Consider the following 72,089-nt stretch of genomic DNA (forward strand, 5'->3'; position numbering starts at 1 on the left):
TCCTAAAACTACTGTTCTCATTCCAACTCTGAAATGCTACTTCAATGGCTTTGTCCGAGTTGAGAGAGAGGCCCCTCCCAGTTGCTCTTTGACCCATCTTTAGTGGGCCATCACCAGGCTGGCTCCTAGCTTGCATTTTAACATGCTAAATTCACTGTCTGACACCCCAGAATTAGAATGTGGGTCCAGGAATTAGAGGGGGCATCTAGGCACCTCACAAACTTAAAACATTATGTATATCCTGGCCCCATCTCAGTTGAATATCAAACAAATGTACTAACATATTTGTTATAATATTGCAATATTTCATGCTCCCCACTCATCTGAGTATCAAGAAGCTCAATGACCTGTTCTACTGGCTTGAGTTTCATACAGCAGCTGTTAAACCAGAGTCTTCTCACTGTTGAGCAGAGTATCGGCATATTTCTGTAGTAAGGAGGTTATACTGGTTGACTTCGTGTTGTTTTAATGCTTTTTATTGGAATTGTTTTATTGTTAGTCTGATTTTATATTTGATGTACTCTGCCCTGAGATCACTTGTTTGACGAAGGGGGTGGTTAAATGTAAAATAAATAGACTCTCCCTGATAATTCTGCATATGTTCTATAGTTAAGACTGTTTTTATTTAAGCCAGTCACCCTAATTTTTCAGTTTATAGCTGTGTTATGCAGATGTTTCAGGCATGGGCCTTTTGTAGGTAGGGTCTGACTTAAGCCCTCCTGCAACCTATCTATGCTCTGTCAGGGGGTAATAATTGTGACCAAGAGGTTCCCCCCTCCCCACTTGGGCAAATAAGACCTATATAATCCATCTCCTTTTCCCCTGCCCCAATTTTCCACCTCTGCAACCCCCCCCCCCTTGACACCAAGCTTTGTGGAGGAAACAGACCTCAGAAAATAAACTCCTTCCCCTTTGATCTTTTAACGAGCCTGCGCGGTTTATAGTTCCGTGTGTATGACTTGACACCTTCCCACCTGTGAACCTGGAAACTGCTTCTTATCACAGGCACTTTGGATATTAGCAAGCTGGTGGGGAGGGCAATTCTGAGCCACGCTGGACTCCCTGTCTGCTGCATGCTCTCTCGGCATAGTGCAAACTCTCTCCTGGATCCTGGGAGGAGGAGGAGGAGAGGAAGAGATGATTGACGCCCCCTCTCCCAGCATGGGCCATTGGCCTATGCTCCCTGGAAAATTTACTTGGGACCCAGCTACATCACAAGAGAAGCACACAAACACATTCCATATATCTGTCTTTAAAAACAAGCAAGCAAAGGGCAGTGGGAAGGGACTCACATCAAGACAGTGGTGCTAAGATGGGTGTTAGTTGTCGCCCCCACTTGAAGGCACACACTCCTGTTTGTTCTGCATCCATTGCGCTCCCACCTGGGAAGAGGTGTACACACGACGCTAGTCACCAATCGATGTCTACCCTGTGACTCCTTATGAAATACCAAGTTTTCCACCCCGCCAAACCAACTTCAAATTGAGAAAAGCAATGACCGACCTAGTCGCGTTTTAAGCTGGTAACGTGTAATTGGAAACCGCCACCCTGCAGATGTTGCTGTTTGCTCCAGGAAGGAAGCTGTTAATATAAGGAGGGCCCTGCAGGATCAGGCCAGTGGCCCATCTCGTACAGCATCCTGTTCTCTCAGCAGCCAGCCACGTGCCCATGGGAAGCCTGCCAGCAGAATCTGCCCTCCTACGGTTTCCAGCAAGTGGTACCCAGAAGCATACTGCCTTCGATAGTGGAGGTAGAACATAGTATTCAGAGTTAGTAGCCATTGGTAGCCATGGGTGGATCTACACATGGGGGGGGGGGGAAACGCTATAAATAAGCCAGAAATTAAACTGTTGTAGCAACAACAAGAACAACAAAATGCTATGGAAAATCATGTAGAATATTTTTTTACACTCTCCAGCGCCCTCTGGTGTTGCATGTTTATAACGCATTCCAAACACTGTTTTTTGACTAATGTAGCTGAGTCCCATGTCCCATTTGTCTAATCCTCCTTGGTTGGTGGCCATCACTGACTCCCGTGGGAGCAAATTCTGTGCCGAGTGGAGAACTTTTATTTTGTCAGCAATCATTCATTCTGTTTATGATTATCAAGCTCCAAGTGTCATAATGTAACCAAAATGGTCATTCGTAACCAAAAGGCCGCAACCAACCAGCACAAGCTTGGGAACTCCTGAGGTTTGCAAAGCAAAAGAGGGGGGAGACATTTAGAGGGAGAAACGACAAGAGGAAGAAACCTCCCTAAACAGAAAGCTCAGTCGCCATGGACGTCTGACTGACTAATGCAGTTTTGGGAGAAGAGGGATAGGAAATAAGGGGTGTGAAGGGAATTAAGTGGCTGGAATCTGGAATAAGGAGCATTTCAGGCTGCAACAATTTATTGTAGGTCTTGCATATTAAATATAGCATGTGGGCCTTGGGCCTTAGACATACTCTCTGTCTGAAATAGAAACTGCTCTCCTCACTATCTCCATGATAGGAAAAGCTTCAGCTGATAGGGTTCTGCATGTAATAATGTAATAATAAAATAAGTATTTTTTTGCGGGTTCCACTAGTTCTAGAATAGCCTGGAGATGAGCCTGAATAGCCTGGAGGTGAGTTCTAGAATGGCCTGGAGATGAGGACTTGCAAAAACCTATGGATATACATTTAAATATACATTTAAGATGTCAAAACCCGTATCAGAACTCTGCCTACACGATAAACCACTTAATGAGCTTTCTATTCTAGGAAGTTTGGGGCAGAATGTTTTAAAAGGGTGGGGGGGGGGAAGAGAAGTTGGTTGGAAGTCACGTCAGAATTAAATTTAGAGCTGCAGTCCTTCTTCATAGCAAAGCCAATGTTTGAAAAGGGCTTAGCTAGCTTGTTGCAATGAAAAGGTTTGGGAAATTTTTATTTGTCCTCTGATGTGGGATGCACATCTGTGGTGCTGAGGGACTAGGAACAGGTGGAGCTGAGGAAGTTTCTCACCAGCGCAGTCCAGATTTCTTTTCTTTTGAGAGTATTCCCAGATCCTGGGAGTGGGGGTGGAGAGGGAGACCACAGCATCCCTTCCAAAACAGAAATTGCATTCCAATTAATTTTGATTCTATGAAACAAAAACAAAAAAGCCAAACAAATAGTTGACTTGTTTCTCTTCCTGCCCAAACTTGTGGCTCGGGGCCTCTTGCATCCCACTCCTACTCACATTTACTCTGAAGTAAATCCCACAGAATTCAATGGGTCTTCATTCCATGGAAGTACGCCTAGGAGTATACTAGCAGCACTTTCCTATGAGGTCCTACTATCTTGCATGCACTCCCCAATTAATAAACACCCATTGTTCACTCCCCATTCCCAGGGGGCTAAACTGATATGACTCCCTTCTGCCTTTCAAATACCTATTCTCAGGAATTTAAGCCACACACCTTTACCTCACTGGCTGTAATAGCAGCTGGGAGGAACTAGCTAGCTGTATAAATAAATAAATCACCTAATGAGGAGATTCAGCTCCATGAGCTACAAGGAGCCCCAACTGATTCCCCAATGGACAAAGTATCAAGGTGTGTTTGATTTGCTGAATTGCTAAACTGGCACCAGTGGGAACTCTTTTCCTAAGCCAAACCGCTTGGAAAAGGGGGATTTTCATTGAGATCAAGGCAGGTGAGGGGAGGTTTAAACTTCCCCTCACCGTGCATCGCAGCTCCAACAAAAACCAGCTCCCTCCTCCCCTTTGCTTGCAATGAAATAAAATTAAAATGTTGACATGATTGCAACTGACCCAATTAGCTTCACGTGTAGTTAGGCGCTCTGGCAGCTGTCAAACACACAGGGGCGGTGTCAGTTAAATAGGAAATCCTAATTGTAAATATTTCTCTAGTTTGGTTATAAAAAGCAATACAGTGGTACCTCGGGTTACATACGCTTCAGGTTACAGACTCCGCTAACCCAGAAATAGTGCTTCAGGTTAAGAACTTTGCTTCAGTATAAGAACAGAAATTGTGCTCTGGCGGCACGGCGGCAGCAGGAGGCCCCATTAGCTAAAGTGGTGCTTCAGGTTAAGAACAGTTTCAGGTTAAGAACGGACCACCGGAACGAATTAAGTACTTAACCTGAGGTACCACTGTACATAAGAAGGTGCATGCTCGCTTGGAGGTTGTGTGAAATGGAGCAGTTAACTCTCGGTGCAGCAAGCAATACATGAAGTGCGGCAACTGCTCTTATTTATATGGACAGCCTTTGGGTTTTCTGGGCTCAGCGGCTACAGCGCCATTTGTGGAAGCATGTTGGATTCTGCATCCCAGGTGGCTGCTTGCGTGGACCAAGAAAATGCTGGGATGTCCGATGCCGTCATGGGAGCTGCTTGTTCTGGGGGCTCCGTAATCGCCCGCCCTTATCTGCTGACTTCAATGAAGGCCGCAGACGGTTGTCACACATATTTCTCTGTGCTTGCCTCTGGCTGGGGCGAGAGGAGACGTAACTCGTTCTTGACATGAGGCGGCAGGCCCGCTCGGATTTGCATGTAGTAGAAGCAGGTGCAAGAGCTGGTGGAACAAACGGCATGTGTCACTGAGTTTTGTTTTCTCTCTCTTCTTTCCCTGGAGCAAAGTTGAGCAATTGGCAAAACCTGCGGAGATGCTCATAAAACACCTGCTATCTACTTCGTCCCAAGTCAGACTTGGTGTTTATTTACTACGCTGTTTACAGACTGAGATTTGGGCTGCAATCCTAGATGCACACCTACCAGGAATCAGGCTCCTTGAACTCTGATTTAGTTCTAGGTAACAGTGCTTAGGATCACACTTCTCCATATATCCTCCAATGTTTCGCAGAAGAGAAGGGTGCATTTGTAATAATAATAACAACAAGCCTGTTTTCTTATGAATGATTTTTGGCTCTCTCTCCTAACTCTTCCATTTCACATGCTAAAAACTCGGCTTGCTTGCTATACAGGGGTACCTTGGGTTAAGTACTTAATTCGTTCTGGAGGTCTGTTCTTAACCTGAAACTGTTCTTAACCTGAAGCACCACTTTAGCTAATGGGGCCTCCTGCTTCTGCCGTGCCACCAGAGCACGATTTCTGTTCTCATCCTGAAGCAAAGTTCTTAACCCGAGGTCATGTTTCTGGGTTAGTGGAGTCTGTAACCTGAAGCGTATGTAACCCGAGGTACCACTGTACTGATTTACTCTTCAACAGCCTGGCCCAGCCCATTTTGAAAACTCAAAATGACTTCAATGAAGGCCGCAGACGGTTGTCACACCGTCTTTGGTTCTTAAACCAAAGAACAATCTAAGAATTCTAACAGCAGCAGCAGCAGCACTTCAACAAAAGTTGTTGATGACACAGATGATTTAGGAAATACTTATTAAGATGTGTAAAAGCAGAATTGCAGAAGACAATCTAAGAATAGTCAAGTAAGCAGTTTAATGGTTTGACTGCAAGATCAGAAAGGAAGCACGTCTGTTTATAATAATTATAAAATCATTATACTTTATAATGATATTGGTTGGCTTTCCAGAGTGTGTTTTTCATGAGAAAATGCAAGGCAAAAGACTAAAACACAGACGTACAGCCTGATCTTATGTTTACCTGGAAGTAAATCCCACTGAGCGTAGTAAAAAGGGTTGCCAACTGATCAGGAGGAAAAATGGACCCATCTGGCTCCCATGCCTTTTATAGCTTCCCGATATGCTGAAATTGGTACATGAGCTTTTAAAGGCATGCCCAGAAAGGTTTGAAAAGCAGAGGTTGTCGTCCTAGGTATGTACAAAGATTGGAGCCTGACCTAAGAAGAAACTGCAGCACAGGAACACCAGGCGGACTCTCTACCTAGAATGGAAGTCAGTTATGCTCCTGCCTGAAAAAGGAGGTGGGAAATCTTCCTGGGGTGTGTCTCTGTGCCCCACAACCTGCTGCAAAGGAAAGCCTCAGCCTTGACCCAAAACCACTTAAGTGCAATTAAAGACAATGCTACTAAGCAACTTGCAGGTGCAATGCTTTTGACAGCTGCAGCCCAACCCACATAGCTTAAAAAAAACAAAAACCTGCTTAAAGCACACGACTGGCATGTTGCCTGCTGTAAAAAGAAAGTCACATTCTTGCTTTCGGTGTGGGCTGAGTGTAGCCTGCAGGCACCATCTTCACAATGCATTCTGGCTCCTTCTCATGCCCACCAGCAGCACAGCCTTTCACGACCGTGCCCCCAAGCTGCCAATTCCAGGCATTGTGCAGGCCTGGGCTTGAGTACAATTAAGTGTCATCTGCAACCCACTTCAGGGAAATATTTCGCTGTCTCCAGCAGGCAGGTGAGCATTCCAAGTATTCCTGCCTCTTCCTGGTTCCGCTGCTGTGCTTTTTCAGTTTGATAATGCTTTGCCAGATACAAGCAACAGTAACAGCCATGGCAATATGGTCTGTCATGGCTGTTTGTTCCTTGCATCTGGTAAAAGCTAGTGTAGAATAACTTTGGAATAGCCATCTATGACGCTACAATCTCTTTCTGTGTTAAAAAGCAACAGGATCAGGGATGCATTGGGATGACTGAAATTGGGATAGTGAAACACGGACTACAAGTCCCGTCATCCGTGATCTTTGGCTATATGCTGGCTGGGGATGGTGGGAATTTGTAGTCCACAATATCTGAAGGGCATCACCTGATTACTCCAGGTCTAACGCAAGATGTGAGCTGAGCCATTTTGGGGTCCAGATCCAAAATGGTTCAGGTGATACCTTGTATAAGACCCAGGGTACTTACCTCTGCTCTCATACCCCTGTCTGTCTGTTGCCTGGCTCAGGCAGAGGGTTGTATTCTAATTGCTCCAAACCAGCACACCGTACTTTTCCATGTATAAGACAAGTCCCCCCCCCCCTTTAAAATCATCTTAAAAATCCAGACTTGTCTCATACACGGGTGGTGCATTGTGGGGACATATGATTGGTTGCTGTCGTGTGCTGGAGATTGTCAACGGCTATTTGGCGTCTTATTGGTGGCTGCGGCCAGGGCTGCTGTTGATTTGCTGTTGCGGGCGGGCAGACACTATATGTATTTTGGGCAATCTCAACCCATTTTCTTAATTTGGAGTCCCCCCAAACAGGGGGCGTCTTATACACAGGGGCGTGTTATACATAATAAAATACAGTATTTGGGAGTTAGGATTGTACTTTTTTATTCTTCTCCTGCCATCTTAAGGGCCGCCTCTCCCTATATGAACCTACCTGGACCCTGAGATCATCATCTGAGGTCCTTCTTTGTGTGCCTCCTCCACAAGAGCTCCGGAGGGTGGCAACACGAGAACAGACCTTTTCTGTGGTGGCTCCCCATTTGTGAAATGCTCAGCTGAGGCCCTCATTATACACCTTCAGGTGGAAGCCTTTGGCTGATTGACATCCGATGTCCTTTTAACTGTGTTGTGGGAGGGTGGGATTATTGGTTTGTTGTTGTTCTTAGTTTTATTATGTATTTTGTGGTTTTTATATTGTACTTTTACGTTGTGAACCACCCTGAGATCTACGGATGAAAGGCAGTATACAAATTTAATAACTAATAATTATTATTAATAGTAACTTTTCACAAATGATTATTATTCCTCCATCTTTGCTGTCCATCCAGTGGGATGTTGTAGCCATATTGTAAGCTCCTCGGGGCGGGGACCTGTCCTCTTACAGTTTGCAAAACAACATGCATATTCATCATGATATACAGTCGTACCTTTGTTCGTGAAGGCCTTGCAAGTCTAACGTTTTAGGTCCCGTACGCTGCAAACCCGAAAGTGAGTGTTCCGGTTTGCTAACGCTCTTTGGAACCCGAACGTCCGACGGGGCTTCCGATTGGCTGCAGGAGCTTCCTGCAGCCAATCGGAAGCTGCGTCTTGGTTTCCAAATGTTTTGGAAGTCGAACAGAATCCGTTCCGGAGGTACCGCTGTATACACATGCACACACAGGGTAGAGAAGGAAGCTTTTGAGGAAGAGTTGAAGAATTTGAAGAAGAATTCTGTGAAATACAAGAGCTTGCTACCCAATGAACCTGATTTGTCCTCTAAAGGTTTATATCTGAGATCCCTTCTCTCTTAGGTTTGCAGTCAACTAAGTTTACTCAGAGTAATTAATGGACCAAAGTTAGCCACGGCCATTAATTTCAGTGGGTCTACTCTGATTAAAACCTAGGTGAATAGCACTCACGTTGGCTTCATCTGCCAACCTTCTGCATGCCAGACTGCTATTATAAGCATAGGACATGAGTGGGTAAGCTTTTAAAAAAATAATAATAATGCAACCCTATGTTGCAATCCAAAACCATCCTTTTGCCTCTGTGCCAGGGAAAGCTTCACCTGCTAAATTTCTTCAAGTAGAGTTTTAGAGGCACAGAAGTGGGGCTAATGAACAGTTGGAACCACTAACTCTTGCGTAAGTGCCCAGTGCACACAATCCGTCCTTCAGGTGGTCCTAAGTGAACACAGTGTCCCACCTTGCCATCAATTTGGCCGCTGAATAGAAGTTACAGAATCTCACCTTCTGACCTGGAGCTTGTGCACATTGGGAGCTCTGTTTGCGGCATCAATACCGTTCTGTAGGGCAACAGACGTCTTCTCTCTCCGCCGCTGAACACACCTTTTCATAGGCACTTGCAACGCTTGAGATTTTAAGAGCAAAATCCAAAGCGAATGGGAGAGAGGGGTTTTCCTCCCCCCTTTTCGCTTGCTTTTCAAAATAGCCTTGTGTTGCTTAGGAAACATCATTTCTATGCTGGGAAACGGGTGGCTCTGTCATGGAATAATTCCCATACTCCTGCAAGCATGATTCATTTGGATTAGTAACTGAGGAAAACATAGGAAGCTTGCCTGGTGGGAGTCAGACCACTGAGCTCTGCATTGTCTACAGGGGCTGGCAGTAGCTCTCTAGGGTGCGAGGCAGGGATATTTCCCAGTCCAACCTGGAAATACAAGAGATTCATCCTGGGGAGCTTTGATATGCAATGCGTGTCCATATCTCTGCACTATGGTCCTTCCCTGGCATTTCTGTCTCCTAGCATGTTCACAAGCTCCTTGGAGGACAGTAAAGTTGTTCACACACACACATACCAGTGCTCTAGTTATCTCCTGCTTGGACTACTGCAATGCACTCTACGTGGGGCTACCTTTGAAGGTGACCCGGAAACTGCAATTAATCCAGAATGCGGCAGCTAGACTGGTAACTGGGAGCGGCCGCCGAGACCATATAACACCGGTCTTGAAAGATCTACATTGGCTCCCAGTACATTTCCGAGCACAATTCAAAGTGTTGGTGCTGACCTTTAAAGCTCTAAATGGCCTCAGTCCTGTATACCTGAAGGAGCATCTCCACCCTCCAGCTCTGAGGGCCTTCTGGCGGATCCCTCATTGAGAGAAGTGAGGTTACAGGGAACCAGACGAGGGCCTTCTCGGTAGTGGCGCCCGCCCTGTGGAACGCCCTCCCATCAGATGTCAAGGAAATAAGCAGCTATCTTATTTTTAAAAGACATCTGAAGGCAGCCCTGTTTAGGGAAGTTTTTAATATTTAATGCTGTATTGTTTTTAACACTCTATTGGGAGCCGCCCAGAGTGGCTGGGGAAACTCAGCCAGATGGGCGGGGTATAAATAATTTATTATTATTATTATTATTATTATTATTATTATTATTATTATTATTATTATTATTATTATTTACAGGAGGCACTGACAGATTTGGAGATGCCTTTATCCCAGGCGAAAGTGTCCACACCTTGGCTAGACACCAGTTAAGAATGGCTTAAGGACTCCAATCTTTAATCTCCTTTAAAACACAATTCTTCCCACAAGAGAATTCCGGGCACTGTAGTTCACCCATCACAGAGTTAAAATTCCCAGCATCCCTTCACAAATTACAGCACCCAGAATCTTTTGAGAGGAAAGAAGGTGCTTTAAAGGTATAGTGCAGGGGTAGGCAACATAAGGCCCGGGGGCCAGATGCAGCCCAAACGCCTGCTCATCTGGCCCGCGGACATTCCCGGAATCAGCCTCTTTTTACATTAGTAGAATGTGTCCTTTTATTTAAAATGCCTCTCTGGGTTATTTGTGGGGCCTGCCTGGTGTTTTTACATGAGTAGAATGTGTGCTTTTATTTAATATGCATCTCTGGGTTATTTGTGGGGCATAGGAATTTGTTCATTTTTTATTTTATTTTTTGTTTTCAAAATATAGTCCAGCCTCCACATGGTCTGAGGGACAGTGGACCAGCCCACGGCTGAAAAAGGTTGCTCAACCCTGGTATAGTGTGTGTATATACAGGTGGTGAGGGTGATATCTGAATCTCTCAACCTTCACTTTTTGAAGGCAGCCATGAGGGGCTCCAAATTTTTATTGGAGCCGTGGCACTAAATAAATGCTTGTCTCTTCCCCACCCCATCTGTGCCGTTTTAGGGAACTAAATTTCACCTTTCCCAAAACTGCTATGAGGTCTCTAACAGAAGGAAGAAAATGCAGGCACAATACAGATAGACACTTTCAATTTCTGAGGGGCTCGTAGCAACTGGGGAACAATTTAGATCTAAAAAATGGAAGCGGGTAAAAAGGGTTACACATGCACCACACCCTCCCAGTACTACTACTATTCTGATAAAAAATTGCATTCCCAAATCCTGCTTTTAACTAAGAATGAAAATATTTGGAGATCTGACCATGGGTCTACCACTTCACAACTGTTTCAACTCTGAGTACAATCCTAATGCTATTGCTGATGGCAAAGTGTTCCTATTTGTATTTTTCCTGAAGTGTAGTTTTTTTAAAACTTGGTGAGCCAGTGTGGTGTAGTGGTTAGATCACTGGACTACAAACTGGGAGGTAAAGGTAAAGGGATCCCTGACCATTAGGTCCAGTCGTGGCCGACTCTGGGGTTGCGGCGCTCATCTCGCTTTACTGGCCGAGGGAGCCGGCGTACAGCTTCCGGGTCATGTGGCCAGCATGACTAAGCCGCTTCTGGTGAACCAGAGCAGCGCACAGAAGCGCCATTTACCTTCCCGCCGGAGCGGTACCTATTTATCTACTTGCACTTGGACGTGCTTTTGAACTGCTAGGTTGGCAGGAGCTGGGACCGAGCAACGGGAGCTCACCCTGTCGCGGGGATTCGAACCGCTGACCTTCTGATCGACAAGTCCTAGGCTCTGGTTTAACCCACAGCGCCACCCGTGTCCCTATACAAACTGGGAGACCAGGGTTTAAATCCCCACTCAGCCATGAAGCTTGCTTATTGACCTTGGGCCAGTCACAATGTCTCAGCCAAGCATACCTCACAGGATTGTGGTGAGGATAAAATGGAGAGGGAGGAGAATCATGTATGCCAACTTGAGCTCCTTGGAGGAAAGATGAGCTATATAATATTAATTTGGTGAATGAGGTTACACAGAAGGGCACTACAGCATCCCACATTGTATGTGCTCAACCTTGCAGTCCAATTGCTCCCAGCACTGCAGCTTAAACCTTTCAATAGCCTTGAAGGAGCTGTTTTGTGACAACGAAAAAGAATTTCCTTCCCTCCCTTTGCTTTCCCTTCCTTCTCCCCACAAATCTTTATGCGTTATCTACTGTTAACACATATTACAAATCCTCTGCTCCAATATGCTCACAAAACCATGCTAAAATCAATAGATCACCATCAAATCACCAAATGACAATAAAATACATGTTTAAAGGATCTGTTAGTTTTAGGCTACAGGTGAAAACCATTTTGTTTAAGTCAAGCTTTTGACAGCTACAGCGTGGGTAGAAACGCTGCTGTTTTTGCAGTGTGTTTCATTATTATACACACAGAAAGCTCGATTTTAATATTTTTAATCTTGTACACCTCATTGTGTATAGAAAGGTGGTGAATATATTTTAATAATAGTAAGCCAATATTTCAAAAAATTATTCAGCATTGCGTGCTGCTAGAGGTCACAGTTTGCTTATCTTGTTACGAACCCCTTTCTTTACTTACTTTGAAGCAACTTTCCCTGTTTTCCTCTGTCAAATTCTGGAGGACCTGCTGTCCCTGATTGAAATCTATCAAGGGCCTTGGAGGAAGTGGACAGCAAAGCCTGATGGTGATGTTATGACACAGAGGGCAAGATTTCCTTAATTCTAACCTTTGACCCTGCTGGACTCAAAGGCACAGGCCTGCAGGGTGAGGCCTGTACCTGAACACCTGTCTGGCATGAGCTTTAGGAGACAGGAGGCATGCAAGGATTACTTAATCACCAGGCAGGTAGATGCAAGCAATGTCTTGCAGAAGTGTCTCTTCTGGACATATTTTGGGACTTAGTGATAACTCACAACTGCTTTGCTAATAACATTTTTGTTTTGCCATACTTGTTCTCTGTCTTACAAAGGTCCTGCAAGACTCATATGGCACTAAAGATGATACTACTGTATATATTTTCACTGGATCCACCCCCATTTTGTTCCAGAGGTTTATGTAACCTAGTTCCACCAGCGAGACCAGACTATTTGTCATCTAACTTGGATGGGTTCCTACCACAACTCAGGGGTGGCGAACCTTTGATCCTCCAGATGTTATTGGACTAGAGTTTCCACTAGCCTTGACTACTGGCCATTCTAGATGGGGGGTGATGGCAGTTGTAGTTCAGCCAAAGTTTCCCTCTTCCTGGTCTGCTTGTTTTCTGCTATGCTTTAGGGTGGCCAGTTACAAAAGGGGACAAGGATCCTCTACTAGTGGTGCAGAAGAGAGAATTTCAGCAGCTGTAGCTTACCTACCAACCAACATCTGACACAATTCACTCTTCTCTTTCAAGATATGGCTTCAGCTAGCATGTCACCTAAAGTTTGAGGCTGGACTTCAGTGATGTACTAAAATACATACATTCCGTATTTCATCCCGCCAGACAGAACAATCTTCCCTGCTGCACACTGTTATGGGGGGGTTCTCCCAACCCCCTAGGCCTTTTGAGGGGGGAGGACTGGGAAGCCCCACTGCACAAGCTGAAGTCCAAGCATAAGTCTTCTGCTGATGGTGTTCATTAGGTGAATACCACTCTAAACCTTTAATGACACTTGAACAATAAACACGCTCAGCCTGTGGACCTGATCCTCTACAACCCCATTCATTCGAGTGAACAAACCATTCACCTCCACTCATTCCATCCTATCCAGACTGAGTCTTGGTTTGCTCGCTGTCATCCTACCATCTCAAAGCATTGATTCTGGGCACCTACAACCTCACCTGCTTCTGACGAAAAAGAGAAAGAAAGCTGGGTGCCAGCCATGTGCAAGTGATGCGTCTGACCAAATCTGTGGATGACTTCTCTCAAAGGCTTAAATAGATCATGCGTAAATGTGGAGTTGCCCGTATGTGAAATAAGCTTTGCCATGGTGAACTGAAATGCGTTCAGTGTGCTCAGAGGGACATGTTTGAGCCTAATACATCCCCAACCATAATCAATAGGCAGAGACTGTGTTATCAAAGTCACTTACTTATCTGCCTAAAATGGGCATGTGTGGACAAGATCCACGATACAAAAGAAACAGCATGTATTCTGGGTTTATTTCCAGTCATGGGCTAGCCAACAAGGTGTAGAAGTTATGGACTGAACCACTGGTTCAGAATGGCCTCTTGACTCTGATGATAATGATCAGGTGTCCACAAAGGGGTATTTAATAGAGTTAGGCAAACAGCTCCCTGACAACATGTTTGGACATGATTTAATTTCTAGAGAAAATAAACTTCTGTCCTGCAGCCATCATGAGAAAGACAGGCTTGCCTGTATTGCAATATCTGAAGTAAGCTTTGTCATGATAAAGCTGAAATGTGTTCAATGTGCTCAGAGGAAAGAACTTTTTCAAGGTATTCAACCCGGAAAAATGTTTCCTTTTTTTAATGACAACCAATCCGTCTAGATTCAAGATAAAGTGACAATGCCTTGAGAAATGGCTTTTGATGTGCCCAGCCTGCATGTTAAATCAGGTCCATTCCTCGCCACAACCCTCCATCCCACTTCCTTTTAAAATAAAATTTTTAAATCCTGCATTCAGCTCCTTCATAAAGGTTGTCTCTGGTTAGATGGAGCAGCAAAACCTTAAGATATCACATCATAATACTTCCATGTGAAAATGCATACAGAAGATTCTGTATAGAACTGAGCTGGTAATTACACAAAATGAATGTGTTACACTAGGTTTTGTTGAATACAGTACATCTGTGCTGAGGGAGGAAAGAGCTTGTATTCAGTTCACATCCCCAATCCCTGAGGTAAAAAGGTAAAGGACCCCTGGATGGTTAAGTCCAGTCAAAGGCGACTATGGGGTTGGAGCACTCATCTTGCTTTCAGGCTGAGGGGGCCAGCATTTGTCCACAGACAGTTTTCCGGGTCATGTGGCCAGTGCGACTAAACTGCTACTGGTGCAATGGAACACAGTGATAGAAGCCAGAGCATACGGAAACGCCGTTTACCTTCCCGCCGCAGTGGTACCTATTTATCTACTTGCATTGGTATGTTTTCGAACTGCTAGGTTGGCAGAAGCTGGGAAAGAACAACGGGAGCTCATCCCGTAGCGCGGATTTGAACCACTGACCTTCCGATCAGCAAGCCCAAGAGGCTCAGTGGTTTAGACCACAGCCCCACCCACTCCCTGCCAATCCCTGCACAGAGGCTTGGTGTTACTGAATGCAATCTGACCAACCCCGGCTTGTGCTACATGGAAAAGGCCACAGGTTCAATCCCCAGCATTACCAGGTAGAGTTGTTGTTGTTGTTGTTGTTGTTGTTGTTGTTGTTGTTGTTGTTGTTGTTGTTAAATGTATTACCTGCCCTTCACCAGCTGGTCCCAGCAATGTAAGATTCAGGATCAAAAATAGTTAAAGAAAGGAGATTCCAACTAAACATTAGGAAGAACTTTCTGACTATGAAGAGCTGTTCAACAGTGGAACGGACTACCTCAGAAGGTGGTGGACTCTCGTATGCAACAACAGCAGCAAGAATACTTATCGCAAAGTATTGGAAGATATAAGATTTGCCCACCCTGGAAGAATGGCAGATGCAAGTGATAGACTATATGGAGATGGCAGAAATGACTGGCAGAATCCGAGACCTGGGAGAAGAGTCGGTGGAAGAGGACTGGAAGAAATTTAAAGACTACCTGCAGAAACATTGTAAAATGTCTGAATGTTAAAATGATGTTGGGCTTAAAGAGAATATGGCATTAGTGATCTAGTCAAAAGGAGTATGAAAAAATTCTTAAAAAGAAAAGGGGGGAAAAGATTAGAGTAATATTATGTCAAATTTAAACAAAATGGCACAAGGGTTTAAGTTATTAAAAATGGTTAAAATTTGAGAATGAGAAGAGAAGGAAAATTGGAGACATAATAGGTTGAAATATATAACTATAAACGAGGTTTGAAAGAGGGTTAGAATTTGCTGAATTTGATTGTGTGAAGGGGAACACAAAGAAGGGAGATGTGAGGAAGTCAAGAAAGAAGGTTATATAGATAATAAGTTAAAAAAATGGATTTTCTCTTGTTTATGTTTTTATTGTGTTTTTTTCTGTTTCTTTATGATGTACTTTTTCTTTTTGTTGTTTCTATTATATAAAATCTTAATAAATATCTTAAAAAAAAGAAGAAGAAGGTGGTGGACTCTCTTTCATTGGAGCTTTAATATGTACAGTGGTACCTCGGGTTAAGAACTTAATTCGTTCTGGAGGTCCGTTCTTAACCTGAAACTGTTCTTAACATGAGGTACCACTTTAGCTAATGGGGCCTCCCACTGCCACCGCACGATTTTTGTTCTCATCCTGAAGCAAAGTTCTTAACCCAAGGTACTACTTCTGGGTTAGCGGAGTCTGTAACCTGAAGTGTCTGTAACCCGAGGTACCACTGTATAACCATCTGTCAGGGATTCTTCAGCTGTGATTCCTGCATTACAGGAGGACAGAGCAGCAGATGACCCTTGGGATTCTATGTAAGAGGCAGTATCAGAGCTGGAGGACAAGGCAAAGATATTCGCAGTGTGAAACAGTAAGTGGTGTGGCCTGGAGGAAGAGTATTGAGGCATATACAATATTGAGGTATACAGTGGTACCTCGGGTTACATACTCTTCAGGTTACATACGCTTCAGGTTACAGACTCCGCCAACCCAGAAATAGTACCTTGGGTTAAGAACTTTGCTTCAGGATGAGAACAGAAATCGCATGGGGAGGCAGCGGGAGGCCCCATTAGCTAAAGTGGTGCTTCAGGTTAAGAACAGTTTCAGGTTAAGAACGGACCTCCGGAACGAATTAAGTACGTAACCAGAGGTACCACTGTATAAAGTGTCCTGGAGGGCCACATCTGGCTCCGGGCCTGAGGGAACCTGTTGCCCATAATATGTTATTGAACTACAGCTGTCATCCCTGACCACTGGCCAAGTTGACTGGGGCAGATGGGACCTGGAGTCCAACATTAACTGCAAGCGCCCTCCCTGCCCCCACCGCTGCACACCAACTGGTGGCTGGTATCCACTCCTCTGCAATGCAATCCAGGGATATATGGGGGGGAGGGGATACTGGGATACGTTTCCATACTATGAAAAGAAAAAACGGCAGATCTCTGGAAAAAAAAGAACAGTTTAAAAACTGTTAATTAGGCGTGTCGTGTTGTCTCTTCTCAAATATTTCTGGCACATGGTTCCTCTGTCTGCCACTCGTGGCAATTGCCATGCCCTATTTGTGAGCTTCCCAGAGGCACTTGGCAGGGAGACAGAGAACGCTAGACTGGATGAAACATTGGTCTGATCCAGCAAGGTAATTATGTACGTTGGAGGGCAGCCTGTTTTAAAGCAGTTTCTTTCAACTAGAAAAAGGAAAAAGAAAGAAAACCACTATCCAGCTATATTTGATTTAATATATATATTTTTTTACGGAGGTTTTGCACAATCAAAACACACCGCAAACACAGAATTTCCCTTCTGGCCCTGAGCATCACTCCTTCCACTACTTCATTTCAGAACTGTGGGGCCAGCCTGATAGCAGCTTTAAAGCAGGGGCGGCAAACCTTTTTTTAAAAAATCCTGAGAGCCACATTCCAAAGTGTGCAACCTTCTGGGGTCATGTGTCAGAAGTGGGGGGGGAGGGATCAGAGGGAAAAAAGGATGCGGAGCAATAGATGTGACCGGGACTGGCCCACCCATGAGGCAAGATGAAGTGACTGCCTCAGGCAGCAGGATCCATAGGAGCTGCAGATCCAACCTCCAAGGAATGCTCTACAGAAGGTGCTGCTGGTCTCCTCCCACCCCTAGGGAGGAAATGGTGGACCCTCTAGGGCAGTGTTTCTCAATCTGAGGGTCCCCAGATGTTGTTGGACTACAACTCCCATCATTCCTAGCCAGCATGACCAGTGGTCAGGGATGATGGGAGTTGTAGACCAACAACATCTGGGGACCCACAGGTTGAGAACTGCTGCTCTAGGGTCTCTTGAGCTCTGCCTAGTGTGATTCAGAGTGGACCAATTCCCCCCCCCCCGGCTCCTGTGAGGGCCTTTGATTCCCACTTGAACCATTGGGTAAGGCTGATTTGGTTCCCCCTCTTGTTCCCAATGTAGATATTTATTTCCCCTTTGTTCCTGATGTAGATCTACATCATCCCTTCTTTTTTGTGGTTTGCCTCAGGTGCCTAAACGTCTTGTGCCAGCCCTGGATGTGACTCTTATCTTTGTACAGTAGACCACATGCCAACCATTTGAACTTTCTACACAGACACCCCCATCCATCAACAAGAATTATCGCAGTTCAAGGACACATTCCAGACAGCTGAGGAGGAGGACGGCATGGATTAGGACTGGTTGGGGTGTGACCCCTGGGTAGATAGATTCCTGGGGGCCAAATGGGTAGATTCCTGAGGGCCTTGGAGAGTTGCATTCAGTCCCTGCATCTCAAGTTCCCCACCACTGCCTTAAATAAAATCCCACAGAAAGGAACAGAGCAGTCAGGAGGATGCTGTCTCTCTTTCAGTCTTGCAGACATTATTAGGCTATTATGAAGACAAAAGAAGATAAGGCACCCTGAATGTTTTGGATGAAAGATCAGAGCGGCCACTTATGCAACACTAAAGAAAGAGAGGACAGACTTGCACATTGTTTGCATAGGCAAAGTCCTATGTATAGATGCAAATTTATCAGTTCTATCTAGTATTAGTCCTACTCAGAGTAGGCCCACTGAAATTAGTAGGTATGATTAACTTAGCTCCATTCATAGCAGTGGGTCTGAATAAACCTTAGTTGAAAAAAAGCCCAGTGGCTAGAATTACAATGGAAATGCAAGGCATCTCACCATAGCAGGAAAGACTGTGACCAGGAGACAGCTTGGTCTGCTACCCAGGTGTGAACTGTTGATGGGCAACTTGAAGGCCCCTCCTGCTCTCCCTCCTTGGGGTCCTCTGTCTGTGGACCAGGCAGCTCTTCAAAAAGCACAACTTCCTGTGTGAAGTAGGGCACTTGGCCACCCTAGGAAAGATAGAATGCAAAAGTGATAATAAATTTGGGGGGGGGGGGGACAGAAGAATGAATATTTCACGGCGGTGATTTAAGTTCCTTCTTTATAATTTTCTCACGTCGCTGCGATTTTCCAAAAGGCGCTATCACTTTATGGCAGGTGGAGATAAATTTCTCACCCCTATTTCTTCTGCTACATGTCCTTTATTAAGTATATTTATATCCTTTCTCCTCCTGTCGTGGAACTCAGGGCACCATAAATAAGTTCCCCCAGGTAGGCTTCTCGTGCAGTTCTGAACCCGCTTAGCTTCATCAAGGTGCTTGCACCATACATCCTCAAACCATAAAAGACCTTCCCTTTTCTCTTGTGCCTAAGTCCTTCCTGGTGCACTGATTAAATTGTGATGCTATGCACATTTTCATGGGAGTAAGGCTCTTTGGTCAGATGAGTCTAGCTATTGAGTAACCTGAACAAGTTTATAGCAGTAGATACATTTGTAGCTTTCCAGTGCTGAAGAATTAACCTTTTGCTCGCTAATATTGCCCACACTGAAATGGCTTAACAAATTTAAATAGGTATAGCATCTTCTTGTCCTAAATATATTCAATGGGGTTCTTCATTCAGTCATACGTACACATTGTCTAGCAGCAGCACAGGCCCAGAATATATTGGGAAATATTTCCCCTGTGCCTTTAAACTTGATTCTATTCATGTGTACATAGAAAAAGTCCTGCTGTGTTAAATAATGCTTTCTCCCAGATAGGTAGGCATAGAATTGCAGCCTTACAGCACAATCCCAGTGGAGTCTATTCAGATGTAAGTCCCAGTGAGGTTTACTCCCGGCTAAAAGTGCATGTCTGCCGACGAAGGTCTGTATAGTTAAAGCTATGGTTTTCCAGTAGTAATGTATGGAAGTGAGAGCTGGACTATAAAGAAGGCTGATCGCCGAAGAATTGATGCTTTTGAATTATGGTGCTGGAGGAGACTCTTGAGAGTCCCATGGACTGCAAGAAGATCAAACCTATCCATTCTGAAGGAAATCAGCCCTGAGTGCTCACTGGAAGGACAGATCCTGAAGCTGAGGCTCCAATACTTTGGCCACCTCATGAGAAAAGAAGACTCCCTGGAAAAGACTCTGATGTTGGGAAAGATGGAGGGCACAAGGAGAAGGGGACGACAGAGGATGAGATGGTTGGACAGTGTTCTTGAAGCTACCAGCATGAGTTTGACCAAACTGCGGGAGGCAGTGGAAGACAGGAGTGCCTGGCGTGCTCTGGTCCATGGGGTCATGAAGAGTCAGACATGACTAAACGACTAAACAACAACAACAAAAGTGCATGTAGCAACTTTCCCCAACATGGCAACCATGCTGTCCAGATGTTTTGGACTTCAAACTAAAACAGCCCCAGCCAGCACTGAGTGATGGGAATTGTAGTCCAGAGCATTTGAAGAACATGAGGCTGGGGAAGCCGGCTATACAACAGGAGTAGAGAAACTGTGACCCTCCAGATGCCATTGGAGCCCAACTTCTATCTGCTCTAGTCACCATGGCCAGTGGTCGCAAGGATGATGGGAGTTGGAGTCCAACAGTATCAGGAGGCTCACGTGTTCCTCCACCTTGTTTTAATGTAGCATTAATGTCTTCACCTTAATGTCTTCAGGTGAAGCCTCACTCTGCAGGTGCAAAGTGTAACCAAGGCTGTGCCTTCCAGTTTGTAGAACAGCCTTCCTGATGATGCCCACTGAGTAGGGACGGGGGGATAAAGTCAATTCAGTTGGCCTTTAAGGGTGAACCTAAGTATTCTGCACTTTCCTAAACCATCTGAGAACTGAAACGCAGCCATCCTTCAAAATTTACACTTCTCTGAATTTTGCCCTATGGTTTTCCAGTCAAGTAACGTGTACAAAACTGTACATACTGGGGTAAAATGTGCATTAAAATACTCTTTACAAAAATGTGTCTAAGGCTACAATCCTGTTTCCATTTACTTGAGAATGAGCCCCACTGAACTCAGTGGGACTTGCTTCTGAGTAGACTAGACGTGCGTAGGCTTGCATTGTAATAAATTCTGGAAAAGATAAATAAATAGGGGCTGAGAAAATGAGACAATTTTGAAAAATAAATTTTGCTTTACTGCTTCGTTCTATTGATAGATATGGCATTCCCAGACATGGTAGGTAAGATAGCCAACAAGTCCTGTCTCTAATGAGGAGGCTATATGTCTTCCTCCCTTTCTTTTTAAGTGACTTATCTCTTCTTATTTTTTTAAAAAAATGCTTTAATGGTTTATTCTTGTGAAGCAAACCTGTAGGGCTGTCCACCAGTTGCAGAATTTTTAACTGATCCATGCTCATTTTAACTAGTTAACTGATTAAACATTTGATTCTCTTCCCATTAATTTACAGTGCCAAAGCCCCAACACCAATTCCTGTTTGGACAGATTGAAAGATGTGTGTGATTGGTTGCTTCCGACTTGCTAAACAAAAAGTTATTGCTTATTCTTCGAAGGGAAAGCTAACTTAATACTTTTATTCCAGTAACACACTGGAACCTAAATAGCATCAATAAAACAAAGAACAAACAACCCCAAGTGTGCTCTTAAATTGCTCTGCCAGATTCATCAGTTAAGCTTTGGTTGGTTCATCTATTGATTAAATGTGGTAGCCCTACAAACAAGCTGTTGTGAATTCATCATTTCCCCTACCAAATGGCCAGCAGCCTGGAAACTCCATTCCTCATTGTTGTCTCTGTGGGTGTGAAAGAGCCGGGAGGAAATTTTGGCCATCTCACCTGCCCTGTCTGGGAATGCTGTTGGCACATGGCAATGTTCCGCAGTTTTCTGTGCATCAGATAACTTGTTTCAAATTGACACATTCCCTGTCACTCAAAGGGTTTCTGAAAAGGACCACTGAGAGGGAAGCCTGAGAAGGACGGGTGACCCCCCCCCCCAAGGGAGAGAAGCTTGAACCGCAGTTATCAATCAAACCAGGACCACATAGCACCTTGGGGAGGTGGGAATCTGCTTCTTTTTCAACACCTACTTAATGCTCTTTAGGCTGCCTCTCTCTCAGCAGACATTAGCTCATGCTGACTCTTGCAGCAGCTTATATTGCTATGTTCCAACTCTTACACCCATTCAGCAATGTATGCCTTCAGATTTCCCATCAGTACAAGGAAATTTTCCCACACACTTACCAAGCTAACTTACATTTGCACCAGGCCCTAGACAGCAACACAACTGCCTTCATGCCTTCTTCCTTGGAGAAGGAACAATGGCCTTGCTGAAGAGTTTAACTTGTGCTTTTCCTTCTTTCTTTCTTTCTTTCTTTCTTTCTTTCTTTCTTTCTTTCTTTCTTTCTTTCTTTATTTCGGTAAAGGGACCCCTGACCATTAGGTCCAGTCATGACCGACTCTGAGGTTGCGGCGCTCATCTCGCTTTATTGGCCGAGGGAGCCAGCGTACAGCTTCCGGGTCATGTGGCCAGCAGGACTAAGCCACTTCTGGTGAACCAGAGCAGCGCACGGAAACACCGTTTACCTTCCCACCAGAGTAGTACCTATTTATCTACTTGCACTTTGATGTGCTTTTGAACTACTAGGTTGGCAGGAGCAGGGACCGAGCAACGGGAGCTCACCCCAGCGCGGGGATTCGAACCGCCGACCTTCTGATCAGCAAGTCCTAGGCTCTGTGGTTTAACCCACAGCGCCACCCATGGCCCTTCTTTCTTATTAGACACTGCATATTTTAGTTCTGGAGAGGATGAGAACACACTCCCGAAACACCAACAATTAAATTTCCATTTGGTCAAGGATACCCCAAATTGTGGGGCATTGCTGCGGAATGAGGGCAGCAGCCTTCCTAATGTTTGCTCAGGTAAATGCTCCTCTGCTAGAGTGACAGTGGCTGCCCACACACCATACATTTGAAGCACAATTAAAGCACATGACTTCCCCTCCCCAAAGAATCCTGGGAACCTGTACTAGGGTGCTGGCCAATTGTAGCTCGGTGGGGGGGGTGGTAAACTACAGTTCCCAGGATTATTTGTTGGAAGCCAACTTGGCGAAGGCTGATGTAGTAGTGGCTCTCCAGAGTTTCAGCTGTGGGTCTTTCTCAGTTCCAGTTGGAGACACCAGAGGCAGAACTTGGAACCTCTTGCATATAAACCTGTTTTCTACCCCTGAGCTGCAGGCTGTTCCTATGAATGATATAAGAGCGTATGGCTCAGTTGGTAGAGCATGAGACTCTTAATCTCAAGGTTGTGGGTTTGAGCCCCAAGTTGGGCAAAATATTCCTGTTTTGCAAGGGGTTGGGCTGGATGACCAACTCTACAATTCTATGATTCTATTCCATGAAAATGTTAATTCCATCTCTCTCTCTCTCTCTCTCTCTCTCTCTCTCTCTCTCTGTGTGTGTGTGTGTGTGTGTGTGTGTGTTTGTGTGTCCTTCCTTTTGTGGTGGGGGAAAGAGACCAGTATTTTTGCTGTTCATAAAATAAAAAGAGAACACTGTAATGTCAGTCCTTTTCCTGATTCCACCCCCTTGTTCTATTGCCTTGTGCTCTACTCTAAACTGGCACACTGACCAGCCAGCTGCCTACCAGTGCTTTAAAGATGTGTGGCAATAAACTGTAGATTTCCTCCACCACCACCTGAACGCTTGCAGTGAAACAAAGCACAGAAGAACAGGACTCTTACCTAGACATCATATTTTAACTTGCTTACTAATGAAATTAGGAAAAATATGAAGTCTGCCTTAACAAAAGCCACGTATGTAAGCACAGTCTCCAATGAATTTCTCCATCCAGAGTGACATGCAAAATATTAAACCTTGAAAACAAGGGATCTTTTGTCAAAATACAGAGGCTCAGCCACACCATCTGTTATCTGGCTCCTGTCAGCTGATGAATTCCAGCACAGCTCACCAGGAGAGCTTGCTCCATGTGGCACTATTCCTGTACTGATAGCCGGTCGCTCAGTTCCTTTATGGATATGATTCACAAAAGATTCAAGGAATGACCTCAGTTAACTAGTCTTCTTTTGGCTCACCAGTGGGAAAGAGGCCAGTGTTCTTCAGATGTGAGTTTCCAGGTGGTATAGGACTTCTTCTTCTTTGGCGTAGCTGAGCAAGATTGTCTTCCATGAACACTGTCTTAACAGTGCATCTGTAAGTGACTGTGGAGGCCAATTCTGGATCCATACGTCCTTCTACAGTGGGGATATAGGTTTCTGGGCAGGAGTTGATCACAGTGAGGGTTTGCCAAATGTACCTTCCTCTTAGCACATTTCTCCCTTTCATCCTGAGTTTGAGCATCTTCAAAGTCCATGACACCTTTGGTAAAGACTGTTCTACAATTGGAGCACTTGCAGCCCAGTGTTTACACTACATTTTTTAGATTTGCCTTGAGAAAGTCTTTAAACCTCTTTTATTGACCACCAGCATTACGCTTTCCGTTTTTAAGTTTGGAATAGAGTAGTTGCTCTGGAAGACGATAATCAGGCATCCAAACAACATGACCAGTCCAACAAAGTTGTTGTTGAAGAATCATTGCTTCAACACTGGTGATCTTTGCTTCTTCCAGTACACTGACATTAGTTTGTCTGTCTTCCCAAGTAATGTGTAAAAAATTTTCAGAGATACCATTGGCAGAATCTTTCAAGGAGTTGGAGATGGTGTTTTTATGTAGTCTGTGTTTCACGAGCATACAGTAAGTTTGGTAGTACAATAGCTCTGTAAACAAGCATTGTGGTTTCCCTGTGAATGTCCCAGTCCTCAAACACTCTGTACTTCAATTGGGGGAAAGCTGCACTCGCAGAGTTCAAGCAGTGCTGGATCTCTGCATCAATGTTGGCCCTTGTGGTAAGATAACTGCCAAGGCAGGAGAAGTGATCAACACTTTCCAATGTTACATCATTAAGCTGGATTGTATAGGACTACAGCTCCCATCAACCCCAGCCAGCTTAGCCAATGGTCAGGGAGGATGGGAGTTTTAGTTCAACAACATGCAGGGATGCTAGACTGTAAAACGCTAGAATAGACAACAGTGGGTGAGAAGCATCAATAGTTTGACTATGTAATGCAGCTTTATATGTGAATTTGGTCAGTAATATTTCAAATAAGCCCACGTACGACAGTTACTGAACAAGTCACCATAAAAGGGGACTTGTATTTATATCTAAAAACCAAAATTAAGAAATACACATATAATGTAGGGTTGCGCCATAAGTCCTGCAAACTTGTTTAAAAATAGCTCAATAACTTCTTTTTTTTAGATTTTGCAAAAACTAAAAAAACAACACCATAAAACCTCAACAACTTTGCAAAAAAAACCCCAAACAACTCAACAACTTTTGTGTCTGGATTTTCACTTTTGCAATAGGGCAACGCTAATATAATGCAGATAGCACAATTCATCTCACCGTACTTGGCAAGACTGTGGCAAAGTGATCTGCATGCATGTTCAGTCTGCCACCCGGGTGCTAACTCCTGAAGGGCATTTCCAAGGCCTCTCCTGACTTCCCTTCTTAGAATTAACCATCTTACCAACAGTAAACAATCTTTTCTATTATAGTGAGATGTATTGTCTGTCTACTTAAATTATAGCAATTATTTCCAAATTTGCATCCGTACATAAATTAGCATCTGTAAATTTCATCCATATCTGTTTTTTTCTTTTATTTTGTTGTGCCCTCTTCTGTTCCTCTTCTTTTGGGAGATGGCAAAGTGACCACCCTATGCTGCCGCCATATGCAGAAGGGCATATTATTTTTCCCTTTTACTGCTCAGAGGGAGGAAGCTCTGTCCCCAGTGTCTGATGTCTGTCCCTATGTAACTTTTCCCTTCCATCTTCCCTTCCAGGCTTCATGTTTTTCTACCCACCATTCCCATTGGGAGCATGTTAGTTGGTCTGGACTCACAAAGTGCTTTGAAGACATCAGCAAATGAAAACACCCTTGGCGTTAAATGGAGGAGGAGGAGGAGGAGACGACACTCAGCTGAGCCAAACCTATTTTCTTAGAGTTCTCATGTTTGGCTATGTTCTTGTGACTTTTAAACGTGCTAGATGCATGACTGCTACCCACCCACTCACTCACTGCCAATCCTCTTCAAATAGCCATCTATGCTAGTGGCCGTCCCAACATCCTGTGGCAACACATTCCTTCAGTTAATTATACCTGGGTGAAGCAGTTCCTTTCCTTTATGCAAAGCCTCTTGCCAGTTGGTTTCATCAGTTGAATTTTGGTTGCAGCATTTGGTGGGAAACAGAATATAATCTTTTTTTTTTTTAATAAATTTTTTATTAAGAATTTTGTTAATACAATAAAGAAAAAAAGACAGAATAAACAAAGAACAAACAAAGAATAAAGCAGATATAAAGTTATACATCTTGTAATAACCATCTTTTCTTCATTTTTTCCCTTTTGGACTTCCTCACGTCTCTCGCTCCTACTTTCCAAGTTAATAAAACTTTAGCCAGCAACATATCACCTTATTTTCATTCTTCTTGTACAGAATTCCAATATTTTATCCATAACTTTGAATATTTTTGTCAAAATCCTGAATACCTAGTTTTAACATGATAATCATTTAAAATTTATCTTTCTCATGAAATTCACTCATTCTCATATTCTTTTCAGCTAACTTTATGGTGCCCTGTTGTTTTCAAATCTCTCATCCTTCTTAACACTCATATAATTTACAGTGTTTTTGAAGATAATCCTTAAATTTCTTCCAATCCTCCTCCACTGCTTCTTCTCCCAGGTCTCGGATTCTGCCGGTCATTTCTGCTAACTCCATGTAGTCCATCAATTGCATCTGCCATTCTTCCAGCGTGGGCAAATCTTGAGTTTTCCAATGTTTAGCGACAAATATCCTTGCTGCTGTTGTTGCATACATAAATAATGTTTGGTCCTTCTTTAACACCCTCTGGCCAACAATGCCCAAAAGGAAGGCCTCTGGTTTCTTAGGAAAGGTATACTTAAATACCTTTTTCAGCTCATTATATATCATTTCCCAGAAGGCCTTAACCCTAGGGCAAGTCCACCAGAGGTGAAAGAATGTTCCTTCAGTTTCCTTACATTTCCAACACTTGTTATCTGGCAGGTGATATATTTTGGCTAGCTTGACTGGGGTCATGTACCACCTATATATCATTTTCATAATATTTTCTTTCAAGGCATTACATGCCGTAAACTTCATACCGGTAGTCCATAACTTTTCCCAGTCAGCAAACATAATATTATACCCAATGTCCTGTGCCCATTTTATCATAGCTGATTTAACCGTTTCATCCTGTGTATTCCACCTCAGCAGCAAGTTATACATTCTTGAAAGTAATTTAGTCTTAGGTTCTAACAGTTCTGTTTCCAATTTCGATTTTTCCACTTGGAATCCTAACTTTTTATCCAATTTAAAAGCCTCTTTAATCTGAGCATAATGTAACCAGTCTCGCACTTTATCTTTGAGTTTCTCCATACTCTGCAATCTCCAATTGTCTCCATCTCTTTCTAATATTTCCCAATATTTCGGCCATTTGACCTCCATATTGGGTCTTTTCACAGCCTTAGCTTCCATAGGTGATAACCACCTTGGGGTCTTGTTTTCTAATAAGTCTTTATATTTTATCCAGACATTAAACACTGCTTTCCTTACAATATGGTTCTTGAAATTCTTGTGAATCTTAACCTTGTCATACCACAGATACGCATGCCATCCAAAAGCATTGTTAAATCCTTCCAAGTCTAAAACATCAGTGTTTTCAAGAAGCAGCCAATCTTTCAACCAGCAAAAAGCTGCTGATTCATAATACAACCTTAAGTCTGGCAGGGCAAACCCCCCTCTTTCTTTAGCATCAGTTAATATTTTAAACTTAATTCTGGGCTTTTTGCCCTGCCAGACAAATTTAGAGATATCTCTTTGCCACCTCCCGAAACACTCCATTTTATCCACAATCTGTAAAGTCTGAAAAAGAAACAACATCCTTGGCAATACGTTCATTTTTATAGCAGCAATTTGGCCCAACAAGGAAAGTTTCAGTCTTGACCAACTTTCTAAATCCCTCTTAATTTCTGACCAACACTTTTCATAATTGTCCTTAAATAAATTCAGATTCTTTGCTGTTATGTTCACCCCTAGATATTTTACTTTTTTAACCACGTTTAACTCTGTCTCTTTCTGAAATCTTTCTGACTCTGAAGCTGTCAATTTCCCCCCCAATACCTTAGTTTTTTGTTTATTTAGTTTAAATCCCGCCACCCGACCAAACTCTTGAATCAGTTTGTAAAGCCCTTTTCGTACTAGATTCTGGCTCCTGTAGGGTCAAAACTAGGTCATCTGCAAAAGCCTTAAGTTTGTACTGACCTGAATTCCTTCCACCAACCGGTCCCCTCTAATCATATTCAAGAGCACTTCCAGGACCGAGATAAATAACAGAGGGGAAATAGGGCAACCTTGTCGTGTTCCTTTTTCAATTTTAAACTCTTCTGTCACCACATTATTAACTATCAATTTAGCCTTTTGTTCTGAATAGATTGCATCTATCCCATTTTCAAATCCCCGTCCCACTCCCATCCCTTCCAAGTTTTTCTTCATAAACTTCCAAGAAACGTTGTCAAAGGCCTTCTCCACATCTATAAATATTAATACTGCTCTTGTATTAATATTTGTTTGCAAAAGTTCCAAGATATCAATAATGTTCCTTGTGTTAGCAAACAAATGTCTTCCTGGGAGAAAGCCTGCCTATTCTTTATGGATCACTTCGCTTAAAACCTTTTTAAATCTGTTTGCTAAAATGTCTGCAAAGATTTTGTAATCCACATTTAGAAGGGAAATGGGGCGGTAGTTCTTAAGTTGTGTCTTTTCCAATTCAGATTTAGGTATCAATGTGATGAAAGCTTCTTTCCACGTTTCCGGTGCTTTTCCCCCCTCCATAATCTCATTGCAAACCTCCATTAGTGGATGTATCAAGTAGTCTTTCAATATCTTATAATATTTGGAGGTAAGCCCATCAGGCCCTGGAGATTTGCCCAATTGCATGTTCTGAATGGCAACTTCAATCTCTTGTCGAGTTATTTTACAATTCAGGATTGATCTGTTTTCTTGAGACAACATTGGTAATCCATTCTTTATCAGAAATTGTTCTATCTCAACCTCATTTTGTGGCCCTTGAGTATATAGTTGTTTGAAGTATCTCTGGAAGCACTTCCTAATCTCCACAGGGTTCTGAATATTTCTTCCTTCAATCTCTAGATTAGTGATTGTGTTTAATTTTTGTCTCTTTTTCAACTGCCATGCTAGCAGTTTTCCACATTTATTTGCCGAGTCGAATGATCTTTGTTTCATTAACTTGACTTTCCACTCCACTTCCTGATTTATCAATTTGGAGTATTGTGCTTGGTGAAATTTAATTTCTTTCAAAATCTCCTTTGACTTCGGTTTCAATCTTAACTTCTTCTCACATTCTTTAATTTTCTCCAAAATCTTATCTTTTTTCTCATTTTGTGCTCTTTTCTTTGCAGCGTTCTGTTGTATCAGAAACCCCCTCATAACCGCCTTACTTGCATCCCAGATGATTCTTTTTTCCACAGTGGTGTTCAAATTTATCTCAAAATAGTCCTTCAAAGCTTTTTGGGCCTTTTTGATGATCTCCTGGTCTCTAAACAAATTGTCATTCATCTTCCATCTAAAGGAACCGGTTGGGATTAGTCTCATGTCCATCTTTACAGCGTTATGGTCGGAGCAGGTCTTTGGGCAGATTTCCACCTGTCTCGTCTTAGGTGCCAGACCTCTAGTTATCCACATTTGGTCGATTCTTGTCCATGTCAGTTGGGCTTCAGAAAAGAATGTTCCCTCTCTTCCCAGGGGGTTCTTTGTCCTCCAAATGTCAGTCAAGTCCATATTATCAGTCAGTTCAAAAAAGGTTTCAGGTAGTCTGCCATCTTTTGTCACATTTTGGCTTTGAGACTTGTCCATGTTGGTTGATGCCACCCCGTTCATATCTCCCAGGGAAACAGAATATAATCAAGTCTCTCTGCATATTTCAGAATTATATGAAACTCTTATCATGTCTCCTTAAGCCTTCATTTTTCTAAACTGAAAGCAAAAAAAGGGGGAAGATTCACCCAACTCTCTCGCTGTCTTTTTGGCCTTGCTCTGTGACTCTAAAACATTTTTGTTTTCTATTTTACGTAGATAGGATGATCCAAAATTCCCACACATTATTCCAAATGTGTGTTCACCATAGATTCAGACAATGGAATCATTGGATAGTTGCTCTTTCATTTTCAATCCCTTTATTCATTCCTCACACTTCCAAAAAAGAAAAAGAAAAAACGTTGTGCGAATCCCATCCAGCTAGTTAAATGAGCAAAGAATCGAAACAGTGAAGAAAAAGAAAAACACATGATTGCAATAAACATTGTTTTGCCATTCATGACAGGGCTGAACTTTTTCCACATGTGATTACTCAGATTTTGGGAGAATGGTAAATTGAAATGATATGTAGATGCAGAGTTACCATTAGGTCCACTGATACATCTACTTAGTTTCTGGAGCTGCAATTTTATGAATACAGTGGTACCTCGGGTTAAGTACTTAATTCATTCCGGAGGTCTGTTCTTAACCTGAAACTGTTCTTAACCTGAAGCACCACTTTAGCTAATGGGGCCTCCTGCTGCTGCCGCGCCGCCGGAGCACAATTTCTGTTCTCATTGTGAAGCAAAGTTCTTAACCCGAGGTACTATTTCTGGGTTAGCGGAGTCTGTAACCTGAAGCGTATGTAACCTGAGGTACCACTGTACTTATATGGGAGGAAGTTTCCCTGAACACAGCGAGACTTACTTCTGAGTAAGTGTGTATAGGATTCTGCTGCCTGCACCTAAAATGTTACATGGTTTAGGCTTTAATCCTATAAATACCTATCTGGGAGTAAGCCCCATCGGGATTTATTTTTCAGTACACATGTATAATATTGCACTACTAGTGGTGGATCTGCTAGAAACTGCAAGGATTTTTCCTTTGGGAAGTAGTACAAACAGTTCCATCAAAACTGGCATGTTTACCAAAAATATCATAGATAACGAATGGGTTTTCTGTATGCGATGATATTTTTGAGTGGTTGAATTGGATCACGTGGGTCATTATTATGAACTTTGCTTTTTATTTTGCACTTAGAAGTGTTACCTATAAGGAAGTTTCCTGCTGTCAAATGTGAGCAAGATCCAAACAGTCCCATGTGCAAAGTGAAAACACATGCTGATTCCCTTCCCCACCCCCTGCTTCAACCCCCTCCCACCCAGAAGGGTCTTCTAATATTCTGTAGTGGTTCTCAGGGAGCATGGGAAGCTGCCTTAGTATACTGAGTAAGACCATTGGTCCATCTAGCTCAGCACTGCTCACACTGACTGGCAACAGTTTTCCAGGATTTTGGACAGGGTTTCTCCATATACCTATTTGGAAATGCTGGGAATTGAACCTGCGGCCTCTTCAAAACAGATGTTCTACCACTGAACTATGACCACTGTCAGAGGGGCGCAAGAGGTCAGCAAGGTAAGACCCCCGTACACAAAAAGAAGCCATGTAGTTCTCTAGATTTCACCCTCAGGGATTAGTACAAACCCAGTACAATTTACCAACCTAGATTCCCAGCATGTCTCAGCGGCATCTACGCTGGCTTGGTCATGTTGACAGAATGGAAGAAGGCGGGATCCCCAAGGAGCTGTCTTCAGACACCAGGCCCACCGGCAGGCCAACTCCATATTACAAATGTTTCCTCCAACCTATCGGATTATCCCCATGATGGGTAAACCCAAATTTATAGGGGGAAAGCATGGAGGCTGATGTTGTTTGAAGGTAATATCATGTGGACAACGCAAATTAAATGGTAGTGAAACAGCTGCAAACACACGGTCAGCTCCAGTGTGTCCTCCTCCACAATATAGCCATCATGACTACTAGTAACAACTGATAGCCTTATCCTCCATGAATTTGCTTAACCCCCTTTTAAAGTTGCCCAGGTTGGTGGTCATCCCTACCAGGACATCTTGTGGCAATGAATACCATAGTTTAGCTATGTGCAGAGGGCTTCTGCTTCTAACACGTGCTTCTGGTCACCAATTCTTTGCCCTGTGGGAAAAGCTGATGATGCATGGGTTAATGACATTAAGGAGATGCAAAATGATAGGTTGAAGTGATTCTTATTATTGCTAATGCGACTGCTACCACAGCGTTAATTTTTTTCAAGCTGCCAGTGTACCTCACAGATATCCCCTGAGTTATGACAGGAAAAGCAAAGGAGTTTACTTGTGAAAGATTTCAAATCCACTTCTTTTTCTCTAAAACCTCACTTGTGTGCCCCAGGTAAAAGCTCTGGAAGGGCTGGCAAATCCCCCAGCGCTTTTGAAACAACACTCAGCTCACCAGTTTCTCTCTGGTTTGCGAGAAGCTCCGCGTTTTGGCCAAACTGCCCGAAAGCAGGGGTGGGTGGGGGAAGGTTTTGGACATTTGGTTTCATCAGAAGTTATGGAGCCAGATGAGGTCACCGCAAAGAGGTCACAGAGGATATGACACAGGAGTGGGATTTGGAGAGAAAAGAGGGGGATGGACGTGGGAACAAGGAGCCATTGTAACAAGACCTTCCAAGTGCAGGCCATAATCAGCTGTGAAAACTGGCAACCGTTCTCTCTGGTGGCCTGCAGACAATGCCGAGTTTCACATGTTCTTAACGTGGGCCTCAGTAAACAGAACGGCAAAAGAGCCGGCAAAGGAGAGTGCGATTAGACGTCTGAGGTCCAGGCAGGTCTCGTCTGCCGGGATCAGGCTGTCTGCCTCCTGGCGCAGGCCTGTATTAACTGATAGCAGGAAACAGGGGTTAAGGGAATGGAGGGGATTCAGGAAAGGGAGACGGCTGTCCTACCAGACTTGGTGGTGCAAATCCATGTTGTCTGATTATATACATAGCGGTATATCTGTGAAGCTACACAGATAATTGGAGTTTTGAGGTATTGGGGCAGGGGGAGAACACCACTCGCTTGTCACCTCTTGGTTGTGAGGGATACAGAGCCCCTCAGGGCTGGCCCTAAACATTTTCCTGTCTGAGGCGAAGGGCAAGATGGCGCCTCTTCTCACTGCATATACAGAAGCCAAGACCGTCCCTGTCATTAGGAAGAGCGAGGCAACCACCTCAGGCAGCTAGTTTAGAGAGTCATGAAGAAGCTGGCAATCATCAGTTATTTAGTTTATCACAGTGGTTTTACTCCCAGAGAAGCAGCAAAAAGCCTGCTGGTATGCATACCCTTCAATATGTCCTGCCAAAAACCAGGAAGCACTCCTGTCCCAGACGCGTCACATGACTTGTGTGAGATCATGGTGGTGTGGAATTATGGTACCCAAAATGGCCACCAAGCTCTCACATGAAAAAATGGGATGTCCCAGTTTTCCAAGGGGAGTTGAGGCATATGGGAATGTTCAACTTCAAGTACCAAAGTTACCTGATTGGCTTTTGGTGCTGTGGGCTTTGCTGTTGTGTGTGTATATGTGTGTATATGTGTGTGTTTGTATATGTGTATATGTGTGCAATTTGCTGTTCCACCACAGGCAGCAGAATGTTTTGGGTCAGGCCTGGCAGAAGCTGGTTGGACTGGCAGTTGAATCTCAGTTCACAATGGTGACAAGGCAACACACCTGAGGGGAGCAGGCTCCTTTAGGGGACATGGAGCAGGTTGTGTGGTATACACAGCTCTATCCTCAGACACCTTGCGGCTGGTCCCCAGCCCACAGCACCTGCTGCTTGAGACAGCCGCCTCACTCTGCCTAATGGTAGAGCTGGCCCTATCATTCCTTGCATGTCTGCTGCAGAGCAATCTCTTGTTTGTTTGTTGCTTGTGTATGTGTGTGTGCGCACGCTTGATTTTAAGGAAACCTATAAGTGGTTTACAAAAATATAAAATATTTTAATAATAAATAAATATTTTAATATTAAATAATTAAAATATAAAATAAAACATTAACATTCTCAATAAAAACAGTTAAATCAGTGTTGAAAAACATTCAAAAGTGCTGGTGAACAGCACTACACCCCTGCGAGGCAGTTGCCTCAGGCGGCAAATCCGGCCTCCCCCCTCCCCACAACCACCTCCTCTGTGCCCACCTGCCACTGCACCTGCCTCCGCCATGCCTGGCTGCCGCCACCTGCTCCTCTTCAGGCTCCTTTTACTACTATGCCACTTTCAGCGTTGAGGAAGAGGAGAAGGAGAGGGGCATTTTCTGTTTTGCCTAAAGCGATAAAATGTCTGGAGCCAGCCCTCATAAGAACTGTAGCTTTAAAAACCAGCACGTATAAATCAGGAGCGCTTCCACTGAGGCCCCTCTCCTCAAAAGCAATCCTCCACTCACCAAATGAAAACAGAACTTTTACTTCAGGGCCTCAGATTTATCCCCGAATGCATTTCCAGCTTCCCTGCCCTCCACCCGCCACTAATTGTCCCCAATGCTGGTCTGTCATTTCCCTCTTTTCCTTCCCAGCTTTCACCCACCAATTAAAGATCAAACACATTTCAGATTTCTATTGATTTTTTTTTTTAAAAAAAAAACATAACAGTATTAAAAATGAATAGCGTAAGCTTGGAGACTCCAGGATACCAATTCCCAAAAGCCAAATTAAAATTTTAACGCAGATTGTCTCCAGATAGTCAGCTGTGCTGACAAAGCATTCTGTTTTGCACTCGCGAGAACAAAGTGGGGAGATGAACACAATTCTTACGCTATACATTGTGTTGTATATGGAAAAGATAACTGTGGAAAGTGTATGATTCTGCAAAAGTTTGTTACAGACAATTTCTTACTTACCAGGAGCAAACAGAAATCTTAACCAATAGAAGAAACCCAGAGTACAATTTGGGAAGATGTTCTCCTACGCAAGTAGAGGATGGGTGGTCATTTATCAAGGATGCTGTTGTTTCAAGCCTCTTCCTTTGAGAGCCAGCTTGGCCTAGATGACCTCCAGCCCTAAAATTCAATGCTCCTATGAAACTCCATTGAAAGGAACAGAACCTACTCAAAAGCACTTATGTGCTGTTACACAGTTCTCATTTACGTCCATGAAACTTGCAGAAAAGAACTTCTCAGGAGATAGTGTCTCCAATGCTAAAAGGATGGTGGGTCTATTTTCTTGTTTGGCCAGCTGGTTTCTTGGCCTGTAGGTTACAGGGATTACTAGAGCTCTGCATGTGAGTTGGCTCCAAATGAACATTTGCTGGAAAAGTGACCGGCCTCCGTATTTTTCCATGTCTCTCTCTCTCTCTCTCTCTCTCTCTCACACACACACACACACACACACCTGAGCATTGGTTTATAGAATCTGAATTGTAATTCACTTATCGCTATCTTTTAGCTGTTTGGTACCGCATCATGTGGTATGTTTGACACATAATTATAACTTTTGATTTTCCTTTTAGTACAATGCATATCCAAACTGTTAAAAGAACAAACCTTATATATTATCTTTACAGTGGTACCTCGGGTTACATACGCTTCAGGTTACAGACTCTGCTAACCCAGAAATAGTACCTCAGGTTAAGAACTTTGCTTCAGGATGAGAACAGAAATTTTGCAGTGGCAGCGGGAGGCCCCATTAGCTAAAGTGGTGCTTCAGGTTAATAACAGTTTCAGGTTAAGATCGAACCTCCGGAATGAATTAAGTTCTTAACCTGAGGTGCCACTGTACTGTGAGGTCCTACCCTTCTGAAGAGAAATGCTTCTGAATACCAGTTGATGGAACCTGCAGGGCAGGGGGCCAGTGTTCTTGTGCCCGCCTCCTGCTTTGTGGGTTTCCTAATCAGCATCTAGTTGGCCACCGTGAATGCTGGATGAGTCACTGGCCTGATCCAGCCGGCTCTTCTGCTCTTCCTCTTGGTTTAAAAACATAGTAGTCCCGCTGGATCAGATCAAAGATCCATCTAATGTCTAGCATGCTGTTCTCACAGTGGCCAACATGATGGTGAAGCTCAGAAGATGGTGAAGCCCAGAAGAAGACATGAGGACAACACTTTTCATGATCTCCAGCAACTGGCATTCAAAGGTATGCTGCCTCTGATACTGAATACTGGCATCTATAACCAGTAGCCATAGATATCTGTCATTTAATTTACCAAGTCCTCTTTTAAAGTCTTCCAGGTTGACAGCCATCACAATTAAGAAGTTGCAATACCAGCAGCGTGTGACTCAAAATAAGGACCAGTTAACAAACAAAAAAAAAAGTCCAGAATTTTCACAGAATCATAGAATTGTAGAGTTGGAAAGGACCCCGAGGTTCATCTAGTCGAACCCCCCGAAATGTAGGAATCACAGCTATAGCATCCATGACAGATGCTCCTCTACCCTCCTTTTAGGAACCTCCAATGAGTCTGGAGACTCCAAAGGAAACCTGCAGTCCACATTTAGAGGGATTTACGCTGCAGATACTCTTAGAGAGCCAGTGTGGTGTAGTGGTTAAGAGTGATAGACTCGAAATCTGGGGAACCGGGTTCGCGTCTCCGCTCCTCCACATGCAGCTGCTGGGTGACCTTGGGCCAGTTACACTTCTCTGAAGTCTCTCAGCCCCACTCACCTCACAGAGTGTTTGTTGTGGGGGAGGAAGGGGAAGGAGAATGTTAGCCGCTTTGAGACTCCTTCGGATAGTGATAAAGCGGGATATCAAATCCAAACTCTTAGAGCCAACTGAGCCTCACTGCAGCCCCATCATTACACCTGCTCTTGCCTCTTCTGTGCCTCCCCGTCCCAGGACCTCTGAAGCAAAATCGGCTCACAATCTCAGCATCCATCCACTTCCCTTGACCTTTGCAAGGCCTTCTTCGTATTTCAGCATCTCTATGTGAAGGCAGAGCAAAGGGAAAGTCGGTCCTTACAGCTTTAACAGCCGAAAGCAGCGGTTCTGTGAGATGTGGCAGGGAAAGAGGAGGGTGGGGGGAGCCAGAACTGAACTGCCTGCATTTGATACTTTTACCTTCTGTTTGTCTGCCAGTCTCCGCTCTCTTAGAGCCCTCTTTCCTTTCCCTTTCATCCTCGCTGCCTTCTGTTCTGCCTCAATACTCTCCCCCCCCCCAGTCTTGCCTCATCTTCCTTTGCCACATCCCCATCTTGCTTATCCCTCCCCCCTTCCTCCTCCTCCTCCTCCTCCCATCGGCTCACTCCTTGCTTTGTTGTGGAATTCCTTGCCTGCCTGGTAGGTGGCACACAGCAGCGCTCAGGACAGAGAAGCATGCCAAATGCTGGGGGGGGCTGCAGACTTTCTGTCTGCAAGGGGACTTCCTGTCCCTACTTGGGACTTACTTCAAGAAATCCAAGGCAGGGCTGTTTCCCCCCTCCTGCCTCCTTTGCTGACAGAGCTGCCGCTGCCTGGAGCCATAATATGCTGAGCGCATAGAGGGATGTAAATCCCAGAGCTAGTTTAGTGGGGAAGACTGAAGAGAAAGGGAAAACAAAAACAGAGGGTTTGGTATTTTGGGAGGAGTCAAGTGTTGACAGGAGGCCGTGTGGCACAGGGTCCTCTTTATTATTTGGGGCCAGGGTTGCAAGGATGGAAGTGGGAGCAGGCAGTATACAGGCATGGTGAATATGTTTGCCCCACAGAGAGAAGATATGCGCTTGTGGTCTGTATACATATATCCTTCTAGGGTGGCAATGCTAGGGCAGTCCTTTGCAGAGGGGAGTCTTCTATTCAAAAGACCCTTTTGACGTTGACAGGTTTTGTTGTTGCTTAAACTTGTACAGTGGTACCTCGGGTTAGATACGCTTCAGGTTACAGACTCCGCTAACCCAGGGTTAAGAACTTTGCTTCAGGATGAGAACAGAAATCGTGCTCCGGCAGTGCAGCAGCAGGAGGAGGCCCCATTAGCTAAAGTGGTGCTTCAGGTTAAGAACAGTTTCAGGTTAAGAACGGACCTCCAGAACGAATTAAGTACTTAACCCGAGGTACCACTACATACTGCCTTGTACCTGCAGGTCTCAGGGTGGTTATGACATAAATAAAATCACAATATCAAAACACAAAATACATACGGTAATAAAAACAAAAACAACCCAGGTGAGCAGACTGAGCCACAGGCACATAGGTAACCTAGCCAAAGTCTTCCCCATTATGGTGAGTTGGGGTGTATTTCTATTTAACTTCCATTATTTCTATACCTTTGCATTTATGCATATAAATTAGAATGTGTAAATGTTGTGCAAATCTGTATCCTGCTTTGTCCTCTTTTCTGGGGGATGTGTTTCCTCTCTGGTGGCAAATAATGAGGGCAGCCACTATCTCCTCCTTTGAATCATGAACTATTGGTAAAAAATGGGTAACATTTTCTGATAATGCACTTCAATGCAGAAGTCATCCTTGTGCACTGCACTGCTTTGAGTGGGGTGTGCATCCAGATTATTATTAAAAGGTGTGCATTAAAAGCCTTTCTATGTAGAAAAAAATGCATGGTGTAATAAGATAAAATAAAACATTTTTTAAAAAAATAACAATCCCAACAAAAAAATGCATCACAACTGAACGGCAACAGCAAGGCTATGTACACATTACCAACTTAAAACACAGCAAGGTTGTTTCCCCCTCTAAATTTGGATTGAAGCTGTTTTGGGGGAAGCACATCAGAATGCAGCATTTCATAGGAAATGATAAGACAGATACAAGATGGAAATGGATTGTGGCCAATGTCATGCATCCCAAAGCAGCGGTGGGCACAGCCTAATACAAAAGCATCTGCACTGATATTCTGTTGGGACAAATCACACAAAAACTGTGTGATTCTAGTGGGATTGGAGCAAAATGTCATATGCTATAAAGAAAAGGCAAAGTCTAGAAAGGCGTAAAGACCACTTGCACAAGTGATATCTTTTGCATTTTCTGCATTAGTAATTGAATGCCTACATTTACTAGAAGTTGATTTAAAATGGATCACCTTCTAACCCCTGTTATTGGCATTCCCTCTTGTTATGTATTCAGAATGGCTGCAGTTCTCACTCTGGGACACTAGTATGCAAATGAAGGATGAGAGTTGCTTTCACCAATTGGGTAGTTAGCTGGAATTTGTTACTGTTACAAGTTATTGAGCATTATATAAGGCAGCCAGCTTCACTGTTGTTCAGAGAGACTTAGAGCAGTGCTAACTGCTGTAATAAAGAGCTGTTGCTTAAAAGAGCTGTGTCTGTCACCCATCTTTCCCACTATACAATACCTTTCTCTCTGCAAAAGGAGGGGTGCATCAAATTAACTTTGGTGACTAAGTGGTATATTAAAACAAACAAACAAACAAACAAACAAACAAACAAACGAAAGAACGAAGAAACGAATATTTGGCTGTCCGTGCATATCTAACCTCTAGGTTAGATTATTGCAATGTGTTACACGTGGGGCTGTCTCTGAAGACAGTCTGGAAACCTCAGCTGGTGCAGAATTCAGTGGCTAGGTTGCTTACCAGGCATATAACACCAATCCTGGCCCAACTGCCCTGGCTGCCAATTACCGTAATTTCCGAGCCCAATTCAAAGTGCTGTATTTGACCTATAAAGCCTTAAACTGCATCACATACAGTCTCGGCAATTCACTCATAAATAATTTTTACATGGTTTTCATTGGTTGATTTGACTATGTCTGTTTTCCTCTGTATGGAACACCTGTATCATAAGTTGTATTATGAGCATGAGAAATGAAATATTCCCACCTGCTTCTCCACCGCAGGAAAAATTAACCCAGGTAAGCATTTGAACTGCATCAGTCAAAAACCTATGCAAAGGCCAAGAGAGAGAGAGAGGAAAATAGGAGCATTGACTCCCTACCACCTCCCAAATGAAAGCAGTGATTCATAAACGTTTCAGTATAGAAGCAAGTCAAATATGTCAAAAGTGCGCACACACATTCAGAGTGAAATATTTCTTGAGTTCAGTCAAGGAATTCAAAATTCTGAAAATCGTGTTTTCTGAAAATATTCTGGTCAACATTTGAAAAAACAACAACTTTACCCCCAATTCTTTACCCCCCAAATAAAAATAAGTTCAAACTTGAACTTGACAGTTTTTATACTGAATTTTATAATTCAGACTTACTTGACTCTATCTGCATTTAACTCTGAAATACACACTGCAATAAAACCCTATTATCTAAGCCCAAAGTGAATTAAAGTATGTTCCTTTGTCCTGACATAGACAGACATTAATGTTTAATGTTTTATCTGTCCCTATTTTCCAGGGACGTCACTGTTTTAGAGAAGCCATCCCAGTTTCTGATTTGATCCTGGAATGTCCTACTTTCCCTTAAGAAGTCCCTATTTTCATTGGAGAAATGTTGGAGGGTGTGGTAGGATGTCCCTATTTTCACTGGAGGGTATGGAGTTATCCGACCCTCGAGCCGTCTGAAGGCAATTCTTTATAGGGAAGATTTTTAATGTTTAATGTTTTATTATGTTTTTACATATGTTGGAAGCTGCTCAGTGAGGCTGGGGCAACCCTGTAAGATGTGTGGGGTATAAATAGTAGAATTATCACTATGGAATGGGGTGTTTCTATTTTCATCAGAGAACTGTTGAAGGGAATGCACAAAGAGGTGCTGAGTTTCAGAAGCAGACATTATTGCCACAATACCTGACTTCTCTGGACAGCTAAAAAGGTGTGCAGATGATATTGCATTAGCAGTTTATTGGCAAGGCGCATGGGATGTTGTTGTTCCCTGTAAGGTGGCCGCCCCATTTATGACTTCTCAGCACAATGCATTGATTCAGGAACTTCACCAAAGAGGCGTGAGTCATGCTGTAAGTTTCCCACCCAGTCCGGAGAAGAAGTCAGAGCCATAAAATATGCGCTTGCGTGTGCCAATCCACTTGCAAAATTGCGCCTTGTATGCCTGGGATAAATCCTCACCCTTTCTGCTCTCATTCCTGCGGTAAAGTCTGGTGGCCACAAGATAAGTAGGATCGCTGGTCCAAAGTCTGCCCACAAAGAAGTCCATCCAGTGCATTGTGCATTGTGAATGTAACTGTGTTTGTTCAGTGACCAGTAAGCGGAGCTTTCTAAGCTAGATATGAAGGCAGCTCGCAGCACACATGTTATCCAAAACAGGACTGCTACATAGAGCAAGAATTTGGATGGCTGTAATGCTGTTTGTAAAAGCGCTTTGGAAAAAACAGTATTGTGCAACCAGCTGCTTTATTCCAAGCTAGACCATAGGGTCGTCTATCTAGTTATATATAAGTGCTACAAAATGTTGATCATTATAATGATGGACCAGTAAGGGCAAATACTCATAAACAACACACACATACAAAAACATGCATGCACATACAAAAATCCTCTCTTCTCCTTCCCATTCCCTCCAGCATCCAGAAATCTCTTGGAAGTCCGCAAACAGGACATGAGCGCATTGCTTCCGTTTGCTTTGCTCATTTTAATCCTCTCCACCCTAAGGGCTCAGGGGCAAGCCTCCTCCAATTTACCCTGCAAGTAAATGAAATAAATGAATAAAATAAGAAAAACTTTGATCTCTTTAGCAGTGACTTGCCTTACCAGCAACAGGTATCTTCCTTCAGACGATAGCTGTAATGAATGCTTACGTGGGAACAGAAGGAGTTGGCTAATTCGTTTGTAGTGTGTTTTCTTAACCTGAGTATATGTCATACATTTAAAGCACCTAATTCCCCACCCCCCAAAAAAAGAATCCTGGGAAATGTAGTTTGTTAAAGGTGCTGAGAGTTGTAGCTCTGTGAAGGGTAAACGGCAATTCTCAAGGATTCTTTGAGGGATGTTGTGTGCTTGACTTTTATTCTTTATTTATTACATTTAAATGTCACCCTTTTCTTCCAAGGAATTCAAGGTGGTGTACCCAGTTCTCCTCCCCATTTCATCCTCACAACAACTATGTGAGGTAGGTCACGCTAAGAGATTGTGACTTGTCCAAAGTCGCCCAATGAGCTTCATGGCCGAGTGAGGATTCGAACTCTGGTCTCCCAGGTCCTAGTCCAATGCTCTTACCCCTATGCCACACTGGTTCTCATGAGGCCCTTCTTTGTGTGCCCCCTCCACGAGAGGTCCAGAACTTGGCAACATGAGAACGGGCTTTTCTGTGGTGGCTCCCCATTTGTGCAATGCTCTCCCCATGAAGGCTCGCCTGGTACCATCATTGCATATCTTTAGGTGCCAGGCAAAAACTTTCTTCTATCACCAGGCCTTTTGCCTTTAACTATTTATGGTCTTTTAGAAGTAGTTGGGGTGTTTTTAATCTATTTCTTTTTCCTCTTGGATTTCATGTATCTATGTTGGGTTTAATACATATCTCATTGGTTGATTGTAAGTTACTTTGGGTCACCCTGGGCATTTTAAAGTGACATTATTATTATTATTATTATTATTATTATTATTATTATTATTCGTCCAGGAATAATAAAATTAGTTGGCTTTGACGGTCAGTGGCTCTGCATTTACCTACTTCAGTCGTACCTCAGAAGTCGAAAGGAATCTGTTCCGGAAGTCCATTCGACTTCCAAAACATTCAGAAACCAAGCTGTGGCTTCTGATTGGCTGCAGGAAGCACCTGCAGCCAATCGGAAGCTGTGGAAGACATTCAGGTTCCAAAGAAGGTTCGCAAACCGGAACACTCACATCCGGGTTTGCGGCATTCAGGAGCCAAAATGTTCGAGTCACAAAGCTTTCAGGATCCAAGATACGACTGTATTGGTCTCCCTGCCTTCCACTCTAGCCAGTCTAGGCTGCTTGGCAGGTGACTCACCCACAGCTTGTAAGGTTCAAGGCAGGGCTTGAATAAAGTTTGTTCGGATCCAAGTCTACCAGTTCCCAATCCATTATTACTGACTTGCTACTCCTGACCTCCCTTCTACTGATCTTCAGGTTCTTTGATGCGATAAGCCTTGTGGGCCGCTGCTTATGTGGGCTTACCCAAAAGTCTGTCCTGGGAAGGATTCATTCCTGGAAGAAAGAGCTGCGAGAAATCCGTGGTGCAAAAAGGGCTTTCTGTCTCTGCTGTATCCTGCTGAGTAACCCTGGCTTCACATCCATACATGGGGAAGAAGGGGATGAGAGACTGCTTCCCTCTCTGTCATGCCTCTTCCTCACTTTGTAAATAACATTCTAGCTAATGCTGGTATGTAGGAAAATCTCTCAGCTGATTAATGCCTTGCTCACTCTTCTGTCAGCACATCCTGCAAACAGAGGCGCAGTTCAGAGGTCTAAAGTCTACTACGCCAGCTGCCTTGCAAGTTGCCATTTCGAGGCAAAAATGGTCGAAAGATCCTTGTGGCATCTTAAAGACCAACCAAAACTATTATGGCACCAGCTTTTGCAGACTCAGGCCTTCTTCGGATTCGTGACGTGAAATCTTATCAGGCAGGTTTACTTTATTCATTCCATTCTATTTATGACTCGCTTCCTACAAAACATATCAGAGCAAGGTTTTGATAAAAAACATCAATAAAATAAAGACACAATTAAAGCAGTTGCATTTATAAAAACAATTTTGAATCCAATATCGATACTGACCAGGCTAAAACAAACCTCCACTCTGATTAGACAATGGAGAAAATAGGAAGTGGGAGTTGAATGGCAATGAGATGCAAAAATTACAGCCCGTAATTATTAAAGCTTTCAATAGATGTTAGATGGGCACATCTTTTGCAGTTACAAATTGGTTAAAGGTGTGCCTATTTAATATCTATTTAAGCTAATTATCACTGACAGTAATTTTTGCATCTCATTGCCGCTCAACCCCCACCTTACAATTTTCTGCTTCATACGCCTGCCAAAGATGGGTGCTTCCAGATTGTGATTTGATATTGTGACTGCACAGTCATTGATACGCTGCCAAACAAGTGACACACAGTGCCAGCACCATTGCTGATTTATATAGATATAGGTGCACATTTGGGGACGCGGGTGGCGCTGTGGGTTAAACCACAGAGCCTAGGACTTGCCGATCAGAAGGTTGGTGGTTTGAATCCCCGTGACGGGGTGAGCTCCCATTGCTCGGTCCCAGCTCCTGCCAACCTAGCAGTTCAAAGGCACGTCAAAGTGCAAGTAGATAAATAGGTACCGCTCCAGCTAGAAGGTAAATGGCGTTTCCGTGCGCTGCTCTGGCTTAGTCATGCTGGCCACATGACCCAGAAAAACTGTCTGCGAACAAATGCCGGCTCCCTCGGCTAATAAAGCAAGATGAGCGCCACAACCCCAGAGTTGGTGACGACTGGACCTAATGGTCAGGGGTTCCTTTACTTTTACCTAGGTGCACATTTAGAAATAGTTACTCTAACTGAAATAGAAATGCAATCCCTCTTACAATAGTGGAGCAGACTCTGACTAGGTGACTTGTGCCTCTGCTCACTCTACTTAGGCTGCTGAGCAAAGCACCAACTCCCTCTTCTTATGGTTCTTTAGCCTTAAACGAGACTTCAACTGGACAGCCCTTCAAACAGAGGACTCCAGGTAGCAGGGAGAGTACTCTGCACCACCCTCACGATAGCGGAATGCATGTTTTCCATGTGGAAGGTCCCACGTTCAAGCTTGGGCACGTCCCACAAAAGGGCTTTGTGTTAGCAGGCCGGGGAAATACCTCTGACAACCTGAGACCTTCTAGAGCCAGTGGCAGCCAAAATAGGGAGCATTGTCACAAGTGAGTCAGTGGCCTGACTCATAAGGCAACTTCGAGTACTCATTGTTGAGAAGATAAAAATGGGAGGGCCTCTTTGGTGGAGGGTTGGCTACAAATGCTCAGAACAGCCTTTTGTTATTGGACTGTCTCCCAGAAACCCCAGCCAGCCCCTTCCAGATGTTTTGGACCATAACCACCATGGCTGGTGGAATTCGTGGTCTGAAGCATCTGGTGGGCACCAGGTTGGCAAAGAATGCTATGAGAAAATTGACAGAACATAGGAAAGTAGGAATGGGAAATTCCTCTTCAGAGTCTTTTCCCATCACCTGTTATCTATTTTAACTAGAGATGCCAGAAATTGAAACTGTGGCCTTTTGCGCACAGAGCACATGCTCCACCAATGAACTACGGCCACTTCCCCAAATCCAGTCCATAGCTAGTTTAAACCTCAAGTATTCCTTCTTCCTCCCAGGTGCCTCTCTGGCAAGGAACAAAGAAACAACAGCAGCAAAAAGATTTCAGTGGAATCCCCAGAGCAGAGCAGTGGAACCCCATAACACCTCCCAGAACAGAAGGGTGTAAAAGTCTGGCCTGAAGGCTGCCTTTACTCACTGTTACTCACTTCCTGAATGACTCACTCATGAAAATGACTCTTTTCCTTTTTCTGCCAAGTCCTGAGTTCAGACTCATTCACAAATCCATCTTCCCCCTTTTCAGCAATGTAAATAATGGCTGAGCAAACATTTTTCTGAGGAGATTAGATAGATAGATGATAGATAGATAGATAGATAGATAGATAGATAGATAGATAGATAGATGGATGATAGACGATAGATAGATAGATGATAGATAGATGATAGATAGATAGATGATAGATAGATAGATAGATAGATAGATAGATAGATAGATAGATAGACAGATAGATAAGCTGGCTAGGAAAAAGAGATTCCCTGTGAATTTCTTTGCCAAGTTATGGGCATGGAGCACAGAAAAATGTTTCAGACCCTTGTAAGAGAGGCAAAGCCTGCTGGTTTCCTGGAATGACAGAAATGACTCTTTCATTGGTGGTTATTGAGAGAAACCGTTGAGTGTGCAGGGCTTAGGGTGCTTCTAGGCAGGGATGAAATATTGTAAACAGGTTGTTGAGATATCACACAGGGGTCATGTGCAACAGGTTTTCTTTAAACTTACCAGATATTCCTCAGAAAGTGTAAATCCAGATCACAGAATTAACACTCATCCGAAAGGACTCACAGTCTGCCAAAGCCCCCCAATTCACAGGATTCCAAGAAAGAAAAAAAGATATATTTCATCTTTTCTGCAGCAAACATCAGAAAATTCAACATTTGCATTTGGCCAAAGTTCTGCATACATAGCGCTTCATTTCTGAACCTGAACTATGCACTTGCCCTTAGTTTTCCATATTGGAAAAGCCTAGAGTCTAGGGTGGCAAAAAATTTAATTGCTGACGTGTGTACATTATATCTGTCTGGGATGTTGTTGCAGTACAGCTGCTTTCATCCCCGGCCAGCTTAAGCACAGGACAAGTGGAAGTGTGGACAAGGCTGAAATCATAGAATCGTAGAGTTGGAAAAGACCCTGAGGGTCATTTAGTCCAACCCCCGACCTTCAAGGAAACCCAAGGCAGCATTCACGGCTCTCAACAACCCTGTGAGGTAGATTTAGCTGAGAGATTTGCCACAGTCCAGATATGCAAGCTTCGTGGCTGAGTCAGTATTTAAACTTGGGTCTTCCCAGTCCTAATTCTGCACTCTAACTGCAATCAATCAATATGAAAACCTACCTGGGACTGGCATATCTGAGGTAGCTCTAGCCTAGTCCATTCTTTGACGGACTATCGATGGCCACTTAAAGGTAAAGGTAAAGGTACCCCTGCCCGTTTGGGCCAGTCTTGCCAGACTCTAGGGTTGTGCGCTCATCTCACTCTATAGGCTGGGAGCCAGCGCTGTCCGCAGACACTTCCGGGTCACGTGGCCAGCATGACAAGCTGCATCTGGCGAGCCAGCGCAGCACACGGAACGCCGTTTACCTTCCCGCTAGTAAGTGGTCCCTATTTATCTACTTGCACCCGGGGGTGCTTTCGAACTGCTAGGTTGGCAGGCGCTGGGACCAAATGACGGGAGCGCACCCTGCCGCGGGGATTCGAAGCGCCGACCATGCGATCCGCAAATCCTAGGCACTGAGGTTTTACCCACAGTGCCACCCGCGTCCCCGATGGCCACTTATGCATCGCCAAAAAAGATGTCGAGAGAGGTTGCAGGCTTGCATAAAAACTGCCTATGATAAAATATCCTCTTTTATAAATAATTGCTATCATTTAAATAGGAAAAAACAATGCATCTCTCCTTGGTGGGGAAGACTGTGACCAAGTGAGCTGTGTGCCTTGATTGATTGCTCTCGATTGGCAGCTTCAAGATCCCTGCTTTTCCTTCCTGTGGGACAGTTTCTCAAACTGAAGACACCTTGAAACAGAGAACTGCAAAGTAGGAGACATGGTCACCTTACAGGAGGCTAATTTTCTGCTTGCAGTGTGTGTGTTTTTAATGATTCCACATCTGCAGTCTGAGCCTGCCCGCTGTCCATCCTTTCACCTCAAGACACTTTCACCTCATTCCCACCCCATTCTGCAGCATGTAAATACTGACCCTTAAAGATTGCACTGGAACAAATAAAAAGTAATGTGTAGCTCTAGGGAGTCTTTATATATGCAGAAATCATTAGGGGTCTGGGAAGGTCAGCAGCATGGAGACAAAATAACCTTCAATTCCTTCTTCCATACACTGAAAGCCTCCAGACTTTTTGGCGTTGTATAAATCTAGCATATATAAAAAATTCAGGCTCATTTACAAGCAAATTTTATGAAACTTGCTGCCAAATCAAGAAAGCTTGCCTTCTCCTAGTAGAAAAGGTACTTGTAGAATATCTCCATATTCTGGCAGCTAATACAAGCTAGTTTTACATAGCATTGTAGCCAACTAACTTTTACTCAGAGTAGATCCATTGAAATGAATGCCCATGATTAACTTAAGTCCATTAATTTCTGCTCTGGGTAAATGTTGGCTGAATGCAGCCCATGGAAAACTACTGAACAGGTGAAGACATAAGACTCAACTTTTGGTTTACAACAGAATCCAAGAGACAAGTTCTCTTGATGCTGTACATTTATTTTTGCTATTTGAAGATAGGAACCTGATTCTTTCTGTGCAACAGGAGGATCCCCTTATCGGACAAGGAAGGGGCTTTTCTTTTGGAGGGGTGGGCTGGAGAAAAAGAGGCAGGTGATAAAATGTTGATTTCCCCTTCTGAAGGACAAATGTTGTGCTTTCATCTCCACTATTAATTGCTACAAGACTAGGTGTAACTGGCTTCCCTATCATCACCTCCTGAAGTTGCTTCTTGACATATAAGAACCATCTTGCTGGGCTAGTCAGAACTGGAGATAAACAAGACGAAGCCTCTTTTTCAAAGACCTGGAGTGAAATGGCATGTTAGTGAGGAGAGAAAAGGTGATAATTGATTCAGTGCAGTTTGACACCCATGAGATTCAGAAGAGACTCAGGTAGGGGTGCCTTTCTCGCCCTCCCCCCTTGACCTGGCTTTTGAGTCTTCTGCAACTGCAGGCAGAATTTCAACAGGTGATGTATTCCCTTTAAGCATGGGGAAATGTTGCAACTACTTTCTTTTCACCTATTCCGACTGATTCCGTGTGTAATTATTTGCGGATGCAAAAATTATAAAACAGGAGATTGGACTGTGCAGCAAAGGAGCATTACCTGAATTGAATGAATGAATTTATTATTTCGGTCACAGACCAGTTCCAGCTCACATACAAAATCAGGGAAGTCATGAAACACAATAGGGATACATTTAAATTTGCAGTTTGGTATAACAGGGACAGTACAGATATAGCAGCAATTAAAATATATAAATTAGATCTTACTCACTAAAATATAACCTGAAGTTGTCATTTAAAACCTTAATCATAATGATATCACAGCTTTTTCCCTAGGTTTTATGGCAATCACACAGAATTTGGCCAGCTTTAACGTGATCTCTGGATCTTTGTCCTCTACCAGAGATTTTAAACATTGGAGTTCGGACCCATTTGAAGACTTTTGCATAGCAGGGGTGATAAACGTCCCTGTAGAAATGACATCGACGTTGTAACAAGGCATGAGAGACAGTTTCTACCTCCATCAAGCTGCAAGGACAGACTCGTTCCGCATATGGTTTACCCTCGAATCTGCTCTGCAATAAGGCAGATGGCAGCACGCTGGCATTACCTGAAATGTGGAGGTCTTCCAAACTGCTTGAAATTATGAGCAGAAAAGCAGAAGCCCTTAATGAAATCCACAGGCCTCAACTGTGGATCCAGTCCCCCAATATTAGCCAAACCATGCCCCCAATAGCCTTCAAAATAGTAGCTAAGAGGCCCATCACAAGAAAGCGCTTCCTCTGCCTTTGAGCACTGGTGTAAAATCACTGCCACTCTAGGTTTTGATTCCTCTTTTCTCACTTACTCACTTTGGGCATTTTATGTCCTACCCCTTGATCATGAAGATTTATCTTAAAAAAAGTAAACAACATACACAAAGACCAAAACAGCAATGAAATGAACAAAAATCAGCATGAAGCAGCAATTAAGAACAAACGTAAGCAGCATCAACGTACCATTGGCCTAGATAGCTCAGCTGGTTAGAGCATGGTGCTGATAATGCCAAGGTTGCAGGTTCGATCCCTGTATGGGACAGCTGCATATTCCTGCGTTGCAGGGGGTTGGACTAGATGATCATCAGGGTCCCTTCCACCCTATGATTCTATCTTAAGTGTTCCTTAAAAGCCTGAGCAAAGAAAACCATGCTAGCCTGGCAGCACTGAAAAAGCACAAGAGTAGTTTCCAGGCAGACCTCTCTGGGAAGGAAGGGAGGTCCATGAACAGGATACCACAGGGCCTGTCCCTGCTGGTCACCCACCTGGCCTCTAAAGCAGGAATAGGAACATCTGGCACTGCACTTTGTCTCGGACTCTCAAGTCCGTCAGCTCCATCTTAAATAGCCAGTGGGCAGGGATGATAGGAGTTGTAGTACAGCTGCAGTTTGAGGGCCACCAGTCCCCAATCTCTGCTCTAAACATAAAAGAGCCCAGAGGTAGACTTAGAGAGATGATTTTGAGCAACGGGCAACTTCACTTGGGAGCAAGTGGTCCTATCCCCAAACCATCAAGAGCTTTATTAGGTTTAACACCAGCGCTTTGAACTGTGCCTGGAAACACACAGGATGGCAGTGGGATAGTTTTAACACTGGGTAGGATAAATCTCATGTGGCTAGGTCCCAGTTAACATCCTAACTGTGGTGTTTAACTGATTGAAGTTTGGGAGGCAGTCCCCATGTGAACGGCACTGAAGTAGCAGGGTTTGTTTTGCTGCGTTTTATGATATTTGTATGCCCACCAATAGCACGAGTTCTGTAGATGGTGTTGAACAAAAACTAAAACGAGATCACGTAGCCCTAAAAACTAATACAGCAGAAAACCAAATGCAGCAGGAAACCAGCAGCTAAAAATAAAAACTGGTCCGAATCAGATAAGTGCTGGAGATGTAATGAAGTTGAGGGTACGTTTTATCGTATGTGGTGGACTTGTAAAAGGGTAAAAGAGTATTGGGAGATGATATATAATGAATTGGAAAAAATGTTTAAAAGTATATTTCAAAAAAACAACAACCCCAAAAAACGAGAATCCTTTTTGTTGGGGATAATTCAGAGGGAAATTCCCAGGTGTCAAAAAAGATTATTTATGTATGCCACTACTGTGGCCCATGTTTTGCTAGCCCAAAAATGGAAAAGGAGCAAGATTCCCACCAAAGAAGAATGGCAACTTAAACTGATGGATTACAGGCAGCTTGCAGATTTAACATATAGAATAAGAGAACAAGAAGAACATATGTTTAAAGAAGACTGGAAAATATTTATCGAAAATATAGGTGAAAATTGTGTACATTTAAAAATGCTGGTAGCATTAAGATAAATTCAACAGTGTAAATAAGTTTTGATCGATATAATAATGGAATACTGAATGGTTTAGTTCATGTAAAATATGCAGGGATGTATACTATGCAAAATGAACCGCAGAAAGAGAAGAAGGGAAGTCATTGATTTAAGGTTGTTTAAATGAATATTTTGCAATGTGAATTAGATATATATATATATATATTCAAAAGTAGTGCTCCAAAGCTCTCAGCAGCACCTCAATGGCACAGATCTTAAAAACTCTAATGAAATACTCAGGAGACTTTTATATTCCATAACCACAGTGCCACCACTAAAAAGGCCCTGCCTCTCTCGTAACCACATGCCACACCTCATTTAGCAGGGGCAGCCAGAGAAGGACCCCAGAAGATCACCCCAAGGTCTGGACCCCCACATGGGGAAGGAGGGGATCCTTCAGGTCACCTGGTTGCAAGTAGGCTTTAAAATGTGTTTAGGCTTTGGAGGTGGATAGCAGCACTTCGAAGTAGTTATCAATGTTGCCAGAGCATTGACAACTGTGGTCGAGTTGTCTCTGAGCTTGTCCTGTGCTTTCTAGGCTTCGGTCTGAGCCATTTTGTGTTTGCCCTGCAGCTTTCCCCTGGAAAACATGCTCTTTGCCTCGGAATTGGAACAAACGGCCATCTGCGGAAAACATGATTGCCATTTGGTCCAGTTCAGTGGTAAACCACAGGTTTTCCCAGGGGAAGGTTGTGGGACTAATGGAGGTGTGGACAAGAGGAGGGGGTTTCAGCTGGTGCACGAACAATGAAAAGCACTGTTTGGGCCATCTAAAGTCAGGGTTGGATCTCTGGAACTTGGTGTTCCTTACAACGCTTTCTCTATAGACCATCACTTAGCTCCTGTCACCCACCACCTACAGAATATCCTCGGCTTCTATCCTCCTATTATCCTTCACATGTAGCATCAGTAAAGACTATTTTATTGTCATTGAGGACCTCTGGCTTCAGAGAGCACGTTTGCTTTGGTATCCCTGAGAAGAACAGACCTTGCCCTAGGTCCCAATTCAAGTGGTTCTTGACTTTGTCAGAGATTAAGTGGATTAAGGGATTTTTTCTTCCTCGATTATAAAAGCATTGTTTCCATTATCTATAAGGGGTGGGGAGTTGTTCACACTCCAGGGTCAACAGGCGCACCAGGCTCCCCTCCTGACTGAACAGCCTTTTTCATACAGATTTCGACAGAATTTTTCCCCCCTTCCAGTAGCACCTTAGAGACCAACTAAGTTTGTTATTGGTATGAGCTTTCGTGTGCATATTTTTATTTTGTTTCGAGTACATCAGACCAACACGGCTACCTACCTGTAACTAGATTTCGACAGGTACATTCTCCATGCAGAGAAGTGGCAATTCTACCTTCTGCAGCAACTCATAAGAAGAGGCCTGGTGGATCAAGCCCATCCAGTTCTGCATTTTTCCACGCTCCGCAGTACTGATATTCAGAGGCATGCAGTCTCTGCTTCTGGATTATCAGGTTCTTTGATCAAGAGGATCAGCTCCAGGAAGTTGTATACATTCATCAGGGCTGGTCGCTATTGACTGCTGTATTCTTCATGAATCTGTTTGTAAGAATATAACCTCAAATGCTGGGTGGTACACGGGATTACATAGGAAGATAGGGAAGATGCTTCATACGGAGGAAGACCATTGGTCTGTCTCGCTCAGTGTTGTCTACACTGACTGAGAATCAGGCAGGGGATGGTCCCAGCCCTACCTAGAGGTGCCAAGGATTGTCGCTGGGACCTTTTGAATGCAAAGCAAATGCTCTACCCCTAAAAGGTAAAGGGACCCCTGACCGTTCAGTCCAGTCGCAGACGACTCTGGGGTGGCGGAGCTCATCTCGCTTTACTGGCCGAGGGAGCTGGCGTACAGCTTCCAGGTCACATGGCCAGCATGACTAAGCTGGTTCTGGAGAACCAGAGCAGCGCATGGAAACGCCGTTTACCTTCCCACCGGAGCAGTACCTGTTTATCTACTTGCACTCAACGTGCTTTTGAACTGCTAGGTTGGCAGGAGCAGGGACTAAGCAACAGGAGCTCACCCCGTTGTGGGGATTCGAACTGCTGACCTTCTGATCGGCAAGCCCTAGGCTCTGTGGTTCAGACCACAGTGCCGCCTGCTCTACCCCTAAGGTAAAGGTAAAGGGACCCCTGCCCGTACGGGCCAGTCTTGACAGACTCTGGGGTTGTGCGCCCATCTCACTTAAGAGGCCAGGGGCCAGCGCTGTCTGGAGACACTTCCGGGTCACGTGGCCAGCGTGACATCGCTGCTCTGGCGAGCCAGAGCCGCACACGGAAATGCCGTTTACCTTCCCGCTGGTAAGCGGTCCCTATTTATCTACTTGCACCCGGAGGTGCTTTCGAACTGCTAGGTTGGCAGGCGCTGGGACCGAGCAGCGGGAGCGCACCCCGCCGCAGGGATTCGAACCGCCGACCTTTCGATCGGCAAGCCCTATGCGCTGAGGCTTTAACCCACAGCGCCACCTGCGCTAAGCTATACCCCTAAGCTATAGCAATTCCCAAAAGCACAGAAACTCCCTCCCAACCCTAAATGGCAGGGAGCATAATGCCACCCACTCGGTTATCAAATATTGGTGACTGTAATGCACCAGGCAGGCAGGCCACTCCATCCAGGGGCGGAAGAAGGTGGTGTGGTGGGGGCAGTCCACCCCCGGTGTCACCACTGAGAGGGGTGACAAAATGCCGGGCGGCACTCACCACGGGCCCTGCAGCGCACCTGACCCAGACATCTCTCCTGGGAGTGACGCAGTAGCTTGGGCGCCTGCAGGCTGCACACTGCCCCAAACTGTTTGCCCACTTCCTCCCCACCAGCTGTAGGGCGGTTGAGTGGCAGGAGGCAGGCAGAATCCTCGGAGAACGTCCTACCCCGGCTCGCCCTGTCCGCCCCAGGCTCCCGATCGGCTTGCTCCACTGCTGACTCCATCAGCTGCTGTTTTTGCCTCAGGCTGAAGAATTACTTATGGAGGAGTCTTCTTCCTCCTTCCACCGGGCACCATAAATGCTAAAGCCTTCTGAGAAATCTTTAGCCTTCTAAAAGGAAGAAAAAGGTTTCTAGGTGGGCTCTATCTGTATCATGGAGCAGGTGCAATATATGTATTTTGAAAGCAGAGGCCTCTTTGCTGCAAAGCACTGCACATGGCTGTGCATTGAACATGATGCAATGCAAGAGAACAGCGACGGCATATCTGGCCGCAGCTTTTAATCAAAGGGTAGAGATTTCATGTGTTTGTTTGAATGTTGCCACCAGATCTTTAGAGGCCAAGATAAGAGAGAGTCCCTATCTAATAAAGAAAAGCAGAGCCGATGTTGGTAAAGAGCAATAAAGCTCCCAGATTACTTTGCATTGGTCTTAGATGAGTCTTCGGGCAACAAAGGGACTTGGGAGAAGCAAGGTCAGGCATTGTTGCACCTCTGGATCTGGGAAGAGTTCCAAGGGTGACGTCAGCTGATGAGACCTGCTGTAAAGCCAGGCAAGGGGCTGCAAGGTGACACACAGCAATCTGTTATCGCTGGGAAGTTCACTGTTGCTTAATGCACTGGAGAGTAGTGCAGAGCTCCTCCTCTGAAACCTATGGCCCACTAAACTCCTCCTACAGCAAGTGTGCGTGCAGGAATCTTCTCACAATCCGAATACTTTAATCCACCCATTCTGCAAGGAACTGGTTAATCCCCACTCTACATTTCTCCAATGAACTGGTTAATTCCCACCCGCTCTACAGTTCACTGGATTCGTGCATCACTTCCAGCTAAAAATGATGACAAGGTTGGCACCAGGTGGGCCACCCTGGGGAAAGCATTCCATAAATGGGCTACTACTGCTCCTTATTACTCCAGGTAGATACCTACATCAACGACTGTTCTTTCTTTTCTCAGGAAGCAGGTCTCAGGGCCAAATGGGAGCTTGAAGTGTGCGACACCAACATGTAATAAGCAGTATTTGATTGGCGGTGCAGCATGGGCAGGGGTGTGTGCTTAACTCATTCCTCTCTGGTTCTTTTTTCTGCTCCAAATGGCTCTCCACCAGAAACAAGTAAGCTACAGATACTGTACGCATGCCTTGTCCTCCCCCTGTCCCCTATGGAGGAGCAGTTGGAGAAGGGGAATTTTGAGTGGAGAAAGAGCTGGAGCCACAAAAAAGGGGGGTTACACAGCCTCTTCCCCCTATGCGGGCGTTCTTTTAATCAAATTGGCAGCTTCCTGCAAACTAAATAATAACAATAAGAGTACAAGATTAGAGTACAAGGTCAGAGTACAAGGAAGCTCTATATCACATGAATTCAGACCCAAACAGATCTGTGTGCGATGGACACGTGTCATATGATAATCTGTGGCAGCCTTTCCTAACTTGGTTCTCTCTAGATCAGTGGTTTTCAACCAGTGTGTCATGGCACCCTGGGGTGCCTTGAATGATAGGGGTGCCACGGGCAACACTGGCCTCTGTCCCTCTTTCCTTCCCTCTCTCCTCTGATGTTCTTTCGCATTTTTGCCTCCCAAAGGCTTGCATAGCTGTTTGTTGCTGCAGCCCTGGCTACAAGCTCCCCAGGTGAAGGATACCTCTGGGGCTGGCTAGGGGGTGCTTCCCAGGCCCCTGTGGGGCAGTGTGATAAGGCACCTCTCTTTGGGGCTCAGAGACTGGAGTGGCAGCTGCAGCTGCCCAGAGGACTCCCAAGGAGAGGGGAGAAGAGAGGAGGCTGAGGGAACACTCCACCAGAGAGCCTGTTCAAAAAGGGGTGAGAGGCTGCCAGCTCTGCAGGAAAGGGGTGACATAACTGGGCTCCTGAGCCCCACAGGAGTGCCGCTGAAAGAATGTAGTTGGCCATGGACCCAAAAGGTTGAAAACCTCTGCTATAGATGGTTCAGATTACAACTTTCCTCAGCCCCAACCATTAGGGCCATCTGGAAGGAAATAGGTTGGTGGGGGGTGCCAACTTTTTTTCAGAGCCTGCTCCAGTGCATTTAATAACTGCCTAATTCATAGGTATTTGGCAGATGAAACTATTGCTTATCTTCATGTCAGGAAAAGCTTCATCTGCTAAATTTTAGTGGGTCAGGCTGCTGTTCAAGGCACAAGGACCAGTAAAAAAGTGAAATAAAAATAAAATGTGGTAGCCCTCTGATGTACATGTTGGGAGGTGCTGTTCATGCAGGAAGCATATGATGTTTGAAGCAGCCCTGATTGCTCTGGAAGGTCTTCAAACCCAGCTGTAGGTTCTGGAGAAATTCCAAGTGCTCATACAAACAGATATTTGTCTCCCTTATCTGCCTTGCTATGTGGGAGTCTCTGGACCATAGATGTTCAAAGTGCGTGTGGTGGAGAGAGGGGGTGACACAAGCTGAATTATTCCGATTCAAGTCAATTACCAGCTCGGCTTGGTTGAAATCCAGCAAGTTAATTTACTTAAAAATTGTCATGTTAAGTCCATCCTGCAAAGCAATGTGTTTCCAATAGCTTTGGGCCAACCCCACATCTCTTAGAAGCTTGCAAGTACGGCAAGAAGGTGATAATCATTCCTTGTTTTGTTTTGTTTTGCTTTTATGTCTCCAGCTTCCAGAAATCTGAGGCATACTTCCTTGGAACACAAAAGTTCCTTCCTACCTCTTCTGGAGAACAGCCATTAATTAAAAGGCTACAAAATGCAGATGGGTTTTGAAGGTGCAAAGCCAACCCTTTCCTCTTATTTCTTGGTTTCTTACTTGCTAGCCTCCCTTTACTATCTTTCCTCTGTTTCTCTTTCCCATCTGTATTTTTTGGGACAACACTACCTGGCCAAAGCAGCAAAGGAGCGGGTTGCTGGAAAATTCCCATTATGTTGCAAGCTTCCTTTAAAGAAAATTCAGCTTCAGGGCTGATGAGTTCAGAATAGGCCTTGGGCGCAGGAAGGCTCCTGATAGCATTACTAGTCATCTTGTCTGGATAATCGGACTGGATAATACAAAAGCAAAGCATTGCATAATTTCTAAACTGAGGGGGTGTCAAAGGAAGCACTTCAAATACACTGGCTGGGCAGGCTACAGAACACTGTGCATTGCGTGCTCGCTTCGGCAGCACATATACAGAACACTGTGCATTGCACTCCGTTGCGTAACTTAGCCCATTTCCAAGACCTACACCATAAAGTCTTTGTTCACACAGTGCAAAGCAAGAGCGCCTGTTGTTTCCCCCTTGATTTAGAGCTGGACTCTATGAAGAAAGAGAAGGAGGAGGAGAAATCTGGTGAGAAGTCTAGCTTGAGGTTATGTTTGTGACACTGACACAGGGTGGAGAAGCTGAGAGACATCACAGCGATTTGTAAGAATTCCTTCTACCAAAACAGAATCGCCACCTAGGTGGTAATAAGGGCATTTGCTGGTTCACAAGTGTCAGCCGTTTATTCTTCCTACAAAGAGTCCTGGAGGTGGGAGCATCCCAGGAATGGAAACTGAATGTTGATTCGATCACAGAATGGAGCTGAATTGAGTGGCTTGAACCCAGACTTGTGGTGCAATCCTAACTCCCAGGTGCACCAAGTGGGAGAGGTTAGGATGTGCTATCTCCCCCCCCCCCCAATCCCAGCTGAGCCAATGACTTACCTTGTCATATTATTATTATTCTTTGGCAATTACGCATAGCTGAGTAAGATTGTCTTCCATGAACAGTCTTAACAGTGCGTCTGTAAGTGACTGTGGGGGCCAGTTCTGGGTCCTTCCACAGTAGGGACATAGGTTTCCAGGCGGGAATTGATCACGGTGAGGGTTTGCCAGGTGTCCCTTCCTCTTAGCGTGTTTCTCTCTTTCGTCCTGAGTTTGAGCATCTTCCAAGTCCACGGCACTTTTGGTAAAGGCTGTTCTCCAACTGGAGTCCCTGCAGGCCAGTGTTTTTCAGTTGGTGGTGTTTATAACTACATTCTTTTAAAAGATTTGCCTTGAGAGAGTCTTTAAACCTCTTTTGTTGACCCACCAGCATTACTCTTTCTATTTTTAAGTTCGAAACAGATAATTGAGGGAGAGTCCTATTGGCATACTTAAAACCAGCAGAAGTTACACCGGGGCTAAGAAATGAATGAGTTGAGTATGTGAATTCTAAGCCTCTCAGTCAACTGATCCCACTGAAAATGCAAGTAGAAATTACTTTACCCCATAGGAGTCTATAAAAGAATGGAAAGTGAAGGTTTACACTGCCCACTCACCCCCCAACCCTGGTCAGAAGCAGTTAGGATGTGGCTTGATTTACACAGGACAGATTCTGGAGTAGGCGCCCTCCTCTCCTCTCTGCCGAGTTAGAATTGCGCTGCCCGCCAAAATCAATGGACTCAAAACAGGGCATATCCACACTCCCCTTTTGCCCTGCTCCTTTCAGACACAGGTCCATGCTTAAAAGCTCTGTGTCCAAGCACTGTTTCTTGCTCTGGAGTTTTCCCTGCAAAAACCTGCTCTTTAAAGCTCAATTTGAGCAAACAGCAAACTGCAGAAAACTGCAAATTGACGTTTGCTCTGACCGAACGCTAAAGAGTGGGTTTTTGCAGGGAAATCTCTGGGGCAAAAGTATAAACACTCAGACATAGAGCTTGAAGCTCAGACCTCTGCCTGGAAAGAGTGGGGGCGGGGAGTAAGGGCGGATAAGCCCTACGATAAGTCACATAGATTTCAATGGGTCACCTGTAGGCATGTCTAAGGGCTCTTCCACACTTCTGCTTGTCCCATGCCAAGAAAATATGGGTCATCCCACTTGTCCCATGCTTTCTAGGTGCAGGTTTCCTGCATTTCAGGGGGTTGGACTAGATGACCCTTGGGGTCCCTTCAAACTCTACAACTCTACAATTCTATAATTTTGGGTCGAAGTGGTTTTGCCTTTGTCCCACTGCTTTCCCACAGAAAACTTGCCCTTTAGCACTAACAGCAATCCATAGAAAACCCTATTGCCACTGGGAAAGATTGTGGAAAACTGATTTAAAATTTACAGATTGTTCTTTGCTGAAAGAAAATTACATGAAAATGATGTATAGATGGTATACAACACCAGTGCAGATAGGAAGAATGTATAAAACTGGTTCAAATATATGTTGGAAATGTAAGGAAAAAGAAGGGACTTTTTACCATATGTGGTGGGACTGTAGCAAAAAAATTTTAAGAAGGGAAATGATATACAATGAGTTGAAGAAAATGTTCCAGTTAACATTTGTAAAAAAGCCTGAAGCATTCTTGTTAGGGATTGTAGGGAAAGACCTGCCAAGGAAATTGAAAAACATCTTCATGTATGCGACAACAGCGGCAAGAGTCTAAATAGCACAAGGATGGAAAAAGGAGGAAATCCCGACCAAAGAACTGTGGCAAGAGAAACTGACGGACTATGCGGAACTGGCGAAACTGACACACAACAAACTACGTGATAAGGATAACTGTGACTTTAAAGAAGAATGGGAACCTTTTACAAAGTACTTAAAGAAACAACAAAATGAACTGGACTCCTTGGCAGGTTTTGAATAAACATCCACAAAATTTTTATTGGTGATATATAGATAGATAAATTAAGGATCTTTACAGTTTTATAATATGCATAGAATAACATGTGCTGAAAAACCAGAGAAAGGAGCTGAGGGAAGTCTGGGGTGGGGGTGGGGGGGGCTTTCTATTTTCTGGGGGTGAGGGAGGGGGAAAGGGGGGGGAAATGAGGATGATATGTTTTTGATAAATTGTTAAGTTGAAACTCCTAATAAAAAAAAGAAAGAAAGAAAACCCTATTGCTGCTTGTTCCAATTCAGTGCCAAACAGCAGCTTCTCCCAGGGGAAAGCAGGGGTGCCAGCAGAAGTATGGATGAGCTCTAGTCTTGAGTCAACCCAGTGTTTTGTTCTACTGCATAGCTTTTCTTCTTGACCCCACTGTTTACAGTTTTTGTCCCCTTCGCTCTCATGATTACACGCACACATACCTGCCAGCTGAGTTCAACACTTTGTGTCCACAAAAGCTTACACCATAATAAGTGCTGTTAGAGTCTTGCAGCATCTGGGAACTTTTCTTAATTTAGGATAGATGCTTTTCATTTTTTCCACTCCTCAACAGGCCGTTTCTTAGTATCGACACCTGGGCACTAAATAAGCCCAACTCCTGGGCTTCTTCTTCCCTTGCTCCTTCACATGCTGCTAAATGGATTTGCAAGGCTCAGGACTTGACAGGTGCCGCAGCAGTGTTAACTGCATCAAAATACGTGGCGTGTGGCATGGGACGCGTTTTTGTGTGTGTTGCGGAGCAATGAGAAGCAAGATTTTCTTCTGGTATTGTCATGGGAAAAGCCCACTGTCAGAAATCATCCCTTTCTCAGAAATCCCAGCCAGTGGGAAAAGGCCAAATGGTGAGCAATCTGATGACACTCAGTCTGGGTACTGGAAGGCTAAGAAAGCTTTTTGCTCACCAAAAGAAGGCTGTCATTTGGAGGCTGAACCAAACTGGAAGAATAAGAGCAGATCTGGAAGTCTGGATGGCACAATATTTGAACATGGCTATCATATCTCCTCTCACTCTCCTTTTCTCCAGGCTAAACATGCCCAGGTCCTTCAACCGTTCCTCATATGGCTTGGTTTCCAGACCCTTTTTTAAAAAAATAAATAAATTTTTATTAAGATTTTAAAGATTACAAAAAAAAGAGAAAATAATAACAATAAAAAAGGAAAAACAATACATATAAAAAAGACATCATCAAAAACCAGAAAACAGAAGAAAAAAGATAAAAAACAAGTCAAGCCTGTACATCACTTGCTTACATTCACTTATTTCCTTGACCTCCTCACACCTCCCATTTTTGTATTCTAATTCAATTTGTTATTTCAGCAAATCCTTCCAACCTTATTTTTATCTTAATAATTTGTCTTAATATACTATAATTTTACATTCTCTCTTTCACCAACTCATTTTTACTTAATCCTTTATGTCATTTCTACTAAAACCACATAATTTTCTTTTCCCAACATCTTTCTAGCAATCCTTAATTTTACAATATTTTTGAAGATAAACTTTGATTTTTTTCCCAATCTTCTTCCACCGACTCTTCTCCTTGGTCCCGGATTCTGCCAGTCATCTCAGCCAGTTCCATGTACTCCATCACCTTCATCTGCCATTCTTCCCGGGTGGGTAGATCTTTTGGTTTCCAGACCCTTGATCACCTTGGTTGCCCTCCTCTGCACACGTTCCAGCTTGTCAATATCCTTCTTAAATTGTGGCGCCCAGAACTGGACACAGGACATCCCTTGATAGGGACACTCCACCTCTGTTGATGCAGCCTAGAATAGCTGCTGCAGCATCAATAGTGCATCGTATGAGCCTACCTGTACACTATGGTCACCACACCAAATAAGGTGAGGCAGATCCTACTTTATAGGGGTCTGTCTTCTGCAGGAAGGTGCTTTGTATTTGAAGAGCTGTTTGGTGCAAGTCCAGTTTCAAGACTAAGAACCATCAGAAGAGAAAGAGCAGGGGTCAGCAAACTTTTTCAGCAGGGGGCCGGTCCACTGTCCCTCAGACCTTATGGAGGGCGGGCCGGACTATATTTTTGGAAAGAAAAAAAATGAATGAATCCCTGTGCTCCACAAATAACCCAGAGATGCATTTTAAATAAAAGCACACATTCTACTCATGTAAAAACACGCTGATTCCCAGACTGCCTGCGGGCCGGATTTAGAAGGCGATTGGGCTGGATCCTGCCCCCAGGCCTTAGTTTGCCTACCCATAAGAAAGAGCGGCAGAAGAGATAATATATATATATATATTTATTTATTTATTTATTTATTTATTTATTTATTTATTCATTCATTCATTCATACATACATACATACATACATACATACATACATACATACCCCACCCATCTGGCTGGGTTTCCCCAGCCACTCTGGGCGGCTTCCAACAAAATATTAAAATACAATAGTCCTTCTTCCCCAGGCCCTGTACTCTTTTGTGCCCGAAAACCTGCTGCCTTCAGGGGAAATGTCTGGATCCTATGCAAAACCTGAGCAGCAACCGTAAAATTATGTTGCTTTTGAAAGGCAACACTTTGGAAAGCCCCTAAGACAAAGTCGCTGAAGCTAGTGACTCTCTCCCTTCTGCAGTTTGGGCAGCCATGGAAGAGTGTTTATGTCTGATCGGCTCTCTAGCCTCTGTGAGTCACGGAAAGGGACTTCACCGCACGTTTCTCAGGGACCTGCAGAAGTCACTGGAATGGCTGCATCCTATTACAGTGAGTCAGAAGGCTGTCAAGCAGTCAGAATCTGTTGTTCTTAAATCAGTCACTCGAGGTCATGAGTTGTTGCTTCCACCCGTTTGTTTACTCTGCCTCCTACCTTTGTTGCTCCAGATGTAATGGGTCCAGCAGGCTCAGATGCCGGGAGAGGCTGACAGTGATCGATCAGCTGCCACCTTCATTTCCAGATGAGTCTGACCTGAGGACATGCAGCTCCAAAAAGCCCTGCTCGGACAGCTATCCTGTCCAACTCGCAGGAAACAAATGAAGATGCATTGAAGAGCGCTCTGTGTAATATGCAGGCAAAGTGAATTTAATGCTCTTAGTTACCACCTTGCTTCCAGATTCTACTCCCTGCCTTGCTGTAGGCCTGTATTAAGAGACCTGCCAGGGAACCTTGTAAATAAAATCAATTAATACTCCAACAGTACAGGGCAGAGAACATGGCCATCATGGCTAGCAGCCATTGATTGCTTATCCTCCATGAATTTATCTAATTCTCTTTTAAAGCCATCACGATGTCTGGAGGGAATGAATTCCATAGTTTAACTATAAATGTTGTGAAGAGCGGCACTTGGATAATATGTTTGCTATCTGTCTTAAGATTAGCATTTTTCTTTGAAGGGAAACACTTCTCTATGACAAGGAGTCCTGGCACTTTGCACAACCGTTGATTAACTGTTGGGATTTTATTCGATTTCCGCACTTTTGCAAGCTTTGCTTTTGTGACGGTGAGATAGTGTAACAGTGAACACTTCTATATTATGGGCAGGTGGGGACGCGAGTGGCACTGTGGTCTAAACTGCTGAGCCTCTTGGGCTTGCCGATCGGAAGGTTGGTGATTTGAATCCCCGCAACGGTGTGAGCTCCCGTTGCTCTGTCCCAGCTCCTGCCAACCTAGCAGTTCGAAAGCACACCAGTACAAGTAGATAAATGGGTACCGCTGCAGCGGGAAGGTAAATGGCATTTCCCTGTGCTCTGGCACTCATCACAGCCCTCCGTGAGCCAGTAGCGGTTTAGTCATGCTGGCCACATGACCCGGAAAACTGTCTGTGGACAAACGCCAGCTCCCTCGGCCTGAAAGTGAGATGAGCGCCACAACCCCATAGTCGCCTTTGACTGGACTTAACCATCCAAGGGTCCTTTACCTTTTACCTTTTACAGGTTATATGGCTGTGTCCTGAACTGAGGAGTGCAAATTTGGAATGAGATGACTCATTTGTTTTTCTTTCTTAAAAGTTATCATAGACTTGCTGCCAATGATTTGAATCACTCTACAACTCTGTAAGACATGTAAAAAAAAAAAGGTTCCCCATGGCCCTTCCAATATAGGCCATCTCATAATATTTTTAGAGTTGTGGTGGGGTATGATATATTCATTTCACCTGTTGCCTTAGCAGGTGCATACATACTTTCCCCCCTCCCTATGTCCTGCTGCAGTTTCTGGTCCAACCAATTTTGCAGAGCTTTGGTGCTTCCAACAGTACAAACAGATGTTTGTACATCAGTAGTGGTCATCTATTGGCTAATGCATGTGATATATCATCAGAGTGCAGCACTTATCTTGTCCTCATTCCTGAAGTAGTGCTGCAACTATCTTTTTTAAGGCTTTTATAAAGTTTGATGAGCACATACATACGTCAGTTGGTTGTTGTTTAAAGGAAAGAAAAACAGCTGTGTGCTTTCCCATATTAATACTCTCTGCCTTGTGGAGAAGAGAACCACATTTCAATTTTTTCCCCAAAATTCTTTTTGTAACATGAAGGTAAACTGTTAAATCTATTGCAATCGAATATTATTATTTCTTTCTCCTCAAGGGAGTTTGATGTAGTGACGGTCTTGTGAATGTCAAGGCCCATGGCTTAACACATCCTGGAAAACTTTCAAAATGATCCAAAAGGTGGTGTCACTCAATGTCTCGACATGTATCATTCCATCTGCAAGACCATGCCCTAAAGAGAGATGCTGCATGGTGATTTCATTGTGTAAACCTGATGCACGGGAGCTTGCCATTCGAATGAAAGCTGACTGGACTTGAATTGGCTTCATCAACCTGATGAAAATGAAATGATGGATTCCCCTTTTAATCTGCTTACAGAAAGGGTTGTGTTTGGCATTAATTCCTGGATGCTCTGAGGCTGCCAAGGAGGGCAATGGAACATTGGTTAGAAGAATGATGCTTTATTAGAAAGCAAGCCAGATGTTGCTAACAGTGAGTGCCAGATATTTGGTTCAGCCAGGAGTGACAAGTTGTAGCAAGACACATCTACCGAGCAAAGGTGCATGTCAATAAAGCGTGTTTTCTGAACAGGTGGTCATGGTTGCAAGGTACTTAACAACAAACCTAGGTAGTTCCAGTTGCTGAGTACACCGCAGCAGGCAAAAAACCATCAATAAAATGTCACTGGAGCAGGAGGATAGGGGGGAAACTAGCACTTTAAACAATAATGAAGTAACAACGCAGTCTTGCTAAAGGGGTGATTTTTCTATAAAATTTGTTGTTGTTGTTGTTGTTGTTTAGTCGTTTAGTCGTGTCCGACTCTTCGTGACCCCATGGACCAGAGCACGCCAGGCACTCCTGTCTTCCACTGCCTCCCGCAGTTTGGTCAGACTCATGTTTGCAGCTTCGAGAACACTATCCAACTATCTCGTCCTCTGTCATCCCCTTCTCCTTGTGCTCTCCATCTTTCCCAGCATCAGGGTCTTTTCCAGGGAGTCTTCTCTTCTCATGAGGTGGCCAAAGTATTGGAGCCTCAGCTTCACGATCTGTCCGTCCAGTGATCTCTCCTTCCAGTTATTCTATAAAATAAGAAGGGGCTATTAGTGTGAGTGCTGTCTTCTGAAGATTTCAACCACTGTATGCCAGGCTATGACTGATGCTAAGAAGATCCATGGAAAAAAATTAATCCAGAACCAGTGACTGCTTCTGTTGGGTTGAAGTTCATCCCTGCCAATAAATAACCTTTCTGTTTTGATGGTGGATGACTTGGCAGATGTGTTTTGTTGTATTTTGAATTTTGGGGGTGGTTTGTTTGTTTGTTTTAAAATTGAGCAGCTTTGGGGTCCATATTCAACAGAGAAAAGCAGGATGCAAATAATTATAAATATAATGCATTGTGGGATATAATATGTAATCAGCTCACAGCTCGGGAAGGACCCTTCCTATTCCAAGGAATAGGAACCCTTGGGTGGCCTTTCATTACACTGGCTATGAAAGACTGTTGCTTATTCCAAAAGGCACCCCACAGTATGGAACAGATGTAAATCTGCTATACCCAATACAGATCTCATCCTGTCCACTAAGGTTCTCCTTCAGCCTTCTAGGTAGTACATGGGTGCCAGTGTGTTAGCCAACATGTTAGACTAGGACTAAGGATAAATGGGTTCAAATTCCTGCTCAGCCATGATGAGTCTCACGTGGTGACCTTGGGTCAGTCATCGTCTTTTAGGCTAACTGAAATATACTCAGAGTCAAGAGTGGATTTCATGTTCTTTATTCAGCTCATAGTGGTGAGGAGGAATGGAAGTTCCCCCAGAATGTCTGCTTTATATACATTATTTACACAATGGGCTCCACGTGATTGGCTAATTCCGGGATTCACCTGTAGGCCAATCAGGTTGCGGATTCACTTCCACCTGGAGCTGGATTGGGTGGCTCCTGTGAACCAATCAGACTGCTGCATTCTGGACCCTATTGTTCTAGGACCAATCAGACTGCTGCCTTTTGGATCCTATTCAACTCAGTACATAACACTAACTAACCTCATAGCTTTCTCGTGAGAATGACACCGGAAGGGTGGAGAACATTGCATGTCCCTCTAAGCTCCTCCGAGATAGGGCGGGATAAAAAAACGTAATAAATAAAATAATAGCTTGGACCTACGTGATTATAATCCACACCCTAGTAAGGAATTTCATTAAAGCCAACTGGGTTGCTCTGGTGCAAGTGGATTGCAGACCAAATGGCTGGAGAATATTACTTATCAGAATCTCCTCCCTTCCCCGCAGGTCCCATCATGACCATCATAATGAATCAACCAAGAATGTCCTCATAACTAATGCAATGATCGGATCGTTAAAACACAGAGGGAATCTTGCTATGAAAGTGCAGCAAAGAAAACCTGAACATTTTCTTAGAAGTGCTATAGAGCTTCTTATTTCCAGCATCTTTTTGCAAACAGAGAAGGGTGGAGCTGACAGGGTGTGTGGACAGGATGGCCACTCATAAGCTGCCAAAAAAGAATAAATGCCTCCCCAAAAGGAGATGTGCTGATTTGCATACAATTTGCATATGCTAATTTATACATATAGATGCACATTTAGAACCAACTGCTATAGAAATACTATTGTATTTTGTTTTGTTGCTTCTGTTTTTAGCTATTTATTTGTGTTTTTATCTTGTATTTTTATCTTATGAATGGCCCTGAGATCTTTTGATGGAGGGCACTTTATACAAATCTAATAAGCAGTAGTATTATTTCTCACCATATTGAGGAAGGCTGCGGTGGACAACATCAAGGCCTCTACTCTCCCTTCTTACAGTTCTTCCATCTTAAAACTTGACTTGGACCAGACAGCCCTTCAGATTCAGGTTCCAGCAGGGCTGACACTTTTCCTGGCCCCCCACAGTTGTCTGCTATGGCCACAGGCCCATAAGCCTTCAGTGACCTTCTCAGGGCACCCTTGATGCATCTGTGGTCTTGATCCAATAGGGATTTCCATTTGGGTTTTCCAGTTGTGCTCGGTGTTGCAGTGAAACTGAAGTTAAAGAGAACTGATTCCCTTGGGAACCGCCAAAGGACGGCAACCGCCAACTACAACTCCCATCAGCCCCCGCCAGCATGGCCAATGGCCAGTGATGATCAGAGCTGTAGTTCAGTAACATCTGGAATGCCCAAGGTGCCCTGTTTCAGGGAAACTGTTCCCGGCTGAAGAGCATACCCCAGACTCGCTTCATGCTTAATATACGTTTTGTGGCAGGTCTAGCATGTGCTTTTTGTTTATAACCAAAACACTCCAGGCCAGGACTCCACAATTTGTGACCCATCCAAGCCAAAGGCAGTCCACACCTGCTTAACAACCTCTGCATGTTTTTTTTTTTGCAAGCTCAGGCAAGCCTCAGAAGATCTTGGTAGGTGGCCATGCACAGTTGGTGGGCTAATTTCATCTTGGTGGCTTACAAATTGTGCAGGCCTTATCTAGACTATACAGGCCAATTCAAAACAGGTTAGGGTCGGGGCGTGGGGGCTGTATGTGTGGGGAAGGGAGTTCGTTGTTCTAAAGCAGCCATAACATTTTGACGGATTTTGGTTGGGTCGCCTATACCGGCTGGTTCGCTTTGAGGAAAGAGCATATGGTTTAGGTGACTGAACTAAATGAGGCGAAGGTCAGCTGGAGAGAGTCAAGAATGTGTGGTTTAGCTAAAAACATTTCCTCTGAACACAACATCGGTAGGGGGTCTGGAAGTTGCAAAGGCAGCCTCTCCAGGTATAACTGCTGCTTGCTGGTGGTCTTCTCTCCCCCCCCCACTCCCCCAAATCTCTCTGCCACCCTCCCCCCCCCCCCGACCTGCCCTCCGTACAAAGTAGTCCTTTAAAGCCAGGCCAAGTATTGGGACTTGAATTCTCTCTTGTTCCTGCCCTGCAAACAGACTGTGGTTTTCACACATCACATGCACCTTTTATAGAACTATTTTTAAAGGTGGGCTTCACCTGCATCTCCCCCCCCCCCCCTCCACCATGTCCCTTGCAATGAAATCAAAACACTCCTGTCTGGGGCATGAAATAAGAGAAGGTGAGCAGGATTTCAACGAATGACAGCGAGATTTAAGGCAAGGATCCCAAGGACGCTTCCATAAACACTCTGGTGCTCATCTGCTTACGCTGATCATCCCAAACCTCTGGAGTCTTCTTGGAATCTCACAGCTTCTCTCTGGCATTTCCTGTCACGGTGCAGCCAATCAGGTCGCAACAAACAACACCCCCCACCACCACTTGACTTCTTTGGAGCTTTTTCTCCCAACTCCAGCTGGAGCCTGGAAGTTCAGGGAAGTATGAAGAATGATGGATTGCAGAGGAAGGGGCATTGAACAATACTCTGCCAGGACCTTGCCAGATCAATCAATTAATCAATCAAGGGTGCGTTGAGACTGGATATTGTGTTTTCACGCAGGTGGCGTAGGGTGACTTGGCTGCACTTTTAAGCGACGGCAGGCTGGAAGTGCAGCCAAGTAAGACGGGTGTGCGACAGTTGCCGCTTACACAGAACCGAAATGGGGGACAAAAGAGGGTACAGACTCGCACAAGATTTGCACATGCTAATTTGCAGGTATTGGTGCCAATTTATTTTTTTAACTGCAATAATTTAAATAGAGATACAAAGCAGTTCACCATGCTTGGGAAGTGTGGGACCAATTTCATAGCCTCCAACATTCTCCAATGAAAATAAGCAAGTCCGAAGGAAAAGTGGGGCATTCTGGGATCAAATTAGAAACCGGGACGGCTTCCGTAAATCTAGGACTGTCCCTGGAAAATAGGGACACTTGGAGGGTCTGCAGTTTTGTGACAGAGGCCTCCTTTATTTAAAAGACCTTCCACTTGTTACGGAAGGGGGGGGGGCATGTCTTCTTCACCTTCTTCGCTACAATATATTTGCTCAATTTCTCTAGGACTCCATCACCCCTCCCCTGTCCTCCATAATCCCTCAAGGTGTCAAGACCCTAATCCTGTCAGATGGTCCAGTCAAGCCCTTCCTCCGGGCAATGCTAGGTAAGGGCGATGCATATCTGTGCCATTGTCTTGCCATCACCTGTACTCAGGAAACGTTTATGCATATCTCTTTACTCTGTGCAACCCCCACCCACCTTCCTGAAGTGCTGATCTGTGTAACCCCACCTCTTGTGATGTATTCGTGACGTTTTCTGCACTGTATTCTGGGACTTGGAGGGAACTTTTAAAAGTTTATGTCGCCCCATTCTCGGGGTTCAACCTCATCTTGAACCTGTTGCGCAATAAACTTGGATCTTCTGCTGTTTGCTCCTGTCTCCGGCTGAGCTCATTTTCCTCCGCAGAGACCCACGGACTTAGTCCGATGAGCTGGGTGGCAGTGCAGCCTCGCACCCAGATTTTGCCTTAACACACTGTAAAGAAGAACACACAGCCATCATTTTTATGCCTTTTCAATCCAGGATTCAAGTACAGTCATACCTTGGGTTAAATATGCTTCAGGTTGAGCAGTTTCAGATTACGCTCCGCAGCGACCCAGAAGTAATGGAGTGCGTTACTTCTGGGTTTCGCCGCTTGTGCATGCACAGACGCTCAAAATGATGTCACGCGCATGCGCAGAAGCGGTGAAACATGACCCACATATACGCAGTTGCGCAGTAGTGTGTTACATTCTACTCAGGATGCGAACGGGGCTCTGGAGCGGATCCCTTTTGCATCCAGAGGTACCACTGTATCGTGGTTTATTGGAGGCTGAAGATCCTAGAGGCTCTGGCCCAATAAGGAAGATGGAGGAACTGTGACTAAATTGTAGATTATGCATGAGGCTATTTAAGGAAACCTATTTCCCTATATATGGGGACGCGGGTGGTGCTGTGGGTTAAACCACAGAGCCTAGGGCTTGCTGATCAGAAGGTCGGCGGTTCGAATCCCCGCAACGGGGTGAGCTCCCGTTGCTCAGTCCCTGCTCCTGCCAACCTAGCAGTTTGAAAGCACGTCAAAGTGCAAGTAGATAAATAGGTACCACTCCGGCGGGAAGGTAAATGGCGTTTCCGTGCACTGCTCTGGTTCGCCAGAAGCAGCTTAGTCATGCTGGCCACATGACCCAGAAGCTGTACACTGGTTCCCTCGGCCAATAAAGCGAGATGAGCGCCACAACCCCAGAGTCGGCCACGACTGGACCTAATGGTCAGGGGTCCCTTTACCTTTATTTCCCTATATCTGTATTCTTATTGTCCAGATCTTGCTAGGTTTCATTGGAGCCAATCAGAAGCAGAACAGAACAAGTGAATTGCTGGCTCAGGTCTTTCTTTAGAACAGAGAGTGTGTTTGCTTGTGCAGTTAAACTAGTTCGAGAGACAAAGAGAGTTGTGCTTCCCTGTATGGCATGGCGTTTCAAGAACTACCAGTCCCAGAGTTCCCTGTGCATAGAACTCCTAACTGGGTGAAAACTCCCTGCAATGGGAACTGGCCTTGCACCATTCAAAGCCATAGTGCAAGATGCCCAGTTTTCCCCACGTGTGGGGTGGGGGGCTTGAAAACCGATTCCCACCAGCTTCCCTTTGTGGGGAGGGCTGTTCCGCACTTCAGCTACCAAGTGAGTTTTACATAAGCAGCTCGGCGCTGCTGTTTTCCATCAGCAGAGAGTTCGGATGAAGAATCATGACATTTGCTTGTGCCAAAAGCTGCAGGCCAAGGCCTTTGAAACAAACCATTTCTGCAGCTCCAAGAAACCTGAGAGTGTTCCCATCTCAGCCTGCTTACACACACACACACTACCTCAAGTTATTATCAGTCTGCCAGACTAGAAAGGGTGTTTAGACTAAGAAGGGCTTTAAAAGCTCTGCCGAGAAGAAATGGAAGGTTCCCTAGTGCTGGAAACTTTGCAGGTTTTCCAGTGACAGGAGAAGAGCCTGGATCTCTCGCCATCCCATCAATGGGTATAGAACAAGGCTGAGCTTCACACCGTGGCAGACGAATCTTCTTTTTCCTAACGGCTCCATTTCCAAAATGCGCTCGAGAGCAGTTTTTTCTTTTTTTGGTGTTGCTGAAGCCGTGCCAGAGAATGAAGTGGTTCTGTCTGGCCCGAGGCCTCGCAGAAATCGCGGGGTGCCAACAAGATAATAAGAGGGGATGTGGAACATTATGGTTTTCGTGGGGATATTTCTATAGCGCAGACAGTGTGACATGGGAGAGGCAGCCAAGAGTTATCCCCAGGGGTGTGTGGAACACAGTTTAGGCCCCACCAACGTGCCAGTTATTCACTCACAGTGGCGTCGGACACAAGCCGAGACTGGGTTGCCCCTGCTGGCGTCTGACTAGGCTCCCTCGCAGGCCCCCTTCATCCTTCAGGGCACTGAGGATGAAGACCATGTTTATGGGCCCTTGTTCCATCCCAAATGATTCCTCTGGCCATTTCCCACCACCTGGAACCTATTCCCTGCCCTCACACCTCTTCCTCGGGTGTCAAAATGTCTCTCTGTTTCCTCCTGGTACGAACCTACCACCATCTCCCCTTCATAGTCGGCAGAGCATGAGACTGAATCTCAAGAACATGGGTTCAAGCTCCATGTTGGGCAAAAGATTCCTACATTGCAGGGGTTGGACTAGATGGTCCTTGTGGCCCCTTCTAACTCTGTGATTCCTCATTCTGCTGCTTTAATAATAATAATAATAATAATAATAATAATAATAATAGTAATAGTAATAATATTTATACCCCGTCCTTCTGACTGGGTTTCCCCAGCCACTCTGGGTAGCTCCCAACCGAATATTAAAAACACTATACGGCATTAAACATTAAAAACTTACCTAAACAGGGCTGCCTTCAGATGTCTTTTAAAAGTTAGATAATTGCTTATTGCCTTGACATCTGATGGGAGGGTGTTCCACAGGGCAGGCGCCACTACCGAGAAGGCCCTCTGCCTGGTTCCTTGTAAGGATGTGAAGGATCCATCTATTTTCGCTTTAAAATGTCCATTTTTTAAAAGGCATTATCTTTGACCATGGGTTACAAGGACTTAATATTAGGGAACATTATTATAGAGCCTTGCTCAGGGTCTACATGTCCACGCAGTCCTTATCTAAAGTGTAACACTATGCCTTTAAAACGCATTCAGAACACACACCCAAGAATTCTGGGAAACGTAGTTTACCCCCTGGCAAAGCTACAGTTCCCAGAATGCTTAACAAACTACAGTTTCCAAGGCAATGATGATGATGAGTCTCGTGCTCATTTCATATTTATTCCTTTATCATTACAGTGGTACCTCGGGTTAAGAACTTAATTCGTTCCGGAGGTCCGTTCTTAACCTAAAACTGTTCTTAACCTGAGGTACCACTTTAGCTAATGGGGCCTTGAGCCACACAATTTCTGTTCTCATCCTGAAGCAAAGTTCTTAATCCGAGGTACTGTTTCTGGGTTAGCGGAGTCTGTAACCTGAAGCGTCTGTAACCTGAGGTACCACTGTACAGCTATTTATATCCCTCCTATCATGACACAAATCATTCCGAGGCAGCTTAAAAGTAGCATTAAAATGTGTTTTTAACCACTGCCACCCCCTGCTATAAACAGCGTCAACTTAACGCCCAACTGATCAGCATCCTTTCCCCAGGGCAGCCAGTGGTAAATGGCTCTGTTAGGGGAGGGGGCAGTCCAGCTGCAATAGCAGCAGGTGTTGGGAGTTATCCTCACCTGCCTCTTCCCCCCTCCTGAATTCCTCCCACAGGGCAGCTGGTGGTAAATGGCTTGGGTGGGGGGGTGGACAGTCCAGCTGGAAAAGGAGCAGGTGCCTAATGTCTCCTTCGCCAGCCTCCCTCTTTCTCTGGTGATACATCCCACGAGGCCACTTGGTGCTAGATGGAGAGGGTACAGCTTAGCTGGGGGCAAGCTCTGCACCCCTCTTTGCCTGCCCCCTATAAGTAGTGCTAAAATGAAAGTCCAGGGCTTCAGTAATTTTCTGAGCAGTCCCAACAGCTGCAAATCAGGTTGATTTACCTA

General features: G+C 44.4%; 1 long non-coding RNA gene across 1 annotated transcript; it reads right to left on the reverse strand.

Moving 5' to 3' along the window:
- Window positions 1–13,109: 13,109 nt before the first annotated feature.
- Window positions 13,110–36,510, reverse strand: LOC307218114. The gene is made up of 3 exons (XR_013839785.1): window positions 36,439–36,510; window positions 18,281–18,453; window positions 13,110–13,209 (listed from the first exon to the last, which is right to left on the reverse strand). It is a non-coding gene; the product is annotated as an uncharacterized lncRNA (long non-coding RNA).
- Between the last annotated feature and the right edge of the window lie 35,579 nt (window positions 36,511–72,089).

This window comes from Podarcis cretensis, assembly GCF_951804945.1.
Source record: "Podarcis cretensis genome assembly, chromosome: 6".
NCBI classification, from domain to species: Eukaryota; Metazoa; Chordata; class Lepidosauria; order Squamata; family Lacertidae; genus Podarcis; species Podarcis cretensis.